The 72,089-nt window shown below is 46.0% G+C and overlaps 1 protein-coding gene across 3 annotated transcripts in view; it reads right to left on the reverse strand.

The window, feature by feature from the left end:
* Positions 1-71,171: 71,171 nt before the first annotated feature.
* The window catches only part of LOC146833167 (phospholipid hydroperoxide glutathione peroxidase-like), an 8,440-nt gene continuing 7,522 nt past the window's right edge, over positions 71,172-72,089 (reverse strand). For all 3 annotated transcript variants that reach the window (XM_085600051.1, XM_085600050.1, XM_085600049.1), the window contains one exon: positions 71,172-72,089. This exon is cut by the window's right edge and continues 1,906 nt beyond it. The gene's annotated coding sequence lies outside the window, so the exon portion shown is untranslated.

Here is a 72,089-nt window from a genome sequence, read left to right on the forward strand (position 1 = left end):
CAGCAGAACACGCCATGGCTCGGCCCAAAGAATCCGCAGTATCTAAGGCTGAACGGATTGTGAATTTGGCAAGGTCGCGGCCATTCCGGATGAGGCGAAGGAGATCAACGCAAGCACCTTCAGAGGTGGCAGTATGCAAAGACTCTGCAGAGTCCCACAGGGCAGAGGTAGCCCGAGCTAAAACACACACTGTATTTAAGGACCGTAGGGCAGCACTAGTGGATGCAAAGACGTTCCTACCCCATGACTCAAGCCACCTGGACTCCCGAGAGAGAGGAAGCGTTAGAGGGGGCAGAGAAGGAAAGGCAGTCTGCAACATGAACCCCTGTGCATCAGGATGCACAAAAAGACCGGTGGCGGTGCAAACTGTACGAGCCACCTGAAGCAGGTCGGACACAGGTACCCAAGAGGGCATCATAAAGGAAAGCTTCAATATGCAAAAGCGGCTCCATATTTCCAGACCCACGGTGGAGGACCTCAAGCAAGGGGTCCACAGACAAAGGGGTAGAGGGGGTTTGCATATTCAAAATGCGGGTGGGCAAAGAGACCACTTTAAAAAAAGCCGCACCAGCCTCGGTAGCCCTCTGTGGAGGGGAAAACAGCTCATCAGTGGGGGAGGGTTGTAAGCTGACCCTCCCAAGACACTGAGGGTGTGCCCAATGCTCCATGGAAGAAAGCCCCATGGAAGAGTGAGGATCCTGACGGGGAGGCGAACAGCCTGCCGGATCTGGGAGCTCCTGAGGCGGCTCCACATATTCCAAGGGGGCATTGGTAACACTAGCTCCGGTGACACCGGGCGGGAGGGCGGCGTCAAACTCTCTTCAGAGGCCTCCATAGAAGAGTCCAGAACCCAGCGTCGACACAACGCCGAAACTACGCGTGTCGACACCGATTGTGGGTCGTCCGACGCCGGCTCGGCAGCATCCGGCATCGAGTCGGCGAAACTATGACAAACTCCCCCTCGGAAGAAGGAGAGGACACCGGGGCCGGTGAGGCAATCTTCCGACGCTGTCCCGGGGCTGGCTCCACCTCATCAAGAACAGGGCCTGATTCCGGAGAAAGGAGCGGAGGCGGAGCAGAGGAGGCGAGCCTCCGGAGCCGGGACGGCGCCGACCCCGGTTCCGGACAGGCGCCCGCTTGCCCAGAAGGCTGGGGTGTGCTCAAGTCAGGGCTATGAGCACCGGCAACCACCTGCGGCACCACAGGGAGCACCACATGGCTATGCGGCACGGCAGAGGCACTGTGGGCTGAAGAGGGGGACCTAGCTGGGTCATGCCCTACCGACTCCAAGTGGAGCGTAGCGGGGACCCAACAGGGCTGCGCCCTAACGACACCACATCTCCAACGTTTCTGGGAGGCAAGGGCTCAATTGGCGTTGGGGGCGAACCCGCCGGCGAGGCCAACGGACACCCCACAAGAAGCAGAGGTCTCGAGGACACCCCAGGAACGGGAGAGGACCCAAGGGAGGTCTGCAAAGCCGTAGCATAGGCCTAAAATTTGGGCCCGAGTCACCCCCACACCCGGAAAGGGTAGCAAGAGGGGGGGCGACCGTAGGGAGTGCAAGTCCGGAAAGTTCCGGGAACCAGTGCCCCTGACAACAGAAGAAGGTGAGGTCGATGACCTAGGCGACAAGCTCCTTGACTTACCAAGTGGAGAATGATGGCCCCAGAGGGCGATCGGTGGCGTCACCGAACAGTAGAGGGACCTGCAGTCGATGACGAGGCCGGGGGGCAAGACAATGCCAACCGGGACAGCAGTGTCGAGAGAAGCTTCATACGGCGCTCCTGCCGGGACTTCGGTTTCAGACGCAGGCAGGCGTCACAGTCCATGGAGTCATGGTGCTTGCCCAGACACCACATACAAATATGATACGGGTCCGTCGCGGAAATTTGCTGCGAACAGGAATTACAAGATTTAAATCCCGAAGGCATCGCACACTGTTCGACGTGAAACGTCGAAAATGAGGCCTGAAAACAGACCAGAGGAGCGCACTCCAAATGCGCTTTGCACGCAGCGTGCGGGGAGGGACTTATATGACCCCGCTGACGTCACATATGTGGACGACGTCAGGGCGGGGTCGTGTTGCGCCATCCCCCGGCACGCAGAGGTGCTGGTGCAAAAAAATTCCGGATCCAGTCTCACGCCTGGGGATATTCTAAGTTAAGGAATCTGCGGCTAGATGTCTCTATCAGATTCCCCATTACTTGACATGGTTAGGCATTCTTGGTAGGTGAAAGAAGTTGGGACCTTGCTTCATAATAGGCATATTGCTCCTCTGGATACATCAGGTGAGATCTCACAGTACTGAAAGTTGAAAGTTAAGATTGGTAGTGTAATGTACCCAATGATTATCCGGTCCGAGGATGTAATTTTAGCAACGGTAAAAGGTAATTTCTCCAGTTTCTCAAATGTAACATAGTATATTTTGCAACCTTCTGTGCCATAACTATCTGTTGTTCAGTAAGGTGGTAGGGAGAAAATAGATTTGTGATGTTAATGTGTCGCCGTGGCAAGAAAAGTAAAGTCCAGCTCAACAAAAGAATAGACCTAAGTTGGTACTGTATGTGTTGTAATGGAGACATGTCTTGCTGAATGACATCTATGGTTGATGGTACAATGTTACCAAGGAGTATATTCTAGATGAGGTAGTCCTACTGTTGTCAACTACTGCTAGAGCTTGTTCAAAGTTGGCCCTGTCAATCTCGTGTAGCCTTTCGGCCGCCTCCTGTTGAGATATTTTCTATATATTGTTATAGATGGCATAAAGTAAGCGTTTTTGACGTGGTTTCCCAGGACTTAAAAAAAAAAGTCCAGTAGATCCACGTCATCAGATAAAAGTGACACATGCTGTTGCACCTGATCTGGTGTTGAAGTTTTTAACCAATCAAGGCACAACTTCCCAACACTAAGTTGCCACCATCACCGAATGTTCACTCTGCACATATTGCAGGATGGGCTTATTCTGCGAATCCTTTGCTCTTAACCAGGAATCAAGTCTGACATTTATTAGTGTCTAATGGGCAGACTAACCATCGCTTCCAATTGGGGTCTTATGAGTTATGCCTACTTTTATGCAGCATGGTGCCTAACGTATCCTTATCGTAAGGTGTTAATTGCTGCAAATTCTCAAAGTGTGCGAGTGTTGTAACCTGTGGTGTGGTCAAGTCTTCCATCTTGGCTAGTCCAAGACACGTTTGGTGCACAATTTTGTTCAGGAAAATAGTTTGTTGCAGTATTAAGCAGGCTCTAACTAAAGCCTCAGTTCCCTGAACCTGCCAGGCTCTATTACCCAAGATAGATTTCACATCTATTGTGTCCTTCCAAAAGTCAAAAACCTTGTACAGAGAGTTGGAAAAGGGTTGAAGCAGAGTAAATCAGTCAGGTGTCAATCAACATATTTTTCTTTGCAGGGGACGGTGCAAGCCTATAATAGAAAGCTGCCGGGTCTGAGGTGTGATACCCAGAAAAATAGTCAAACTTCTGTGCAAATGCTTTTGAACTACCTGGTAGTAGTGTAGGGCAATGTTCCCATTGTGTAAAGTTAAAATTTTCACGAGAAATACTAGCTTTCTGTAGAAAATGATGTCCATAATTTTGAAACTAAAACATCTCATCAAAGTTAGCTGTACCATCATATAACTCATCAGAAGAAAACGCAGTTGAATGCTCTAGATCTTCTAGTTCAGAGTGACCGTACACATCAAATGATAACTTTTCCCAAACAATCCCATCCGGAACGAGAACTGCCAACATTTTCACCATGTGCTACCTCGTACTCATTCTTGACCTGTTTCAGCACTTCAAGAAAAACAGCCAGAGAAGGGGTGACATGTGTTCTAGTATATACTTCACCTAAAACCATACCCCAAGTTGCACACTCCTCTACAGAGGGAACCATCACCATCAGCAAGTAAATTGTCAATGTTCTGTTTTTCCCCTGAGAGCCCATATGGTGAAATACTGCTTCTAGCTGGTTTATTTTCTGTGCAATCCAAAACAGAATTTCTTCCCTCTTGGTGGAAACCTTTCCCATAACTACATTCAGTGTTTGTGGGCTAATGTAACTAATGGTGGTGGTGGTGGTGGTGCAGCTTAAACAGCCCATGCCGGAGTAAATGTCAATGTCTGCATCACAAACTGCTTAAGGCATCTGTAATATTGTTACTATTTTATTGTATAATTCCAGCATCTGAGTAGGAGATATATTATTTATACCGGGATGTGGTGTGTATCCGGATAGGACTGGCCATGTCTCTACCTCATTGCTGAGTGGGCCTAGTCTAATATTTTCTATAGTGTGTGGGAGGGAACCTTTAAACCAATTAATATGTTCTTGGTATGCAAGAGGAACTTCTATTTCCTCATATGGAGTGTAATTATCTGGTATTTCATCCTCAGTGTTTGTTTGAAATACTCATGTTACATCATCTGCAGCTGGGAATGTGACTCAAGAAAAAACATCCCTTTTCTATATGCTTCGTGTGCCTCTACCACAAAGGTAATGTCCCCACCATCTAGTGTGAGACCATTTTGTAGTAGTTTTTGAGTAACTGTTTATCTGTACTTCTCAGAGATGTTCTGCGCTATGTAATGCAAAAAATGCAGTACAGAGTAGGCTATCACAGTGGGAATTAGATACTTTAAAGCTTGAAATACCAACAGCCAATACATAGGAAATACCTACTAAGCTGGGGAGGATATTCCCTACCACCACGGACGTATTTGATTAAAAGGTGTGGAGGGGACTCTGAAAAGGCACGATTGAACTACCCAGTTGATCCATACAAAATAAGAACCCAACCAACGTTGGCAACGCCATGTCATGTAGTTTCCACTAATCAGTAGGAACTGCACATTTGTGAATGACAAACTTTGGGATTGTTACAGACTTATTCCGTGCACCACCGCAGAATGTTTTGTTCCATGGATCAGCTAGCCCACAGTGCCACTGTAAGAGCCCTAACCTAGGCAGGGAGCGAATGGTTCTGGCAACTACTGAACATGATAACCCAGACCTCTCAGGAATCATGGTGACAGATCTAGGACCTTTCGCTCATACACTCGTGCTCTCTTTTGCTCAGAGAAATATACAAAGAACACACAGGGACATTTTTAACGTTTATTGACCCAAAGTGATTCTTGTATTGAATAGATGTGCTGTAAAGATGTGCTGTAAAGATATTCTGTAAAGATCAATAGACAGAAGCAGATGAGTTATAACAATGCATAAAGCCAGTGAACAGGACAAAAGGTTCCAGCATCTTGCTGAAATAGCATATTTAAGTGATCATATAGAAAATGATAACAATCTGGTGCACTTCTACTATGCAGACCCTAACCTCCTTGTCTAGGTTGTATGTGTATCTTTTGCCAAGAATCCCTTTACTGGATGATCCAATCCCATTACCTCGTGGATAAGAATGTAGGACCCTGTCTTGGTCACGAGCTGGACACCCCTCACTGAGATGTTAGCCAACACCTGGGCAAAGCGTCTGCATGGCGGGGCCTCTCGTGTCAGCAGAAATGCCTCCTCCGATTATACCCGGAAACAAAAGTGTATTTAAAGAAAGAAGCATCCTTGATTTGGGCTGATTGTGATCAGGCTGCCATTGTTTTCGTGTTACAGATAGCTGTGTCACCATATGGACTAAAATAATAAACACATTTGCACAATGTATGTGTAGGCCTTGTATAGAGGACCAAGGCAATACGATAATGTTCATGTGCCGCTGACTCATGTAACAAGGTTGATGTTTTCTAGGAAACTAAACCAGAGTGTCACAAATGCAAATGTGTGTCAAAAGTCGATGTGAAAAGGGACAGCAACTTTGAGGAAGTCCCACATTAATGCAAAATGGCAACGTTTCCTTCTAGACCTAACTGGGACGTATGACAGTAGCTTAAGGAAAACATCCAAAACTAAAAGTAAAACCACCCCAAAAGAAATATTCCAGATAAAAGGCGGGGTTGAGATCAGCAAAACTTGGTATCTGAGGCCACGAGGGGGGACCACGCTACACACCATGTGCCGGGAACAGGGAACAGCACAAGTACCAAAATGTGTCCACGGGGCACATGGCAAGCACCAGCAACCCCAAATGAAAACACCTCCCCTTCCCCCATTTTCACGAATATATAGCGATACTGAACTATACAACGTGTAACAAGAGCACCTGGGGCAATATAAAAAAGAGGTAGCCCCCCAGCAGAAAAATAGCCACAGGAAGCAGCCACACAGCAACCAAACTCCTAGGCAACCACCGGGTGAAGTGCCTTGACAAAACCAGCGTCACCCATAGGACTCCTGCTAAAATCCACAATTCTATCCCTCCCTTTACTCACGAGACCACCTCTGATCACTCAATTGAAATGTCAACGGTCCGAAAAAAAGTAAGATTACGGAAGGGGGGGGGGGGCTGAAAAGCTAGAGAATAATAATCACTCACTCTCCAAAACACTAAAAGACGTTTCTAACAGGGTTTGCCTTCCGATACCTCACTATATCAGAATTGACAGGTTCACAACCTATGGTAAAAATACATTGTCTCCGAAAATATTAATAATGGAGTTTACTTGACTAGCTGAATTAGCAAACAACAAACTTCTTTCAAAACAGGAAATAATGACATGAGGTGCAGCAACACAAATTCTTTGCCAGTCCCCACGACCCAAAGGTGAATAGACATTTTCGAACATGCGCCAATGGGAGGAGGAAAAACCCACGGGGCCCTCAGCAAGGGGAATGCTTAACACCTGTGTGGGTGCACTGTCCCAATGAATAACCAAACGCTTCCATGACGTTGACACCATTGGACTAAATACTGCGAGCATTTCTGAGACGGTCAGAAGAAACACAGCCACTGAAGGGGCACAGAGAATCCTAGGGGACCCATATCCCGAACTGCAGTATATCCCAACAAAAGTTATATATATTTCTGTGAATATGTACGCTCTGCCTGTTATGGGTTGTTCCACATTTGAGTACTCCAGAAGAACTGCTACGTCAAAAGAGATTCACTAATGGGGAACTACAGTGCCTTCGTAGGGACGTTTCGTATGTCACCAACAATTACAATAAACAAAACTCTAGCATCCCACATGCACTGCATAGCAATCTTTGACATAACACCTTTTACCAGCACAAGACCACAGGCGGCTCCCAAGCATCAGCCAGGTCATGTTATGTCTGCTCATTGATCCCACATGCGGTAGGTGCGGATAGGCTTTACGTGTCCCTAGAGGTAGCCCCCAAGAAAGCAAAATGCCAAATTCTCCTCTACCTATGTAGGATAAGGGCCAAGATCCAACCCAACAAAACAGAACCACACAGGGTAGTTGTAAACCTAACCCGATAAAACACCAAACCAACAGCGCTATACATCTCCACTGAACCCACTGATATCCAAACTGAACTGGACAGGATACGTAGGAAGTGCACCATAGGGGAGGGTATCACCTGGCCCTGAGAATTCCTGGAGAAGAGATTTATGAAGATATCCAAACCCTCAACTCTGCACAAATCCGTCTGCTCTGGCGTACACCTGTGGACCGAGTGGCTCTTACCGTGTCTGGGGCGATCTTCTTAAACAGCAAGCGGTCTCCTGATATGGAAATCCAGCTTGAGGATGAAAAGGGGAATCAGTTGCACAGGGGAGGGTTTAATGAAAGTATGGCTAGCCCGTGTCAGGAAATCTAGGACACTGAGGTGGGTGGATACACTTGGCTAGAAAGAAAACATCAACCCCCGATTGTACATAAACTTACACTGTATTCCTTGTTTCAGAGGAAAATGATTGCTTCCAATGGGAATGGATGCCAACTGTGGAGTAATTTTATATATTCCAGACATGCAATGGGGCACCTCGATGCTTACGGATTTTTATTGGCAGTGTGGCGAGCATGCCTATATTCAGTTGGTTACTGGATGGAGAGGTTTGTGTTCCCTGATAACTGTGCACACCCCGACCCTGGTCATTCCTGGATAAGAGCTAACAGATTTGTACCAGCACCCGTTAAAGAAAAAGGCCACCTTGCTGCACCAAGCTTGTGAAAGGAGAGCAGGGGACTATTTTGGCTGGGCTCAGTTCAAAGACATTCCAGAAGAATTTACGCTGTTCATGGAACCACAACTGTGAGCAGGGGGACTGATATCCTGCAGACAAAAAGCGAATGCCTGCTGGCTCCAGATCAGCCGGTGGGAATGAACAGCATTGAGCTCCTCGTCAATTCGATAAAGGAAGAAATGTGAGCCATCTGCCTCATTGTAATGCAGCACCATTATGTGCAAGTCTGAATGACCGCAATTGAGGTAGGGGTTTGCTCCAAGATTGGCATTGTCTACAGCACATTTATCCCAGGGAACGACCTGGGCACTGGAGCGTTGACACTTGCCAACCAAGCACTGATAATCTACAGAGAAGCATGCATGAAGAGGGAGGTGCCCCTGAGCAGGAGTGGTTTTCGAATTGGTTCTCCTGACTCCTACGATAGCTATCCGGTTGATATAAATCAATGTTACCAGTCATTGTTGTGTTTCTATTGGTATGTGGGGTTATACAATTGGGGATCACCTGTTGTAAAAACACAGTCCTCAAATTGGGTAGAATGCAAGTAAATAGGGAGGTAGTGGTTGTCAATACCAAACCAAAGGAACAGTCCCCAAGTACAGCAATTGTAGAAATACGTGAGCCACATGGAGTAGTTGAAAAATCAACTATAGGGGGTAATGTTAATATGAAAAACTAGTCATACATAGATGGAATTGAAATTTTGTCTTTAGCAGATCTGCTCGTTCTAAACTCTACATCAACTTCGACCAGCAAATATGCATTTAGGCAGGCCCTGAGACCTAGGCCTAAGAATTGCTGATTGATAGGGCACAGGTGGAAGGGTAGATAGCAGGCAAGCAATCACTCGGGCAGGACAATCTTGATCAATTCAACAGATAGACGCAGCAACATTATAATGGTCAGGGGAGATTGCCCCAATAAAGCACACATTGCCAGAGGGTATACACACACACTCCTAAAAACACCATAAAGTCAGATGCCACATGAGTTAGGAATACATAGACAATCAGGTCCAAGCACACACAATTATCATCTGCTCCCCTTTCCGGACACCTTCACCACTGGCCACACTGTGTCCAGTCGAGTTAGAGACCTCACCTGTAGTAGTCATTGACCATTAATTTATTACTTTAAAGGCAGCAACCAACATTCCTTACCAAATATGGTACGCCAGAAATATTTTATCACCTTTAGTATTATGTTAATATATTTTTTTGGGGGGGGACGGGGGGAGTTTTGTTTTATATATCACAAGAGCGCTTTACATGAGCACCAATTGCGGTACAGATGGACACATGCTTTTTTTTGTTAGGCACGGGGAGATTAAGTGATTTGCTCAGATTTGCAGGAGGTTGAGCGACACTGCCAAGACTCAAACCCGGTTCTCCAGCTTTGAAGATGACCGCTCTAGCGGTTAGGCCACATCCTCCAGAAGGACACCAACTAAATGTAAATTGAGACAACCCTTAGTCCTGGTGCCTGTTACCGTTCCCGGCCAAACTGGTAAATTAAATAAGCTGTTTTTGTTTTGCCAAACGCCTCTTGAATTCAGATTTTTTTTAAGGAATTGTATTTCGAGGAACATTAACTCAAAGAGACTAAAGCCCACTCCTTTCTATGGCACCTCTCTGTTGGCAAAAGAAGGCATAAAAGTGATTTCCCTTCTGGGCCCACTTTGGTTCTCCCTTAGTTTTGCAAAATAGAAGTTTCATCCTGCCTCTGTTTTGCACAGCCACTCAAAATATATTTGTTTTTGTAAAATGACATTATTTCAGAAATACGCTGCACATGTTATTTGTTATTTAGTAACTGTTCTCTGGATTCAGTCTGCACGTTTTGTACAAGGTCGAAAAACATGGTGTACTGTTTTCTTGAGCCCGGCAGCAATATTTATATGCTTTAGATAGAACACTGCAGCACGGCTGCATCTTATGAAAACAGTAGTTCTTATCATGTAAACTGTGTTTTTGCCCCCTTGGGGGCTAGAGAATAGAATTCCGTCAGACACCGGTCCTGGAATGAACATAGCCAGCCTTGCGCAAATAGAGTTTACACCTATGATACACAGCACTAAACTACAATACCAGGTATGGGTCTGGTGCTAATCTCAGAGATCACGAACATATACCTATGTTCACATAGTGAGGGTAGGCCTAGATAAATATATAATTTGCCATGGTGAGGTTGTTTACTGTACACAGCCTGCTAGTAATGCGGATTACGTTGCTTAGTTGTATTTACCTACTTCATCGCAGCACATTTGCTTCATAATAGACTACAATAGTTAGTTTCAATAAATATTATACATTTTCTTTGTGTCTTTTTTTTATTTACTATGCACATGCAGGAGTGAGAAACAAATGGTGATGATCTGTTTCCACGATTCCTTTGGGGACTAAATTAAAATGTTCTAAGTTGCCAAAATCAACTGTTACTCTGGGAAGGTTATGATTTTAGGTGAGACATGAGCTAGCAAGGAACTGGTCAACAGATACTGATGTGGTAGAGAGACTCACTCCCTACATTTTGTTATCCCAAGGCACAGTTCTGCTTTGCCAGCAGACTCCCTGCATCAAAGCGCTACCAACGATTGGTCAGGTACTTATTTAACGGCTCTCCTGAGTAGTACTTGCGCATGCCAATAGTACCCTTAAACCTACCCCAGAGACGTCTGTGGTGTTTGGGATTTTTTCTCCACAGTATTTTAGTAAGCACCACATTTTTTCTGTTGGTTGTTCAAGCTTGAACCTTTAAAAGAACTACACATATCTGTGTTTGCTATCTCTTTAATTTACTGTTTTAATAATGGTAGCACCACAGCCAGTACCAATTGCTGACAATTGCAGACCTGCAATCCCATGCATTGGCAATGTAGGCAGTGACAGAAACCTTGTGTTGAAACCCAGAAGGCCTATCGTTTAGAAGTGTTATTATTTGGTCAATTTTCCAGCTGTGGTTGCTAATACAGGAACATTTCATAAATATACAATTTGCTTTTTTTTGTAACTTTATGAACTGTTGGCATTATACAGACATGAGGCTAAAAAAGGACATAATAGGCAGAGCGCATACAACGTGAACACTGCTGTAGACATGACAAATGTGGACAGCAACATCTGGGTCTCTGAAGAACATCTCCTCTCACCCCCCTCCCCCTCAAGCGCCCATGCGCCTTGCACTCAAGACAGTACATTACAATATTGAAGAACCTCCTAGAGAGGCAAAATTTCAATCGCCTTGCCACGCTGGGTTCATGTTGGGAGGTGTTGTTTGAGGTAGAGTCTCCACATCATGACTTTCTAGGACCAAGGAGGGGGTTCCGCTTGGCGAAGGTAAGTGGTAATGGGTTCACAAATGTCAATGGGATGAGTCTTCGGGGGCATCAGGTCCCAATAGTTGGATAATTGTTCATGACAATATGTAATGTCTCTGATCCAGTCTTGGGTTCGCGGCATCCGTGTGCCTCCCCAGTTTATTGCAATTCTGCGTTTTGCGAGGAGGAGCATTAGAGCAATAAGTCTGCGGGAGCTGCGGGGCACATCCTTCACATAGCCCAGCAGCAACAGCAGTGGAGACAAGGATACAAATACATTTACAACTCTCCTTATTATGCAGAAGATCTCTACCCAGTAGGCGGCAATTATCGGGTATTGCCAGGCAAAGTGAATGAAGTCTGCCAGGGGCGAGGGGCAGCGTGGACAGTGGGAATCTGGGAACAGCCACATTTGGTGTATTTGCACGTGGGGACGGTATGTGGGATGCAAAAATTTGAAATGAATAGGTTGTAATCTGTAGTTGGGGGATAGCAGCTCAAGTTGACCACAACAAAAAGCCCACTGGGCATCGGTTAGGGGGAGGGTGAGGTCTCTTCCCCAAGCCTCCCGGGCCAGCGCTGCCACCGCGGGTGCAGTGCACTGCAAGTGATTGTGTAGGGACGTTATCAGCTTGCAGTATGAGGAGGTTGTGTATATGTGGCCCAAAACTGTGTCTTTAGAGGAGCTGGAAAGATGTCGTATAGTGCAGGGCATGTCGCTCACAGTAGATAGTACAAAAAGGTCTCTAGAGGTGTGTATGTAGTGGTGGCCGGGGCTGGCTGGTGAGGAATTGGTCGTCCGGGTAAAGGTCTGCAAAGGTGTGACTGTTGAGCTTGCTGGCATGGATGCCAGTGCCCCCATCATGCAGGGGTGGGGGGGGGGGGCAAGCAAGGGATGTTTAACTATCAGAACCGTTGGGGCATAAAGTTGTGTGATTCTTGCTCGTCGTGCCATCCCAATCCACGCGGAGTGTCAATCTCTGAAGTAGGCTGTTTGTATGGGAGGAACAGCACTGTAGATCATGGCAATGGGGAAATCTTGTCCGTTTCTACAGCTACATGTGGTTGGAAAAGCGTGGGGTGGGTCCAGTAGTGCAGGAAGTGTGCCTGGGCACACAGTGCATATAGCTGTAGGTCTGGTGCACTCTTCCCTCCCTGTGATTGTGGCAGTGTTAATAATTCATACATTTCGCAGGGCTGTTGCCCCGCCCGTGATTGTGGCAGTGTTAATAATTCATACATTTCGCAGGGCTGTTGCCCCGCCCAGACTTGCGTGATGAGGTTAGAGCGAAGAAGCTTAAAAAAGACATGTGTGATTGGAATAGGGATGTTCACTAATAGATAAAGAAATTTAGGTAATACAACCATTTTTGCAATGGTTATCCGTCCCTCCATGGACAGCAGGAGCTTTGACTACAGTGGAACTCTGTTTTCAAACCAGGTCATGGCTCTGCCAAAGTTGGCTTGCCAAAGTTCTTCAACATTTCTGCTGACGAATACCTAAATATTTACCGGGGCCGTTGGCCCACTGGAGCAGGTAAGTCCATAGGGAATGGAGCCGCAGCGTCTGTTAAAGGGAATAGCACAGATTTAGCCCAGTTAATTTGAACTCCAGATAGGCCCCTGAATCGTATGATTTTGTTAATTAGTGGGGAAAGGTTGTGCTTAGGATGGCTCACATACAGAGTAATGTTGTCCGCATATAAAGATATAAACAGGCCATGGGTTGTGAATCCAAGCCCTTGATTCACGTGGCGTTGACAGATCTTGGCTGCCAGGAGTTCCATCACAGAGGCAAAAAGTAGAGGGGAAAGTGGGCATCCTTGCAGCGTACCCCTACTGACCGGGAAGGGGTCTGATATTTGCCCGTTGAGGCGCACTTGTACGGTGGGCAGGATATAGAGAAGACGTATCTATGCAATGAAGTTGAAGCCGAGGCCCAATCTGCGCAGCAATGGAAACAGATATTCCCACTCCAAAGTGTCAAATGCTTTTGTAGCATTGAGTAGGGCGGCCACTGCAGGGTTATGGGGATGCAGATAGTGTAGGACTGCGAACATGGTCCATAGGTTATGGACTGTAGATTGGCCCCGTATAAAACCAGATTGATCAGGCCTGATCGTTACTGGGAGTAGGAATTGCAACCTGTTTGCCAGTACCTTAGCAAATCATTTGCTGTCTATATTGATAAGCGACAGGGGGCGGCAGGAGTTGCAGTGGCTAGCTGGCTTGTCAGGTTTGGGAAGCGTGAAGATTACAGGCTCCTGCATTGATGGGGAAGCAACCCCACCTCTAGGGGGTCGTATTAGACATCCAGGAGCTTGGGAATTAAAATGTCAGAGTATTCTTTATAGAAGGCAGTCCTGAGCCCATCCAGACTGAAGATCAATCTGGGGGGAGACCAGCAATTGCCTGTTGTACCTCCTCTGCAGTGAAGGGAGAGTTCAGGAACTGCCGTTGTGCATCTGATAGCCATACCAGCTTGATGGCGTTAAAATAGGCCTGAAGATCTGGGGGTGCTGTTACCTGAGAAGTGGAGTAGAGATGTGCAAAGAAATCGACCATAATTTGAAGCAGTTCTAGGGTGTAGGAGCAGTGTCGGCCGTTGGAGTTAAAGAGGTCGGAGATGTAGGATGCGGCGTGGGGCTTCCAGAGCAGTCTGGCTAGTGTTTTGCCATGGCGGTCTCTCTTGCCATATCTGCAAGCTTGCGTCTCTTTTCCCAGGAAGAGGGTTTCTCTCAGTGCCTCCTCATGATATGCAGACAGCTTTTCGCGTATACTGGCCAGAGTGCCATGGTCATTCGAGCAGTAAAAATGGGTTTCAATTGCGGGGATGTCGGTTCTTGAGTTTTAAGATTGTCCTGTAATTAGATTTAAGAATACCGTGCTGTATAGCTATACATGTGCCACGAATGACTGCTTTGAAAGCATCCCACAGCACGGCAGGGGAGCCAACTGACCCGGTGTTATGTTAAAAATAGTCATGGATAGCTGCGGGTACCTCCTCCATGAAGACAGAGTCACTAAGAGCTCCCTGGGATAATCGCCATGAAATCGCGTTCGGAAGCGCGTGCGGAGGCTGGAGGATCAATTGCACCGGGGCGTGGTCCAAGAGAGTTTGCAGTAAGTGGGTGACTGTTGGCAGACAGGGCAACATGTCGCTGGTCGCAAACCAGTAGTCTATACTAGACCACGCTCCGTGTTGCAGTGAAAAGCATACACCCTCGCGCACATTATAGAGTGCGTCTCACCAAATGTCCGTGAGGTGGTTGTCTGTGATGATCGTGGCATGGGTCGAGGGAACCTGGGGGTGGGGGTCATCCAGAGCTGCCAGCTCTGCCCAGCGCATTCACCAGCTAGACATTAAAGTTGCAGCACCAGAGTACAGTCCGCGGGCCAGAACCAGCGATTAGGTGCCAGACCCTAGTAAAAAAGCCCAGATCGTCTACATTGAACCGTAGACAGGGGTCAGGGTTATGTGGGGGTTGTAAAGTGTGCCAGTCAAAATAATTTATCGCCCTTCATTGTCACAAATGTAGTGAGTGGTGGTCCAAGCCAGGCCCCTCCAAGTAAGGACACAGATCCCTCTCGCATATTGGAGTATGTGGATGTCCCTGGCCCCTTGTAAGCAGGGAAGCGAGAGTGTTGCTGATGAGGGGAGTGTCTTGGAGGAGGCAGATATCAATGTTGTGTCTATTCAGGTAAGTGTGCACTAGGCGGATCTTTCTGCTGTCATTTATCCCCCTTATGTTCCATGTGATGAGTTTAACTGAAGCTGCCTTACCCATCTCTACATTGGAGTGCATCGGCCACCCTCCAGGGAGGGATGCCGTGGTTGTGTATGTGGTGGTGTTTACTGTGTCCACGCTTGTGCACGCAGTGATGGAAGAGGTTTATGTGCGCCATTGAGCCAACTACTTTGTTATGCATTAAACAAAACTCATTGAACTTTCTCACAAATGCCACTCCCCACCCACTTCAACCCTCCAATTAGGTTGAGATACCCATACCAGTTACATCTGGGAATGATCTCTAGGGGCAGTGGAATCTCAGAGCGAACTACCCACCATGAAGGCTGGGTAGCAGAGCGTCAACCATAGTTAGTGGACCTCCAGCAGTTGGGAGAACCACGGCGTGCCCCATAGGCCCAAGCAGGCGTTCCCAAATAATGCAGTAGTACAGAACAATTGGCATCATGCCATGATGTTAGAGGGAGACATCATATTAGAAAATAACAAACCGATTAGTGACTTCAGGAGCAACAGCGCCTCAGCAGCAACGCAACCGTTGTGTCCTTGAGTCTTGGAGAGAGGAATAGAAGCCTGCGGCTAATCGTTTGTTACTCAGTGGGGCCTCCGTTGAGAGTCGTGCCGAGGCCTCCTGGGAGCAGCAAGACGTGACCTGTTTAGTGAACTTAAGGGCTTGTTTTGGATCAGTGAAGTGGTGCATTTTGCCGTCGTGTAGTACTCTAAGCTTGGTGGGATACAACATGGCATACTTTATGTTGACTTGCTGCAGGAGGCGTTTGGTTGGTTGGAAGTCCTCACAGGCCGCCTGCACCGCCATGGTGCGGTAGGGGGAAAATTATATGTTGTCTCCTTTGTATTGGATTTGATCCCCTACCCTGGCCAGCCTGAGGACCATGTTGCAGTCTTTTTAATTCAGCAGACGGGCCACAATCAGGCGAGGTGGAGCACCCGGAGGGGGTTTTGGGCCCAAAGACCTACGAGCTTGTTCAACAATGAAGATTGGGGATAGTTCAGCACCGAAGAGGTCTCGCAGCATGGTTTCCATGAAATCTTCCATTCTTGAGATCGCAGCAGATTCGGACATGCCCACGGCTCGAGGTTGTTGCGCCTCGACCAGGTTTCAAGGGCTTCATTTTTTTGCTTGATAGGGTCTAGCACCTTGTCCATAATGCAGGAGACTTTCAGAGGTAGCCGCTTGGTTGTCCTCTGCTTCAGACACGCGGGATACCATATGATCAAGCCGAGAGTCGTGGACATCTACCAGGTGTTTTACCTTGTCAATGCGAGAGGTAAGTATATCTTATTTGGCATCGATGTTTTTTAAACTTGACTTCACCGCCAACAGGATTTCTTTCAAGTCCAGTTCCTGCTCTTCGGCGTCGTCTGCGGGGTGAGATGCCACGCCTTCCTCCAACTCGGGGTCCGCCTGCTTGGCACTGTGATTCTTTTTGAAGGAAAGTTTGGTTTAACTACCCTCCTGCTTACCCAGGGCTGTGGATGGGTGGGGGCTGGCAGCTCTGTGCACTGGGTGAGACAGACGCAGCCCAGAAGGCGGGTAGCCATATGGAAATGGTAGGTCCTTAAGGGTAAATTAGTCTGTTAATTTGGAGCCGTGCTGGAGGGACGGTGTCTCGCGAGGCTATTCCAAAGCTGCAAACCACTACGCCCGGCAGCGTCACAGCTCAGCTGAAGGCAGATTATGGATTAGTGCAGTCCAGAGCAGCAAGGCTTGCCGCTTTACACAGGGATTTCAGGGGTGAGCGGCTCCACCACCAGTCTGATAGGCTGCGCAGCAGCCCGGGCCTCCCTCAAGTATTAGGCCCCTCTTCACAGGCGCTGCAGACCTGCATCACCTCCGCACTGCGTGCGGCAAGGGGTGGCAACTTTTCTCGATTATGTAAGGGGAGGGTACGGCTGCCCACTCAGGTTCGGCACAGAAGAGATGCGACCGCTGGTAGTGGAAATGCAGGGTCACAGGTCACAGCGTGCAGCTCGGCCCGGGATACAGCATATTAGGGTCCACTGAGCGCATGGTATGTTGGTATCCCCCCCCCCGGGAAGGCGCTGCAGTGTGGATGGTGATTGTGAGCCAGGGGGTGCGGCCTGCTCCTTCGCGCCTCACCCGCTATATGGATACCCCTCACGGCGTGGTCACAGCCTCTTACAGCGGGTTCCAGCGGGGAGATCTGGCGAGTCTGAGAATGGTTCCACAGGATATGGTTCTGACTGCAGCTAGGTCTCCCTTCCTCCAGCACTGGCACAGTTGTCTGGCCCCGCAGGGCCGATGTCATTACAATAGCCGTAAGGCCCGGATAGGGTGCCGCGCAAACGGTGTCGCAGACGGATGGGCCCACAGCAAATGGGTCATTCAGTATTGTGAGCTTGGCAGGCAGAGTTCACCTACAATGCAGCCATCTTGCAGCACAGCAAGACTACGTCCCCATAAATACACTAATGTTAATCCACCACAAGCATACAGAGCTTGTCAGCAATTAGAAATTCCACTTTCACATTTGGAACATCCCCATTGGTTCTGAGGTGCTCTAATGCACATATTCGCTCCTGTACGCATATGTCCCTTTAGTAATGAAGGTGCCACCTGGCCAGAGTTAGCTGGTTATACACCATTGCCTCACTTACAGGGTCTTGATGCTAATGGGCTAGAGCAATTATACACTGGTCTAGTTGACTACCTAGACGCTTAACACAGTTTGTTTTGCACACAGTGATGGCTGTCTCAACAAGGGCAAGCCTAGCAGGGCAACCACGGTTGCCTGCAGAACCAACAATAAGTACTCCAAATATTCATTCAATTATGGGTAAGATTCACGCAAATCGTGAAGAAATTCCATTTTGAATATCCCCCCCCCAAAAAAATCGATCAGATCGAAGCACTGTTTTCTCCCACTGGACCACAAGACAAGCACAGAATACTGACCATGTGCTTACCACTCGGGTTGGTTCTCCAAATAGGTGACTGCGCCACTTGGGCCACAGTCTTTGCTGCAGTCTATACCATCACACATGATACTCCATCTAAGTCAGTCTTGATTGAGGTGATTGAGGTGTTAAAACAAATACAGAATGCTACTGCCCTGGATAAGGGGATGAAATCTATGGGAAACCTTCCTGTGGTCTCCTCAATGATTCTGTCAAACATTGAATGCAAAGCGGCAATTTTGGCTATATATCAGTGGCTTGTGCAGTGGCTATATATCAGTGGCTTGTGCAGGATGCACCAGTCAATCAGAAACATGAGCTACCTATAAATATTGCTCAAGTATATACTTCTATAGGTCGCAATAATTTGGAGACTAGACTCAATAAACCACAACTTGGCAAACCTAGTTCTGACAAAGACCCTGGAGTTTGCTAAAAAACGATGGGACAAACTCAAACCTAAAGAAAAAACAATATCTCTAGGAGGTTCTCCACCACCGCAGCACTCTGACAAAAGCTGTAATTTGAGGGTGGCACACAGTTGAAAGCACCTGAAAGGTATAAGCTTTCTGATACTTGTTTTTTTTTGTTCCTTTCAGGACTCATCGGGAAAAGAATACGGGAGAGGAGGGCGTTCTGAGCGCAGTATATAACATGAAACTGAGAGGCAACCAGAGTTTCCAATTATAAACAGCAAGCACTTTTGCTGGAGTATAGAGAGAGAAGACCGATGAGTTGGTTTTGAAAGTCTTACTTTCTTTTATTCTTCAAACAGAAAAAAGTGTACAGCAACAGCCAATGTGTTCCACCTAAACATATGCTTCTTGAGGGCAGTGTATATATGTTCGATTCTGTCTCGAATTGAATCGGTCACTGTGGCAGACTGTACTGTGACCATCGAAAAAACACTGGCATGATTTATTGTTTGATAAAACACTGAGGCACAAACATCAACGTCTGATTAGGCTCCAGAGGTCCTTAGGACAGAGTACTGGAGCGCAGTGTTCGGTACGTAACGCATTCGTAACAGTCGCTGCATGCTCGTTTGCCTGCTGTAAGCTCTGAGTGCAGACAGGAAGAGTGAGTGAAACCAACGCTTCTCTGATGTGAAGATAAAGAAGGAGGAAAAACCATCACTATTTAAACTCTAATTTCAAAAAAAGAAAGTTGCGGCTATTACCGCAAAATATGCCAGAGACACTGAGAACACTCCTGAACAGAAGGTGGGCAGTGACCCTCCTCAACAGCGCAGTGCACTGGAATCTCGGGGAGGCTTTGGCAGCAAAAGCAATTGATCAGTACTTTGAAACCCCAGACAGGTACGTAATCCCTCCAGACAGATTATAGGATTGGGATACATAAATTGAAGGAGATATACAGTGCAATATTCAAGTAATAGTCTGGGAAAATTTAACATTGTCCTATGACATTCTGTTAGCGGAGGTCGATAGGCCCCCAGGAGTTTAAGCAAAAATTCCCATAGGGTGAGGATGTAATAATACCTTCATTTTCTGCATGTGTCCCTGATGAGGTCAAACAAGTGATGCCTCAGAATGGGAGCTTGCACAAGCCTCTGCATTATATATTGTAATCATGTTTTTTAGGAATGGACTCTCCTTATCATATTATACCCATACTGTACAGCCCACAATTGCAACCACAATACCCAATAATATGGGATGCTAAAGCACCTAATCGAGAAATACACTCTCAATTGGTGTACCAGGGAGTAATTGAACCCTGTATTTCTCATATGAATAATCCCCTTCTTCCTGTCTTGAATTGGATCATTCATATCATATAGTCTTACACTGCAGCCATTTAAACAGTCATACATGCACTTTTGCATTACAAACAAAACATACACCGTACAGCACTTATAATATAGTACATACAAATTACAGAACAACATTGGATATAGCATCTGAAAGCAGTGATTGGGCTGCCTTCTTGGCGCTGGGCTTTCAGGGTTGATTTTCTCGACTCACTATGGGCTATAAGAACAGTCCAAGACTGTTTGCTGCCCGCATAGTGTCAATTCTACATGATATTGGCCTAGATGCATTGTTCTATGTGGATGATTTCCTCTTGAAAAGATGATTAAACACACTTTAGCCAGGGTGGATCGCATAATATTGGGATTCATTCAATTTGACTACAAGTTCAACTTTAAGACATCTAACACAGCATATCGGAGTATCCTATTTCTGGGAAACAAACTTACCCATGATGGAAAAAGCCTGACACTACACTTCCTTGGGATGTGTACTCTGCTACAACCATCAAACATTCTACAGAAACTACAATCCTCATTAGCATTCCTTAATTTAAGCAGAACGTTCATACTGGATTATGGACAGCACATTAAATCTTTATATGAACTAATTTATCCTGATGATTCCAGGTCACATTGGACTTCAGAACATAGACCTGCTCAGATCACTACAATCTAATTTCACTTATATACAAGTGTCAGTACAACAAACCTGATGGCTATTCTTAAAGAGCGGTCACTAGCACAAGGGAAACACATTTATTGTTGTTACTCCCATTCCAGCCTATAAGGCGGTCACAAAAACTAGCATTCCAAATGCTAAAGTCCTCCATCCTAGATGGATATAAAGCACAACATCCTTAACAGATACGGATGTAGTTAGTCTTGGACCTGTCTTTCCAGACACAAGAATTTCTTTAATATGAGCATGTCTATCCCATGTCTAGCAATGTTTTGCCTGTTGAGCAGTATAAATATTTTACACTGATGGTTCATCAGCCTGCTATAGGTACCAGACACCAATATTCAGTGGCATGCACCACTATTCTGGGTGTAATGTTAGAAGGAAAATTCCAAACACAAAAAACCCACACACAGTTCTTAGGGGACTTTTCTGCAAAGTTAGATTAACTAAAATGTGTGCATCTTGCACTAGAACATTCTGATCCTGAATTTCCCATACTTATAGTGAGTGATTTGCACTATTGTGTGCAGTCTTTTAATGGCATTTTGCATTATTGGTGCCACAATAGATCAAAGATTCTAAAGGCAACACAATAAAGCATAAATCGCTTTGGGAGAAGGTGGCAGACCAAAAAGACAGGTTGCCATGGACTCATGTCAAATATACATTGACTCACCAATCTGTGAGAACACATGCTGTAGGGAATTTGTTGGCAGATGAAGAGGCCAAATGTGTCACTGCAATTGTTGCTGCGATTACTCGTTCTCATAGGAGGGCAGATAACGATATACTGGCTGGCATTAATGTTACGCATAACAGCAACTTTACCTAGGGGCATTCCAGCAAAACATGCATACCATTTAAGCAAACAAAAAGTTCTTTGTTACAATTCCCGGGGTTGGTGATCGTTTAATTCCTAAACAAGACCACAGAATAGCCTCAGTGATAGCTGTGCATGAAAGTGTATCTTCTGCTCAACCAGGCGTGGCGGTCACAAATTTGTTACTATACCAACGTTATTGGTGGCATGACTTATATAACATTATCAAGAAGAGGGAGAGGGAGAGAGAGAGAGAGAGAGGTACGTAGTGGCCCTTGCCTCGTGTATCAAATAGATAATCAAAAGAAATACACTAGGGGGGAGGAGCCAAGATGGCGACCGGAGCAGACGCTTGAGCGCCCGGCTCCGCCGGCCCTTGGCCTCGGACTATTATCCTGATTCCTATCCTCGCCGATTTTCGAGGTGCAACGTGCGCGACGATGTGCTGACCGCGCCGCTGCTTTCCCGGAGTCTGAGCCCGCCCGGATGCCGGAGTTCTTGGGGCCTTTGTTTTCCGCGCTGGACCCCTGCTCTATTGTGGCCTTGGCCGGCCCCCTGGAAGCTCCGCAGTAACTGGACCCGCCGGCGCAAACCTGAGCCCCGCGGCCCCGATCCCGCCTCACACCACGGACTGTCGCCAGATGAGCCGGGGGAGTGACGCCCGGACACCTCCTTCACCTTTCACCTGACGGGCTGGAACTATAGGGTAAGCCCCGGTGTGGCGGGTCTCCGGCCCCACTCTGTGGCCCGCGCTGTGGAAGGCTGCAGACCCCCTTCTTCTATTGCCCAGTCGGCTGCAAAGAGAGTCCGAGGGAGGGGAAGCGACTGTTGGCTTTCACCTGTTGTGGCGTAGACCGCGGGGAATTGCCTCCTTGTTAGAACCCCCCCCCTGGCCACTGTACCGTCCAGCGGTAAAACATGGCGTTGATTGCCTGCTCGCTGCTGGGGGGGGATGCTCCGGTCTCGCCCGCTGCGCCCTCCCTCTACCAGACTCCAGCTCCACAGTGCCGTCCCGGATTGCTGCCGATGTGGGGGCGCAGCTCCCGCTGACATGCGGCTCCGTTCTGGCTGCCTTGCGGGACTTTCATCTGCAATTGTGTGCTGGCTTGCAAATGCTGAGTGAGCGGTTCGACTCCATACTGTCGGCTGCGGGTCGTGAGCGCCCCGTTTGTCATCAACAAGACGTGGGTCTGCCAGTGCTTCTGTCCTTCTGCGGGGACGCAACGACTCTGCATAACCGTGCTACACTGGTGTCTGCATCAGGCTTTCCCGGCACCCAGGATCAATCGATCTCCTGCTCCACTGTGGACACTTTGTTTCCCCGTCCATTGCTGCCTGCTTTGTTGTTGCCTGCCTCACCGCGTCCGCAAGAGTATCCAGCTGAGCGACACCTGACGTCCTCGAGGAACCGTTCACGGTGGCCTACGGCTTCTTTTATGTGGAACTCCTGTACTTTACAGGCCAGGTCTGGATTTTCTATGGTGCACAAGGGGACCTCAATAGATGATTGGCGGCCATTTTGTGACTCTACTTCTCCAGCTTCTCCCAAGCGGCCATATTGTCTTTGTCTGCACGGGCTGCGGGGCCTTCATGTGGGGACTAGTCTAATCTTAAGCCCGCGATCGGGCCAGGGCTAGATTGATTTTTATCATCATGGTTTCTCGGATGGGCTAGACTGGGACTGGAACTGCTTGCATATGTTGTGCGCACTCGTCGCGATTTATCTGCCTTCACTTATATTGTTGTGACACGTTATCCTCACACGACCGCCTTTGGGTGTAGTGGGTTCTCAGTGTGTGGAGGCGTAGCTGGCCGGTGGTTTCGGGCGCTCCGAGGTTACGTGGGCTCCTCCCCGCTTTCTTCTTTGTTCTCTTATTATCTTTACTCTATTCCTACTTTCTCTCTTGTCTATATTTCGGGTTCATTGGGCGACAGGCACTATGCTGGGGGGGGGGGGGGTAGGCCGTAGCCTCCGCATTGGTGTAGGGTGGGGGGGTAATTTACTGTTTCTTTTTAGTTCTATGGGCCTTTTTCTTCTATGTCTCTGCGCTATGCTTGTTTCGATTCGGGGTCCGGGGGTGGGGGGGGACTGAGTGGGGGCGGCTTTGGAGGGGTGCGTATTTACTCATGTGACTATCCTGTTCTATAATTGCATCGCCTCACTGTCTGAGATTTTCTATGGCCGTTTTAATGCTGTTGCTGCTCTCCCATGTGGTGAAGCCATCTCGCGGACTCGAATCTCCTTGGTTCTATCCTCTACTGACTTTTTCCTCGATAAAATTATTTTGAAAACCTTAAAATTAACCTTCACTTCTCCTTCCCCTGGTGTCAAAGATCTCTCCAATGTATAACTCCTGAATCGTCGCTAATTTTGACCATTGATGCACAGGGGATGTAATGTTTGTCTTAGTGCTTAACCGTATTGTGGCCGGCCTGATGGTTGTAGGCCCGTATTTGTTCTGTTAATATGCACAAATAAAGGTTTTTTTAAAAAAAAAAAAAAAAAAAAAAAAAGAAAGAAATACACTAGAAAGCTTAAACAAATGTCCTTCCAGATATAGTAGTATTCCTTAAGGAAAACGATGTACTTTTCTGAAAATAACCCTCACCCACCAAAAGGTCCCTTGGTGGCATGCTTCATCATCGGGTTCTTCCCGCCCGCTGCAGGATGAGGCATGCTGCAACCGACGGAGACATGGGAGCATTTTCTGGAAGGTGTGGGCTATAGTACTAAAAATAGGAGTGGAAGGGTCAGTGAGATAGTGAACAAACATTCTAAAAAATACCTGGCCAGTAGGGACCTAAATGTATTGAATACTGTGGCTGGTATTGTTAAAAACGGGGGTGTTGAAGATGCACAATATAATGTATGTGTTACTCCTAGTCTACATGTTTCAAGCCTTCCCCTTCGGATTATCTTCAGGACCAAGTACGATTGGTCCCTAATACCACTCCTAAATTTTGGCTATTGTATTCTTTAGTGCCTATTCATGGTATATCTAATTTAATTTAATTTCTAATTTAAAACATTTCTAAAGCGCAGCGTACACCATGCGGTTTCTTAGCGCTAGTGGGCAGGATCGGCAACTGAGGGGAGAGACAAGAGTGATAAGAATGAAGAGCTAAGCGGGGAAAGCCTGATTGAAGAGGAAGGTTTTTAAATCTTTGCGAAAAGAGAGGTACTGGGTAGCAGAACGGAGATGGTCAGGAAGGGAGTTCCAGAATGTTGGAGCCAAGGTGGAAAAGTTGGCCCCACCCCACTTTTTACGTGTGAAGCGGGGGATCTGAAGAAGGGACTTAGAGGAAGACCGGAGCTCTCTTGTGGGAACATAGGGTTTTATTAAAGAAGAGATAAAGGCGGGGGCAGTGCCTTGGCGGGCCTGGAAGACCATGCAGCCCGTCTTAAAAAGGGAGCGTTCTTTTACGGGAAGCCAGTGAAGCTCCCTGAGAAGGGGGGTGGAATGGTGATAGCGTGGGAGGCCGTAAACCAGCCGGGCCGCCTGGTTCTGGATCGACTGAAGTCTTCGCAGGCTGTAAGCTGGAATGCCATGATAGAGGGCGTTGGCATAATCCAGTTTTGATATCACCAGGGCGGCCATGATGATCTTGAGTGCCTGAGGGGAAAAGAAAAGGGAAACAGAGCGGATGGTGCGGAGAGTGAGGAAACAAGAGGAGACCACGGAGCTGATTTGTGGGTGAAGGGTGAGCTGATTATTCATTTTGACACCCAGTGTTTTGACCGTGGTTGAGGGGGAAGGTGCGGGCCCAAGAGAGGGGGGCCAAAAAAGAGAGTTTCAGGGGCTGGATGAACCACCGGTGAGAACCAACTCGGTTTTATCCGGGTTCAGCTTAAGGTGGTTGTGGTTCATCCAGTCCCTGATGAATGTCATGGTAGACTGGAAATTAGAGACAGAAAGGGGAGAGGAGGACAGATCAAAGATGAGCTGGAGATCATCCGCGTAGTTGTACACGGTGACCTCCAGCTGCTGAAGCGCGAAGATAAGAGGGAAGATATAGAGATTAAAGAGCAGGGGGGAAAGAGAGGATCCCTGGGGAACGCCGCAAGTGACCGGGAGGGGAGTGGCAGAGAAGACGCCTAGCCGCACTGCCTGGGTGCGGTCCCTCAGAAAGGAGGAGAGCCAAACCAGGGCTGATCCCCCGATTCCAGCCGCCCTGACACGGGACAGTAGGATGGTATGGTCCACCGTGTCAAAGGCGGCGGACAAGTCAAGGAGGACCAGTGCCTGGTGTTTGTTATCATCCATACCCTTTCTGAGGTTGTCTAGGACTGAGACCACAACCGATTCAGTCGAATGTCTGGGACGGAAGCCGGCCTGGCGAGATGCCAGCCCCCCATTGGTCTCAATATGGGCGCTGAGTACCACGGTGACGTGGCGTTCCATCACTTTGCCCAAGAAGGGCAGCAAGGAGATGGGGCGATAGTTGGCCGAGATGGAAGGGTCCGCGCCAGGTTTCTTCAAAATGGGTACTATAGTAGCTGCCTTTAGCGCGGGGGGCACTACACCCTGTGCTAGGGAGCTATTGAGGAAGGCGATGGGGGGGTTTAGAACAGCAGGAGTAAATTTGCTGCAGAATACGTGCCGGGCAGACATCCGCCGGAGACCCCGACTTCACTTTGGGAAGGATCTCCAGAAATGATTCCTGAGAAAGGGGGGGAATGGAGGTGAGAGGGCATTGAACGGTGGGAGGGGAAGGATCAACGAATGCAGGTGAAGGTGGTGGAATGTTGGCCTTGATGGTAACAATCTTATCCAGGAAGTAGGCGTTAAGTTGATCACAAAGAGGCTGGGAGGGGGGGGATTTGGGGTAAGGTTCGATCTGAGAATGCCAGGTCATTTACTATGCCAAAAATTTCCCTGGGTTTATTTTCAGCGGACGTTATTTTTGCAGAGAAATGGGTGGTTTTGCGGCGAGAATTGCTATTTTATATTTGGCCAGTGATGTGAGGAAGTGAGTTTTTGATAAAGGACTGTAATTTTTCCTCCATTGCCTCTCCGCCCGTCGGACGCTCAGTTTAAGCTCTTTCAAATGGTCGTTAAACCATCTGTTGGAATCCTTAGGTCGACGGATGGAAATGCGACGTAAGGGAGCCACTGAATCACAGCCACCAGCCAGCCAGGTGTTTATGGCCTTGGCTTGAGAGGTAGATGATAAGCCGGAGAGGGTGGGAGTGGAGTTTCGAAGCAGGGAGGTCAGGGAGGGGAAATCCAGTTTGTTCCAGTTCCGCGCCCAGGTGTTTTTGGCATGCGGAGTTTTTGATACCGGGTTGCGGAGAATGGAGAGGGAAATGAGGGCATGGTCAGACCAGGGGCAGGGAAAGACTGCTGCCGAAGCCACTGGGAGGTTGAGGGACCAGACCTGGTCGAGTATATGCCCATGGGAGTGAGTAGGGACAGTTATATGCGGAGTAAAGTTGAGAGACAGGAGAGATTCTGTGAATTCTTTAGAGGCCGTACACTCATGTGGGTCAGAGGGCCAATAATTGAAGTCTCCCAGCACCAAGACCGAGGCGTAGTTGACCACCAAGTTGGCCAACAGGTCTTGAAATGCCGGTAGGAATGAGGGCGAAGGCTGAGGAGGGCGGTACATTAAAAGGCAAGTAATAGGAGGGGAGGATAGAAGAGAACGGACAACCAAAAAGTCAACAGAGGGGATAGGGGAAAAGGGAAGTGATTGAAAGTTCAATTCCGACCGGGCGATTAAGGCGACCCCACCACCGGCCCTGCCTGCTGGGCGGTCGGCACGTAAGGCCACATAAGAGGGGGGTAGGGTGGCCAGGAGAACAGGAAGGGAGGAATCACAATACCAGGTTTCGGTCAGGAGCAGTAGGTCAGGTTTCTCTGAATCGAGTAGGACGAACAGCTCGTGGTGGTGCTTGACCGCTGACCTGGTGTTGAGTAGGAATACAGACAAAGGCGGGGTAGTGGGGTGAGGGTCGGGTGGGAGGGGACATGGTGACGGGGGGGTATGCAACGGAGGGTGTGGTGTCGTGGGGGAGGAAGAAGCGAGGCCTAAAGCGGAGACGAGCCTGCGGGTGGGATCGGGAAGTGGCCAGTGGCCTTGAAGGGCGATGAGTTCTTTTGAGGAATAAGACATCATTTTGGCATAATGTCGTGCCCCTAGCCCCGTCCGGCCGCCTTCGGCGCGCAAAAGTCGCGCCCGCTGCGCTCGTCCGCTGCGCTTCCTACTAAGACACATGTTTTATGCCGGTGGGTCGGGAGGTTGGAGGGGGCGTGGCCAGCCGAGGGGGCGTGTCTCGCCTCGCCCTCGGGAATGGCGGCTGAAGGAAGGGAATCGTTGCAGCGAGTAGCGCTGTTCGTGGGAAGCCAAGAGATGCTGGTAGGTGAATATGCCAGTTAAAAACACAACACAATAATTTTAAAAGTGGTTTGCCCCTGCTCCCGGCTTTTCGCCTCAGGAGCCAATCGTATATCATTGTGCGTTATACGATACCCAATCGGTATGATGCTCCAATACTACCTATTTGGTAAGATGTCTTAATTCATTCTGGAAAGATAAACGTATGCATAACAGGGGTTAAATTACCGGCACATTAAGTGTTGTAAACCACATCACCATCCAGTGGAAAAATGTGTGATATATTTTTCGATCAGGGTGAGATTGTCAAGGTGCCTTTCACTCTGTGTAAAAAGATTTAAACGGACAAGACAGTAAACAAGAAATAACAGAAAACACACACTTTATAATCTCGTCATGTTCAGGCACTCTTTTCCAAAAAAACATGCCGTATGTCTACTCATTGTGCTTCATAGTCAGTGAAACACTAAATCCATTTTGTGAGAGCTTGGAAAACGTACTTATTATTGTTCTAACTTTGCCCCATGATCTCTGCACAGGAGGGGAGGGACGCTTGTAGTCAAAATCTGAAGAGATAAATGTAATTTGCAAATGTTGAAGTTTAACAAATAAAAGGGTTTGTGGTCCTCAGTGATTAAGAAAGTGGCTATGCCGTACTTACTGCCTCAAAGGTACTCCCTCACCCAGCATACTTTGCCTACCATTGGCTCTGTGGGTGAACGTAAGTGACTCAGCTGTCCTGCCTAAATATCAGGTCTGCTTGTGCTCACTGCCTCATATTAGTTTTGCATGGACTGCTAACCTTTCAAAATGGCTGCCGCACCGTGGCCTCACTTGGTGCATGATGGGAGGAGTATTGTAGTTGAAGAGCAACTGCCTCCATCTGACAATGAAACTCCATGATATTTGTGATATCAGTGTTCTTGTGCAGACATATGGTATTTCAAGTGTTTTTAAAAGAAAAGACAGTTTCTATTCTCTTTTATGGGGTATTGGTGGCTGATGGTAAAAAAACTCCATAAGTGAAGAGTGACATGGTTCTTGCTTATGTCGAGGCATGTAGTTCTTAAGGGAGAAAGAAATCTGTTAATGCAAATTGACCCGTCGGGATTCCATTGTTGAACCCTTTTGTGTTGGTTTTCAAACGAAAAACCCATTCGCTGTTCCTTTTCAAAAAGTTGCGATTCATTTGGAATGTGTTCAATTACAATCCTCTCTAAGTCTTGCACTATATGTTTTTTGTCAATGTAATGTGCAGACATTTTGGTTGTGGTCCTCTCACAACCTAAGTTACTCCGGTGTTCACAAATGCAGGTCTTCACCATCCTCTTCGTCATGCCTATGTAATGTAATTGGCATGGGCGGGTGATCATGTAGATCACTTTTTTAGTGTTGCAATTAGTAAAACGTTGTTTTTCCAAAAAAGTGTTGTCATTGAACCGTATCTTTCTACTTCTGGTGGTGAGATTGCATACACTTCTTGTACCACATGGGTAATAACCAGACAGGGGGCTTAGAAAGGTTTGTTGTGTCCCTTCTTCTCCAAACTTGTGTGGTCTAGTGTGTAACAAGAGATCCTTCAGATTCTTGCCTCTTTTGTGTGAGAACATGGGTTTGGGAAAATGAAGCTCTCCACAATTCAACATGCGCCAATGTTTGTTGAATATTTTGTTCACCTGATTACTAGCTGTGTTATAAGTAGTGATACAGATGGGTCTGTCTTCCTTTGGTTTTGGTGGTCTTATCTCCAGTTTAGCTTCTCTATCGTTAATTCAAGCACGTTTCATTGCCTTGTTTATGATTTGTGTTGGGTAGTTCCTTTTTACTAGTTTCTGGTGCAGGTCTGCTGCTTGCTCTTTGAAGTCTTTGATGTCCGAGTAGTTCCTTCTCAGATATAGAAACTGGCCAAATGGGAGGATGTTTCTCAGGTGCCTCGGGTGGAAACTATCATAGACCAAAAGGCAATTTTTGCCATTGGCTTGCTATGTGTAGTCGTTTTTAGTGTGCCGCTTTGACAGAAGATATTGAGATCCAGGAATACTAGTTCTTGATTGGAGATGGTGTTTGTAAATTTCAATAAGTAATTTTGATAATTCAGCCATGTAAGACATTTCTGTGCTGTTTCTTAACTTCCCCTCCATATTACCAGTACATCGTCAATGTATCGTTTCCACAGGCTGATGTGGGGCAAGAAGGGGTTACTGTTGTGGAAGATCCTGTGTTTCCCTAGGTGAAGAAGTTCCTGGTTAGGACGAGTTTTCAGCACTCCATCACGATTTTCCGTGGTATCTGGTATTCCCAGTCAATTTCAAACAGGACTTCCTCAACGATGTTTATTGTTTCCTCATGTGGGACGCTAGTGTACAGGGTCTCCACATCTAGACCTATCAGTAATTCTATATTAGGATTGAAGGTTTGTCCTGTAAGATTCGAAGGATATCCTTGGTATCTTGCAGGTAAGTGTCAGTTTTTTGAATTAGTGGTCTTAAAAAGACATCAGCGAATTTTGATAGTGGTTCCAGGATTGACCCAATATATGAAACTATGGGTTGTCCAGGTGGATGTGTTAAGTTTTTATGGATTTTTGGTATTGTGTACAAGTAAGGTATGACTGGGTCCTTACTTATAAGGAATTTGCCTTCCTTTTGCGATATCCAATCGTGTGCGAGGGCCTCTTCTACCATGCTCGTTATCTGTACCTTTAGGGTTTCTGTTGGATCTTCTTTGGGCTTGTAGGAGCCTTATACATTCATGGTGGTATGCAACTGCTGTTTGAATGACTATGGCTCCACCTTTGTCGCCCGGTTTTATGACCAGGTCTCTTTTGTTTCCCAACTCATTTATTGCTGGTTTCTGTTCTCTTGTGGTATTATGAAACACTTGTTTCATCTTGGTTTAGACTTTCTATACCCTTCAACATAGCTTTTTCAAATGCCAACATTTCCACTGGCAAGGTGGGGTTTGAATGTCGGCAGTTGCACTACTCACTACTTTTTTTAAATCCTAGCACCAGGTAGCAACAATAAACGGTGCCAGGTTAACCTCGTAGCTAGTTTTACCACTGTTGATCAAGCTCTGCACTACCTCTACCACACACTATGCTCACATTGGGTTTTATGGCCACCCCTCGTATCAAATAAACATCCCTGAGCTCCGCAGCGAAGGGGTTATAGCCCGCGTCCCGACTAGGCTCGAGACGCAAGGAGGTTTCCCGATGATGAAGCATGACCCCCCTGGTGTGTTAAGGAAACCGTCCTGAAAAAGGACACCCCCTCCCTCCTAGCATAGTCTGCTCCACACACACTCTCCTCGTGCAACTCTGGACCTGAGGGCTTTTTGTGGGTTCTATAGTCGTGTGTTGGGGAGTTTGCCCTCACTGGTCCTTAAAACCTCCTCAGGCCCCCCTTTTGAGTTTTAAGTAAAGGTTGGGACCACTGGGTCCCCTCCTTGGGGTCGGTACCCCCTATTGTGCCACACTTCAGTGGGAGAGGGGCTTAAGCTTCATTCTGGTTGGCTAGGTCGCCCCATCAGCAAGATGGCGGGGACTGAGAGTTGAGCGTCACCTCGCCTTCCCCACCTCAGGGGTAGGGTTGGCAAAGGTAAGCACACCTCTCTTCCTCACTTGGTTTCCCACCGATTCTGCCGCCCAAAGCTGGGGTCAGAAGCAGTGGGGGACAGTTGCTGGAAGCAGCAAAGGACTGTGGTAGCTCACAAAGGTGGCAAACCTTTGAAGCTTACCCATCGTGGACCCTGCCAATCCTGGGGGAGGAGGCTTGGCACCTCGTCCCAGGATGTGCATTGTTTCAGACCTCCCCCCAACCCCCCCCCCCAGAGCAGCAGGCTCTTGACCCAGGGTTCCATAAACATGTCTGGTGGTGGCAGATGGCAAACAGCCACTCAGCCAGGACACTTGAGTTAGATCGTTTTTCAGGGGGCATCTCTAATATGCCCTCTGCATGCTTTTTTCATTAAATTCCACACTGGCATAAGTGTGGGTTTATTGTGCTGGGAAGTTTGATACCAAACTTCCCAGTTTTCAGTAAAGCCATTATGGTGCTGTTGAGTTCGTAATGACAAACTCCCAGCACCATATACTCTTAATGGCATTACTGCACTTACAATGTGTAAGAATTGATTTAGACTCTGTGGGGGTACAGGGCTCATGCACCTGTACCCTCACTACTCTACTGGTATTGTGCACCCAGATGGAGGGGTGGCTGACCTATGCCAGGGCAGTGGGTTGTAGGCATGGCACACAGGGACTCTTCACTTTGTTCTGCACCAAAACACGTAGCCTGCAATGGCAGAAATGTGTTTGGGTAAAAAGGTACATGGCCTCTAAGGGTGGCACAATAGGTGCTGCAGCCCTTAGAGGCCTTACCTGGCCACAGTGCCCTTGGTACCTATGGTACCCTTTACAAGGAACTGACCTGTGGCCAAAGAGTGCCAGTTGGGTTTTGTTTAATGCAGTTTAGGGAAAGAACATAAGCCCTGGGTACCTGTTTGGCAGGAACCCAGGGCCCACTCAGTCAAAGTACATCAGCAGTTTAGGAAAAAGTGGGGGCAACCATGCAAAATGAGGAAACTTTCTTACACCTGGCCCCCAATAACATTGTTTCAGTAGTGAAACTGTTGAAGTAATACCTGTGTGTGCTGAGCCCAGACCCTTGTGTGCAGGCAGAATTAAACCTAATCTGCGATCCATGTTTGTTATTACTCTATCCCCAATCCTGGAATTTGAGCGTACTGAATATTTTGCATATCTAACTTGTAGGAGTACCTGTGTGTAAAGCCTATTGGCAAGTCTGAGCTGGTATTACGCTCAGCATTGACAGCTCCCATTATCGGTCTATCCTCGCGCTAGAACAAGTGATCGCAGCAATGGTAGCAGTTCTCACTGTCGCCTTGGCGGCTTGATCAGCCAGTGAATTCCCTTCAATGTGCACACCAACACGCTGATGACTCAATGTGTGAATTACACGAGCCTGAGGCAAGCCTTTCTTCGGCTCTGACACTTGTTCCCACAACAACTTGTGTTTTATTGTGAAACCTCTAGAATTCCCTAAACCGATTCTGGCCCCAATAGTGAAGATATTCGTTGTATGACTAGATAAAGTCAAATGAATAGCACACAATAAGAAACCACTCCTCATCTTCCCAGTTACCAACCCACAATGATGCAGAGCAGCATAATCCCAGTTCGTAACCCTCAGTGAAGTACATCAGTGTACTCCCAGTACCTACCTTTCCAGGACGCACAGCAGCATATTTCGAGATGCCACCCCTTAAAGCACAGAAGCATAAACCGTTACAACCCCTCAATGAAACAGAGCAGCACACTCGAAGTTACCAATCCTCAGTGAAGCACATCAGTGTACTCCCAGTTACCACCTCTCCAGATAAGACAGCAGTATAATCCCAGGTACCATCCCTCGACCGACAGTACATAATCCTATTTACCATCCCTCAATCATAAAAATACGTACGCTGTTACCACCTGTGAAAAGGTGGCCTGAGATATGCTGTCCACTAGTTCTAGTGGCACCTTGTATCAGTCCAAACAACCCCTTATGGTGATAGGTTAAAGACAACCTTTATTGAAAGCTAGCTTATTGATAGCTATGGAGAGCAGCCTTCAGGCTAAGTATTGAAGGAATGTAAAGCAGCTTGTTTTACCAGTCTATAATCTCATGAATGATCAAATGTAAGGACAACCACACCAGGTATATATTCAAAATATATGTATTTAAGATTAAACACACCCCTCTAGTCTCTTTATGAGACTGGAGTTCGAAGTACTTAGTTTACAAGTGAGCAAGCATCAGTAATCGCACAAATTCACGTTTGGGCCCTAGGGGCATACCAAACCATATACCAAAAAAGTGGTATAAGATCCATGACTGGAATAGACACTAGGGCTATAGCCTGTAGAATCGCTGGGACCCCAAGGAACCACCCAAGGTAGTGACACAGGGGACCCACGGGGACAGTATGCAGTGTGTAAACACAACCGCGGGTTCCCGTTATCTTCTATGGGCAATGTCGCGGTTGGAAATTTAAAGATTAGGGACACTTCTAATCGAGTCTGGACCAAACCCTTTTGGACTTAAGAAGTTCTAGGGCTAGCACCCACGGGAGCACCGGAGCACTCGAGTTACCTCACCCAGGAAGCCGGGTGCATAGGTCTCTTTTGGTGTCGGGTCGCGTCGTCGATTTCAATGAAAGCCTGCAAAGAACTGCTGCTGCCTTGGAGAGGAGAAGTGTCCGAAGAGATCCAAACCCGGATCTAGGAAGGATGGAACCTGAAAGCAGAGGGGACAGAGTCTGGGTCACTTGCCAGTGACCGAGGGCAGGATAGACCAATGCCCACAGATGTCGAGTGAGTCAGGTGAGTTGATGGGTGTCTTGACTCTTCAGCCACGAGGTCTAGGAGGTGTCGACGAAGTCCACGAGCCGGATTCGAGCTGTCCCATGAAGTCTGTCGAGTGCTGCAGTGTCGGCGACCAGATTGGACCCAACAAGCCTTGGCAATGGCAAGTCACTGGAATTCAGAGAAAGTACTGCGATGCAGACCAGCAAGGTCTGAGGGACTCACCTAGCGAGGGTAAGTCAGGGCACATCTGGAGCAACCAGGAAAGCCAAAGCAGAAGAGGAGTTGCCTTCGTGGGGACCTGCTAGCCAACGGGCTAGTGATCGCGAAGGAGCCTCGAGCGGTCGAACTTGGAACTGGCCCACGGGTCGCTCGTGGAGTGGAGGCCAGCAATCTTCGGTGTAGAAGGCGCTCAAGGCTGGGGCTACTCGGAGCCCAAAGCACAACTTTGAGGAGAACAAGGAAGATAGTGTTGCTGCAAAAGTTCATGGTGTCCAGGGGTCACTGTTCCACGTCACCCACAGGCCTCAGCTTTGCTGTGGAATCAGGGTAGCCTCGGGGAAGTCTGGAAATCCACCTCTGGTGATGCAAAGACTTCGGCGTCTGGCGGGAGCTTCAGCAATGCAGACCGGTCAGTTGCTTCTTTGGTGTCTGCCAAGCAGGGGAGTCACTCCTTGACCCCAAGGGAGATTTCTTCAGTCTTTTAGTCAGGATAGAACATCGAAGGTCCAGGATGTACGTTGCAGAGTTTCCTCCAGGGTAATCTAATGTCCTAGGGACTGGATTCCTATACTTATAGTAAGTTTAGGGGATGGACTAACTCGAAGGCCCCACCTATGGATGGGCTTGGAAAGAGGGGTGGTTACACCCATTTCCTTTGTCCAGTTTCGCGCCAGGGCAGGTACCTCTGCAACCGGATTGAACTGGACTATGCACAGGGACATCAAATGTGCCCTCAGTGCAGGACTTCAAAGCACCAGAGAGTGCTCCTGCCCAGCCCCAATACACATCTGCCTGTCTGGGGAGGTGGTTACACCCCCCTTCAACAGGAAACCTATTGTCCAGGCCTCCCCTGCCGGAGTTTCAGTCAGCAGCAGGAGGCTAGACCCGTGTCTGTGGCAGAGGCATCCATTTTGTGATGCCAGGGCTCAGGAGAGTCCTACCGGGTTTAGCCAGCGTGAACATGTCTCTCCCTCTAGAAGGGTGGAATACTACCCCCGCCACCAGAACTGGTGGGGGGGGGGGGGGGGGGGTAGTATTCCAAAGCGTTTGACACCAAACACAACATGTTTTGATGCAGCCATCCCAAAGTTAGCATTTACCGCGAGGTTATAATGCACTTAAGAGTATATGGTATGGCTGTATCACAGAACAGCTAGAAGGAAGGATTTCCGAAAGCTGCAGAGGGGCTCAGCTCATGCTTGGGCACCCTCTCACACAAAACCAAGCACTCTGCCTTCAGGCTTGTCAAGGCCTGCCGTAGTAGTGACTTATAGGTTTATATGTGTCTGTATATATATGTGGATATAGGTAGCCTATACCACAGTAAGGGGTGCAAGCACACCCTTACCCAGGCTGCAGTAGCAGACCTGTGGTGTCATTTTGGAGTGCTTCCCAGGGGTGACATAGTACATGCTTCAGCCCCTGGTAGGCCTCTGAGGTACCTATGCCCTAGGTACATAGTATACCATATACTAGGGGCTTATAAGGCACTCCAGAATACAATTAGTTATGTACCTAAATGTACATGGAAACCATTTTAGAGAGGAAGCAGCTGGGCTGTGGTCCTGATTAGCAGGGCCACAGCCAGACTAAGGTCAAACAACAGTGAAACACCAGCAAAATGTGGGGGTACCCATGTGAAGCAGATCCTACTCTCCTACACCACCCCTCAATGAAGCACAGCTGAGTACACCAGGTATTACCCCTCGAAGAAGCACAGCAGAGTATTCCAGTTACCACCCCTCAATGTAGCCTAGTAGCGAATTTGCAGTTACAAGCCGTAAATGAAGCACAGCAGAGTATTTCGTCATCAACGCTCCATAAAGCACGGCAGCGTATCCTGTCACCACACCCCAGTGAAACAGCAGAGTACTTCCAGTTACCATCCCGCAAAGTAGTACAGTAGCAAATTTGCAGTTACCAATCAATGAAGCATAGCAGTGTATTCCCAGTAATGAAAGATCGATACAGCACAGCAATGTATTCTGTTACCACACCTCAGTGAAGGACAGCAGAGTACTCCCAGTTACCCTCCTCATAGTTCGTACCACTCTGCAATGAAGTACAGCACCGTATTCCCAGGTACCACCCCTCAATATAGCATACTAGAGAATTCGCAGTTACAAATGGTCCATGAAGCACAACAGCGTACTTCCAGTTACCACCGCTCAATATAGCGCAGTAGCAAATTGTCAATGAAGTACAGCAGCGTATTCCCTGTTACCAACGCTCAAAAAAGCAGAGCGGCGTATTCTGTTACCACACCCCAGTGAAACACAGCAGTGTACTCCCAGTTACCACCCTGCAATGTAGCTCAGTAAGGAATTTGCAGTTACCAATCTTCAATGAAGCACAGCAGCGTATTCAGAGTAATGAACGCTCAATACAACAGAGCAGTGTATTCTGTTACTACACCTCAGTGAAGCAAAGCAGTATAATCCCAGTTACAACTCCTCATTGTAGCACAGTGGCGAATTTACAGTTACCAAACATCAATGAAGCACAGCAACATAATCCCGGTTACCATCCCTCAAAGCAGAGCAGAGTAATCCCAGTTACCCCACCTGAATCATAAAAATACGTACTCTGTTACCACATCCCAATGAAGCACAGTGGAGTACACCAGTTATCACCCCTCGAAGACGCACAACAGCATACAACAGGTAGCACCCCGCAATGTAGCACAGTGGCAAATTTGCATATAACAATCGCCAATAAACCATAGCAGCATATTCCCAGTAATGAACGCTCAATACAACACAGCAGCGCATTCTGTTACCACACCTCAGTGAAGGACAGCAGAGTACTCCATGTTACCCCCCCCCCCCCCATAGTCCGTACCACTCTTCAATGAAGCACAGCAGCGTAGTCACAGTTACCACCCCTCAATATAGCACAGTAGGGAATTTGTAGTTGCAAATTGTCAATGAAGCACAGCAGCTTATTCCCTGTTACCAATGCTCAATAAAGCATAGCAGCGTATTCTCTTACCACACCTTACTGGAGCAAAGCAGTTTACTCCCAGTTACTACTCCTCAATGTAGCACAGTGGCAAATTTGCAGTTACTAATCGTCAAGAAAGCACAGTAGCTTATTCCCAGTAACAAACGCTCAATATAGCACAGCAGTGTATTCCCAGTAACGAACGCTCAATACAGCACAGTAGTCTGTTACCACACCTCACTGAATCAAAGCAGTGTACTCCAAGTTACTATTACTCAATGTACCACAGGGGCAAAATTGCAGTTACCCATCATCAATAAAGCACAGCAGCGTACTCCCAATTACCAACACTCAATAAAACACAGAAGTATTGTTACCACATCTCAATGAAGCAAAGCAGCAAATTCCCTGGTACCACTGCTCAAAGCACAGCAGCGTATTGGCAGTAACGAACGCTCAATACAGCACAGCAGCGTATTCCCAGTAACGAACGCTCAATACAGCATAGCAGCGTATTCTGCTACCACACCTCAGTGAAGCACAACAGCGTACTTCCATTTGCCACCTCTCAATATAGCACAGTAGTAAATCGTCAAAGAACCACAGCAGCGTATCCTGTTATCATTGCTCAATACAGCACAGCAGCGTATCCTGTTATCATTGCTCAATACAGCACAGCAGCGTATTCTGTTATCACCCCTCAGTAAAGCAACGCAGTGTATTCCCAGTTACTACTCCTCAAAGTAGCACAGTGGCAAATTCGCAGTTGCAAATTATCAATAAAGTGCAGCAGCTTAATCCCAGTTACCAAGGCTCAAAGCACAGCAGCGTATTCTGTTACCACACCTTAGTCTACTGTAACAGCGTACTCTGTTACCACCCCTCAATATAGCACAGTAGCAAATTCGCAGTTGCAAATTGTTAATGAAACAGAGCAGCGTACTACCTGTTACCAAAGCTCAATAAACCACAGCAGTGTATTCTGTTACTGTTAGCGTTCATATGAACAATATATCCTCAGAGCTGGTTCGATGCTTATTTGGTCCACCTCTCGACCGCCTCAATTCCGATATGCTATAAAAGCACGGAAGATTAAGGTGATCAAGCGAGGGAAGGATAGGGAAGGTACAGCAGGGAGGGAGACCTGTAAGAAATAAACAATATGGTTATCACTCACGGTAACAACTTTTGGCATATCAATATATAGCACTATATTATCATTACCTGTAAAGAAAAATAACACCACCTAGAACACTTCATGTTAGTTATAGGCATATCCTTTAAACAGGTGATTGCGATATCTCATTGGTGAAGGGGAGAGGGGAGGGAAGGAAATATCTGAAATGAGTTAAGGAGATGTATTTATAGGTATAGTACTTTCCTGTATGCTATATTTTTAAGTATGAACCTTCTTGTTTGCATACCCACCTAAAAGTATCACGTGTCCCACCTCACAGGGTATGAAACTTGATATCAGGACTCAAGATCCCGGTTAGAAAACCAGTAGTACACATGATAAGTAGACGCCTTCAATAGTATCTAGAAGCACATACAAAGGAAAAATCCTTTTCCCCCAATTTGCGCAATAATGTCATAGAAGGCTATTTGCGTCATAGACCTCTTCATTCTTCATTACCAGGAATTATATCCAAACATGTTACTTGTTCATGCCCCAATTGTAACAAATAATAATGCGACCAACAGTATCGTTGAATACTCCACAAATTTCTTGTAATCAATTGTTATACCGGAAAGATCTGCAGCGCTTAGTAGTCACACAGACCACCGTACAGAAGGCCTGATTTGTGCAACCACTGCAACTTCGGTAGTAACCCAATGCTAACCCCGGTTCAAAACACCAGGCAGCAACTCCAGCTAACCGGGCGACTTCGTCGGGAATTGCTTTGGAAGGACACACGAACAACAGATGTCCGAATTAAAGCATACTGCGAAAACAGTGCGAAGCGCACCCTTATCCAATACCAAACTCTGGAAACTTCTTGCGGTGACAGCCAAAGGAACCAGAACACACGGCTCGAATAATCTGCCCCGCGTTTACCACTAGTGCAGGATTAATACAATTTCCGCCTCCTTCCAGCACATAACGGTAATGCACTCAAGGCTCATGGTATTTGTAGTTCCCACGTCTCCCGCCTTGTCCATCAGGTGAACAAGGCTTAGAACAGCGCTACTACCTCGTTCATGTTCACCGCCGGGACTGTTATGATTACCCTTGGCGTCCTCTGACCTGCAGCCGAGAGTATGTGTGTAACAGTTACCACACCTCAGTGAAACAGCAGAGTACACCCAGTTAACATCCCTAATGTAGAACAGTAGCGAATTTGCAGTTACCAATCATCAATAAAGCACAGCAGCGTATTCTCAGTAACCTGCACTCGATACAGCACAGCAGCGTATTCTGTTACAACAACTCACTGAAGCACAGCAGCGTACTCATAGTTACCACCCCTCAATATAGCACAGTAGCAAACTCGCAATTGCAAATTGTCAATGAAGCACAGCAGTGTATTCCCCGTTACCAACGCTCAATAAAGCACAGCAGCATATTCGGTTACCATAACTCAGTAAAGCAACGCTGTGTACTCCCGGTTACTATTTCTCAAAGTACCACAGTGGCAAATTTGCAGTTATCAATCATCAATAAAGCACAGCAGCGTATTCAGCTATCACACCTCAGTGAAGCACAACAGCGTGCTTCCATTTATCACCCCTCAATGTTGCACAGTAGCGAATTCGCAGTTATAAATCGTGAATGGAGCACAGCGGCGTATTCCCTGTTAACAACGCTCAATAAAGCACAATAGCCTATTCGGTTACCAGACCTCAGTGAAGGACAGCAACATACTCCCAGTTACCCCCTCATAGTCTGTACCACTCTTCAATGAAGCACAGCAGCATAGTACAAGTTACCACCCCTCAATATAGCACAGTAGCGAATTTGCAGCTGCCAATTGTCAATGAAGCATAGCCGTGAATTCCCTGTTACCAACGCTCAATAAAGGACAGCAGTGTATTCGGTTACCACACCTCAAAGGACAGCAGTGTACTCCCACTCCCCCATAGTCCGTACTGCTCTTCAATAAAGCACAGCAGCGTAGTCCCAGTTACCAACACTCAATAAAGCACAGCAGCTTATTCTGTTATCAAACCCCAGTGAAATACAGCAGAGTACTCCCAGTTACCCACCTCATAGTCCGCACCACTCTTCAATGAAGTACAGAGGCGTTGTTCAAGTTACCACCCCTTAAAACAGCACAGTAGTGAACTTGGAGTTACCAACTGTCAATTAAGCACAGCAGCGTATTCTGTTACCACATCTCAATGAAGCAGCGAAGCGTACTCCCAGTTATTACCCCTCAATATACCACAGTCGCGAATTTGCAGTTGCAAACTGTCAATGAAGCACAGCAGCGTATTTCCAGTAATGAAAGCTCAATACATTACAGCTGTGTATTCTTTTACCACAACTCAGTAAAGCAAAGTGTGTACTCCCAGTTACTACTCCTCAATGTAGCACAGTAGCAAATTTGCAGTTACCAATCATGAATGAGGCACAGCAGCATACTCCCAGTTACCACCTCTCAATATAGCACAGTAGCACATTCGCAGTTGCAAATTGTCAATGAAGCACAGCAGTGTATTCCCAGTAATGAAAGCTCAATATAGCACAGCACCGTATTGTTACCACACCTCAGTGAAGCAAAGCAGTATACTCCCAGTTACTACTCCTCAATGTAGCATAGTGGCAATTTTGCAGTTACTAATGGTCAATAAAGCACAGCAGCTTATTCCGAGTTACGAACGCTCAATACAGCACAGCAGGGTATTCGGCTACCACACCTCAGTGAAGCACCACAGCGTACTTCCATTTACCACCCATCAATATAGCACAGTAGAGAATTCGCTATTAAAAATCATCAATAAAGCACAGCAGCGTATTCTATTACCACACCTCAGTGAAGGTCAGCCGCGTTCTCCAAGTTACCCCACTTATAGTTCGTACCACTCTTCAATGATGTACAGCAAGGTAGTCCCAGTTACCACAACTCAATATAGCACAGTAGCGAATTCGCAGTTACAAACTGTCAATGAAGAACAGCAGCGTATTCTGTTACAAAACACTTAATAAAGCACAGCAGCGTATTCTGTTACCACACCTCAGTGAAGCAAAGCAGTGTACTCCCAGTTACAACTCCTCAATGTAGCACAGTGATGAATTTGCAGTTACCACTCAAAGAAACACAGTAGAGTATTCTCTGTTACCAACGCTCAAAAAAGCACAGCTTATCAAAAAAGAGGTTCCTGTGGACACTTAATGAAGTAATCTTAATGTATTTGAGCACAATGGCAATACATTGGGTTGTAGTGATATTGGAGAGAGAAGGAAGCAAATACACCGGATTTGTTTTTGAATCAAAAATATTGATATAATCCTTGAAATGAAATACTGTTACAAAGTAATACATTTGAACATATAGTTCCGAGTGAAAGGTGTCCCAGTGAAAAACGGAACCTAGCAAGTTAGTGACATATATGTGAAATATATACAAGGTTTCCAATGCTTCATATAAACGATCATTTACATATATATGTACAGTATACAGCGCTAGATACAGTGATCAGTGCTGGTGACCAATGGTTCGTTTATGCAACTTGTCGACGGCATTTCGACCCTGTGTGCAGTGTAGGGTCTCTTCAGGACCTATGATAGTAGGGACACCTATGAGAAGATGAGGGATGTCGGTATGTGGCTCATTTTAAGCAACTGGTAGTATGTGGTGGAACTAAGGTTTTGTTTGTATAGTACCTGAAGGGTAATGGACCAGCTCGTGTGGAGGGTGTGGCACCGTGCAACGGATAAGAAAGGGATCCTCACATGGGTCCCAGCCGGGAGCTACACACATGAGAAAAACAAGTAATTGGCATTCAAAAATTGGGGGTTGGAGGCATGACCTACTATTGCAACTTGGAACAGACCTGGAACTTACCTCAAGTGTGAGGTGGGTGGCGAGAAGGCTATTACTGAATGCGCACAATGTAAGGATCCACGTGTGTGGAAGATGACACGATCAAAGTGCTGTCAAGACGGGTCTGTAGAGAGGAAGAGGGAGCATCTGCATTGGTAATAGTACGGTGACACTTGTAATGGGGTGAGCATATATTTAATAAAGGCTCAGTGCTTACCGAGTTCCGATTCGGAGTGCATGCATGGAAGCAGGCTACTTCCTTCTGTCGTCGATCACGATGAGGCCATATTTTTTTTTCATATGGAGGGTGAGAATATTCTCACTTTGGTGTCTAAAAGAAGAGGTCAATGCATTAAAAAATGTGCACTCGGGGAAGACGTGATATAGCACCGCGCTGACAACATTCAAGCACAGGGCATGTGCCCGCTTACCTCCTATGGAGGATGAACTGCAGCCTGCGGCAATTCTTCCAAGTAGCAGAACAGCGTGTGTCTGTCTGCTCAGGTACGATGACAAGGGGTCAATGCTTGCTCTCGATTTATAAAGGCCTGCCTTCCCACCAAAAGTCTATGTTCAGACCCGACTGTGGAGTGTGATCAGCGGATGAGATTTGTATTTCTGTTATCCGTAATGAAAACTAAAAACAAACTGCGGCCTGACGCGTGTGTAAGGCCCATCCAAGTTCTAAAGTACATGTATTGTGCGTGGATATAATTTATAGATTGCGGACATTTATACCATAGTGAATTTGATGATTCTGTTGAGTGTGGGGACTGGCCGGGTGTCCTAGTTTTAATGCACGCTTACTGGTGTCCGACACCCATTATGTTAAACGACAGTGATGTTGTGTGCCGTTTACATGGTCTGTGCTATGTCTTCTTCATACAAGCGCCAAGACAATAGCTGTTACTATTGCCTATGGTATGCGTTTTGGTGGGTATAATGGGCTCACCCACTTTGCGCTAGCCCATTGTATGGAATAGAAAGAAATACACTGCTTTCCTGTAAGAGTCACCACCCCTGTGCATTAAAAGACGATCTTCCATCCGGGCAGTTTTTGCGCTTGCGCAGAAACTGCATGACAAAAGACGACTACATGAAAGAGCCAGAGATTCTGAAATCTAAACTGATCACTAGAGGGTACCCTATCAGGCTTGTTAGAAGGTAGCTCAAACGCGCCTGGTTCAGTCCCAGGGAGGTACTACTGGTTACTAGAGAAAAAACAAAGGTGGACAGACTAATTTGTGTGACCACATTTGCTACACATCAACCAGGTACGGAAAGTGATAATAAAAAACTGACACATAATAAAGAGCATAGATTCATCCATTGATGTCCCTATGTTTGCATTTAAGCATGGCAAGAATGTGAAAGATCATCTAGTCAGGTCATCCACGGAGAGTATTCCAAAAACACCCAGAATACTGACGACCACATGGGGCCTGCCTGAGGTCAAGGGCAACTTCAAGTGTGGCAACTGCGTGTCATGTGCCTTCACTCACAATACAAAAACATTTTAACACAAAAACATCAAACATACACTGGATTTCTTTGCCAATTGCTACACAAGAAGTGTAATATATTGCATATTCTGCCCCTGTCAACTGCCTTATATTGGACAGACACAACAACCGCTAAAAGCTAGGATTAGTTAACACCGTAGTGCATCAGACAGTCTGCGGTTAACGCCCCATTAGTCAGCCACATCACCGAAAAAAACCACACAGCAGATGACATAAGGTGGCAAGTCATAGACAGAGCCTTCATCCCAGAAAAAGGAGATCTTACACAAATTCTGCAACAACTATAATGTCGCTGGATAGAACATACTGACTCGATAGCGCAAGGATTGAATTCAGCGGAGGAGTGGCGAGGATTCGTCACTACACTGAGTAACTAACCTCATTAGATCTCAACTAGCTGTATAATTAGACAGCACTGTGCTAATTTTCCCCACACATGTAAATTTACATGAAGCTGGGTAAAACACAAACATGGCAAGTACAATACTGAAAATGGCATGCCAGTGGAAACAGGGGGGTATATGGAACATAACTCCTTGCCAGTACTACTGGTTGTATAACACATACACTTCACCACCGGGGTTGGTTAGAAAACACAATACAGGGCACTGGATTGTAACAAAACGTGTAGGAACTCCGCCATACTTGTATAGAGTTGTAACCGGCTGCCATGTCACAATTATGCTACCCTACAAATCAGATTGAGCAGACAGTATTCCTGATATTATAATAATAGTTCCTACCTGTTAAACACTCTGCATGCAATCACTACAATGCATATTCAATAAAGAAATTGTTGAATAAGGAAAGCAAAACAATCCAATGTGAGCATTTCGGCATGTCGTAATCAATGAGCCCAAATAAGATGAATAAATTATACATATTAACAGAATTACATGAGCATTGTATATGATATGACTATCACTTACAGTTGTAAAGTCTTGTGCACTTAGCGGATCGTCTTACATGTGATATAACAATGCTTGGAACATGTAATTTAGCGTCTTGACGTCAAGTACCATTAATAGATTATCGTACGGTGTGCCACACTGTCATACCAACCTATACAGCCACTCTAGGCACAACTGTCAATCGTGTACCCTGAATGCCTCATCACACATGTATTATGAATGCTATAAATTATGTTCTTGACTATGTAAATAATGTGGAATAACTGTCCTGACCTACAATTCCATACAATGGGCTAGCTCAAAGTGGGTGAGCTCATTATACCCACCAAAACGCATACCGTAGGCAATTGGAACACCTATCGTCTTTACGCTCATATGAACAAGACATAGCACAGACCATGTAAACGGCACACGACATCACTGTCCTTTGACATTATGGGTGTCGGACACAAGTTATCGCGCATTAAAACTAGGACACCCGGCCAGTCCCCACACTCAACCGAATCATCAAATTCATTACGGTATAAATGTCTGCAATCTATAAATAATATCCACACACAATACATGCCCTTTAGAACTTGGATGGGCCTTACACACGTGTCAGGCAGCAGTGTTTTTTGTTTTCATTACTGATAACAGAAATACAGATCTCATCCGCTGATCACACTCCACAGTCGGGTCTGAACATAGACTTTTGGCGGTTAGGCAGGCCTTTTAAATCCAGAGCAAGCATTGACCCCTTGTTATCGTACCTGAGCAGACAGACACACGCTGTCCTGCTACTTGGAAGGATTGTCACAGGCTGCAGTTGATTCATTCTACATAAGAGGTAAGCAGGCACACGCCCTGTGCTTGAATGCTGTCAGCGCAGTGATATATCACGCTTTCCCCGAGCGCACATTTTTTTAATGCATTGACCTCTTCTTTTAGACACCAAAGTGAGAATATTCTCACCCTCCATATGAAAAAAGTATGGCCTCGTCATGATTGACAACAGAAGGAAGTAGCCTACTTCCATGTATGCGCTCAGAATCGAAACTCGGTAAACACGGAGCCTTTATTAAATATATGCTCACCCCATTACAAGTGTCTCTATACTATCCAAGGCACATGCTCCCTCCTCCTCTCTACAGATCCTTCTTGACAGAGCTTTGATCGTGCCATCTTAAACACACGTGGATCCTTACATTGTGCGCACACGTAATAGCCTGCTTACCACCCACCTCACACTTGGGGTAAGTTCCAGGTCTGTTCCAAATTGCAATAGTAGGTCAGGCCTCCCACCCCCACTTTTTGAATGCTAATTGCTAGTTTTTCTCATGTGTGTAGCTCCCGGCTGGGACCCATGTGAGTATTCATTTCTTATCCTTTGCACAGTGCCACACCCTCCACACGAGCCGGTCCATTACCCTTCAGGTACTATACAAACGAAACCTTAGTTCCACCACATAATACCACTTGCTTAAAATGAGCCACATACTGACATTATCCCTCATCTTCTCATAGGTGTCCCTACGATCATAGGTCCTGAAGAGACCCTACACTGCACACAGGGTCGAAACGCTGTCAAGTTGCATAAATCAACCATTGTTCACCAGCACTGATCACTTTATCTAGCGCTGTATACTGTACAAATATATGTAAATGGTTGTTTACATGAAGCATTGGAAACCTTGCATATATTTCACATATATGTCACTTATGTTCTAGGTTCTGTTTTTCACTGGGACACCTTTCACTCAGAACTATATGTTCAAATGTATTACTTTGTAACAGTATTACATTTCAAGGATTATATAAAACTATTTTTAATTCAAAAACAAATCAGAGGTGTATTTGCTTCCTTCTCTCTCCAATATCACTATAACCCAATATATTGCCATTGTGCTCATATACATTGAGATTACTTCATTAAGTGTCCACAGGAGCCTCTGACTTTTGATAATAAGTTTATTACCCTGGTTCCGCGTGAGCAGGGTTCCCTTGTTCCTGTCCAAAAAAGCACAGTAGCATATTCTGCTACCACTCCTCATTGGAGCAAAGCAGTGTACTTCCATTTACCACCCCTCAAAATAGCACAGTAGCGAATTTGCAGTTAAAAACTGTCAATGAAGCACAGCAGCGTATTCCCTGCTCAAAGCACAGCAGCGTATTCTGTTACAACATCAAAATGAAGGACAGTAGTGTACTCCCAGTTACCCCCTCAAAGTCTGAACCACTCTTCAATGAAGTACATCAGCATAGTTCCAGTTACCATCCCTCAATATAGCACAGTACCGAATACGCATTTACAAACTGTCAATGAAGCACAGCAGCATATTCCCTGTTACCAACGCTCAATACAGCACAGGTGCGTATTCTTTTACCACAACTCAGTAAAGCAAAGCAGTGTACTCCCAGTTACTACTCAATGAGGCACAGTGGTGAATTCGCAGCTACTAATCATCAATGAAAAAAAGCAGTGTATTCCCGGTTACAAATGCTTAATAAAGCACAGCAGCGTATTCCGTTACCACACCTCAGTGAAGCAAAGCAGAATAATCCCAGTTACTAATCCTCAGTGTAGCACAGTGGCGAATTTACAGTTACCACTCAAAGAAACACAGAGTATTCCCTGTTACCAACGCTCAATAAAGCACAGCAGCATATTCTGTTACCACACCTCAACGAAGCAGCAGCGTACTCCCAGTTACCACCCCTCAATATAGCACAGTAGAGAATTCGCAGTTGCAAATTGTCAATGAAGCATAGCATCGTATTCACTGTTACAAACGCTCAATAAAGCACAGCAGCGTCTTCTGTTATCACACCTCAAAGACGGACAGCAGCGTACTCGGTTACCCCCATACTATTCAATAAAGCAAAGCAGCGTAGTTCCAGTTAACAACGCTCAATAAAGCATAGCAGCTTATTCTGTTACCAAACCCCAGTGAAACACAGCAGAACCCTTCCAGTCACCACCCCACAATGTAGCAGAGCAGCGAATTTCCAGTTACAAACTGTCAATGAAGCACAGCAGCATAATCCGTTACCAACGCTCAATACAGCACAGGTGCGTATTCTTTTACCACAACTCAGTTAAGCTAAGCAGTGTACTCCCAGTTACCGCCCCTCAATATAGTACAGCAGCATATTCTGTTACCACACCTCAAAGAAGGACAGCAGCGTACTCCCACTTATACACCCCTCATAGTCTGTACTGCTCTTCAATAAAGCAGAGCAGCGTAGTCCCAGTTACCAACGCTTAATAAAGCACAGCAGCTTATTCTGTTACCAAACCACAGAGAAATATAGCAGAGTACTCGCCGTTACCACGCAACAATGTATCACAGCAGCGAATTTGCAGTTACTAATAGTCAATAAAGCACAGCAGCTTATTCCCAGTAACAAATGCTCAATACAGTACAGCAGCGTATTCTGCTACCACACCTCAGTGAAGCACAACAGCGTCTTTACATTTACCACACCTTGATATAGTACAGTAGTGAATTAGCAGTTACAAATGGTCAATATAGCACAGCAGCGTATTCCCAGTAATGAAAGCTCAATACAGCACAGCAGAGTATTTTGTTACCACACCTCAGTGAAGCAAAGCAGTATACTCCCAGTTACTACTCATCAATGTAGCACAGTGACGAATTTACAGTTACCAATCATCTTGGAAGCACAGCAGCGTATTCTCAGTAAAGAACGATCAATATAGCACAGCAGCGTATTCTGTTACCACACCTTAGTGAAGGACAGCAGCGTACTCCGTTACCCCACTAATAGTTTGTAACACTCTTCAATGATGTACAGCAGCATAGTCAGTTACCACCCTTTAAAATAGCACAGTAGCGAAATTGCAGTTACAAAATGTCAATGAAGAACAGCAGAGTATTCCCTGTTACAAACGCTTAATAAAGCACAGCAGCTTATTCCCAGTAACGAACGCTCATTACAGCACAGCATTGTATTCTGCTACCACACCTCAGTGAAGCACAACAGCGTACTTCCATTTACCACCCATCAATATTGCACAGTAGAGAATTTGCAGTTAAAAATCATCAATAAAGCACAGCGGCATATTCTGTTACCACAACTCAGTGAAGGACAGCAGCGTACTCCCAGTTACCCCACTCATAGTGTGTACCACTCTTCAATGATGTACAGCAGCGTAGTGCCAGTTACCATCCTTCAAAATAGCACAGTAGTGAAATCACAGTTACAAACTATCAATGAAGAACAGCAGAGTATTCCTTGTTACCAAAGCTGAATAAAGCACAGCAGCGTATTCAGTTACCCCACCTCAGTTAAGCAAAGCAGTGTACTCCCAGTTACTACTCCTCAATGTAGCACAATGGCAAATTTGCAGTTACGAACCGTCTATAAAGCACAGCAGTGTATTCTGCTACCACACCGCAGTGAAGCACAATATAGCATAGTAGTGAATTTGCAGATACAAATTGTCAATGAATCACAGCAGCATATTCCGTTATCAACGCTCAATAAAGCACAGTAGTGTATTCTGTTTCCACATCTCCGTGAAGCACCTTGAAGTCAATTACGCAGTGTCATTCAGAGGTATGCAAGATCGCCCACAGAGCCCCAGGGAGTGCGAGGGTAATTTGACTCTCACCCAAACAACAACACAAATGAAGAAAAAGGTTGCAAATGGTCTATAGGAGTGGCACACAGACAGGTTTTTCATTAGAAACACAGCAATCTGGGGCATAGTAGATCCTCCTCTTGGCTAGGGGCATTTAGGACCCCCCGGAAGACCTCTGCTGTAAGGAATGCATAAAACAGGTCAAGCTGAGAACCATCAGATAGACATAGTCTGAACATACTCACTCGCCAAAGGTTCCACAGTCTTTGGCCTACTTCTTCATCCACTTCCAGAAAGGGTGGTCTCCGTCGCCTTTGACATACAGTTTGTTAAATATGTGATGGACTGCAACCGGCAAAGGCTTGAATCTGCACCTGATCTTCAGGTTCCTGAGGGACAAAAGCATCAGTCAATGTGTACAGAAGCTGCTATGTCGTAGGTGCAGCACTACCTGCCTCTGGCACCCTCATCGCTGTGTACTGCCCTACTTAAGTTAATTAAAGCCTCAAGTATGAGCTGAACTCCCATATGCTCCTCAAAGACCACCACTCAACCCTGCCAATTACAGGCCTGTTTAACAAACTGGTTGGAAGGGAAACCTGGGATCCGTGAACTCTTCTCAGCATAAGTTGCATAAAGTTAAACAAGCGGAATGTAGTTTACAGGGTCTTTCCTCATTTGGAGGGTAAGTTGACAATTATGCAAACAAGCCCACTAGAATGAAGCGGAAAAGAAAATGGTCAGTGAAGACCTTACTTTACCCATTTATTCAGTGATTTTTTTATCCAACTTCAAGTCTCTTCTAAGCACTTTATGAAACATATGGGGATTGCTGAGAAAAGCAAGCCCTGAACCATCAGCATTAGTCTGGCAACTTCAGATAGACGCAAGATGCAAATCCCAAGAGTGGAAGAGGTACAAGTTCAACTCACCTGTATTTTTCCAGGAACATCTTGTTTTTATCAATGTGTCTGGATGAGAACTCGTAAATGGACTTGGCTGCCCTCAAGTCATCCACATGGGAATATTGTAGAAGAGAGGAAAGTGATAAGTGAATTACACAGAAAAAGTCAGATGTATGCAAGATCAGCTTATGAAGAGACCAGTGTATAAAAAGCACTGAGAAGTCAGTTACATAGAACAAGTCCGAGGCATGCAAGTTCACCTCATGAGGAGACCAGTGTACCAAAACACTGAAGTAATTTAAGCAGAGCAAGTCACAGGTATGCAAGATCGCCTCATGAAGAGACCAGTGTACCATACACACAGTTACCACCACTCAATGAAGCACTGTGGCCTACTCCAGTTGACGCCCTTTAGTAAAACACAGCAGCGCATTCCCAGTTACTATTCCTCAATGTAGCACAGTGGCAATTTTACAGTTACTAATCATCAATAAAGCACAGCAGCGTATTCCCAGGTACGAACGCTCAATACAGCACAGCATCGTATTCTGCTACCACATCTCAGTGAAGCACAACAGCATACTTCCATTTACCACCCCTCAATATTGCACAGTAGACAATTTGCAGTTAAAAATCATCAATATAGCACAGCAGCGTATTCTGTTACCGCACCTCAATGAAGGACAGCAGCGTACTCCGTTACCCCACTAATAGTTTGTACCACTCTTCAATGATGTACAGCAGCATAGTCCGTTACCACCCTTCAAAATAGCACAGTAGCGAAATCGCAGTTACAAACTGTCAATGAAGAACAGCAGAGTATTCCCTGTTACAAACGCTTAATAAAGCACAGCAGCGTATTCAGTTACCATACCTCAGTTAAGCAAGGCAGCGTATTCCCCAGATACTACTCCTCAATGTAGCGCAGTGGCGAATTTGCAGTTACCAATCAAAGAAACACAGCAGAGTATTCCCTGTTACCAATGCTCAATAGAGTACAGCACCATATTCTGATATGACAACTCAATGAAGCAGAGCAGCGTACTCCCAGTTACCACCCCTCAATATAGCACAGCAGCGTATTCTGTAACACACATCAAAGGACAGCAGCGTACTCCCAGTTACACCACCTCATAGTCCGTACTGCTCTTCAATAAAGCATAGCAGCGTAGTCCCAGTTACCAACGCTTAATAAAGCACAGCAGCTTATTCTGTTACCAAATCACAGAGAAATACAGCAGAGTACTCCCCGTTACCACCCCACAATGTATCACAGCCGCAAATTTGCAGTTACCAATAGTCAATAAAGCACAGCAGCTTATTCCAAGTAACAAACGCTCAAGACAGCACAGCAGCGCATTCTGCTACCACACCTCAGTGAAGCACAACAGCGTATTTCCATTTACCACCCCTTGATATACAACAGTACTGAATTAGCAGTTACAAATCATCAATGAAGCACAGCAGCGTATTACCTGTAATGAAAGCTATAGAGCACAGTAGCATATTCGGTTACCACGCCTCAGTGAAGGACAGCAGTGTACTCCCAGTTACCCCCTCAAAGTCCGTACCACTCTTCAATGAAGTACAGCAGCGTAGTTCAAGTTACCACCCTTCAAAATATCACAGTAGAGAAAGTGCAGTTACCAACTGTCTATGAAGCACAGCACTGTATTCCCTGTTACCAACACTCAATAAAGTACAGCAGTATATTCTGTTACCACACCTCAATGAAGTAGAGCAGCGTACACCCACTTAATACCCCTCAATATATCACAGTAGCAAATTCGTAGTTAGAAATTTTCAATGACGCACAGCACCGTATTCCCTGTTACCAACGCTCAAAAAAGCACAGCAGCATATTCTGATACCACACCTCAATGAAGCAGAACAGCATACTCCCCATTACCACCCTACAATGTAGCACAGCAGCGAATTTGCGGTTACAAATAGTCAATAAAGCACAGCAGCTTATTCCCAGTAACAAACACTCAATACAGCACAGCAGCGTATTCTGTTACCACACCTCAGTGAAGGCCAGCAGCATACTCCCGGGTACCCCACTCATAGTTCGTACCACTCTTCAATGATGTACAGCAGCATAGTCCCAGTTACCACCCCTCAAAATAGCACAGTAGCGAATTTGCAGTTAAAAAGTGTCAATGAAGCACTGCAGCGCATTCCCTGTTATCAACACTCAATGAAGCACAGCAGCGTATTCGGTTACCACACCTGAGTGAAGGACAGCAGCATACTCCGTTACCCCCCCTCAGAGTCCGTACCACTTTTCAATGAAGTAGAGCAGCATAGTCCCAGTTACCACCCCTCAATATAGCACGGTAGCGAATTCTCTGTGACAAACTGTCAATGAACCACAGCAGCATATTCTGATACCACACCTCACTGGAGCAAAGCAGTGTACTTCCATTTACCACCCCTCAATATGGCACAGTAGCAAAATCGCAGATACAAACTGTCAATGAAGAACAGCAGCGTATTTCCTGTTAGAAATGCTTAATAAAGCATAGCAGTGTATTCAGTTACCACACCTCAGTTAAGCAAAGCAGTAGACTCCCAGTTACTACTCCTCAATGTAGCACAGTGGCGAATTTGCAGTTACCACTCAAAGAAACACAACAGAGTATTCCCTGTTACCAACTCTCAATAAAGCACAGCAGCATATTCTGATACCACACCTCAAAGAAGGACAGCTGGGTACTCCCAGTTACACCCCCTCATAGTCCGCACTGCTCTACAATAAAGCAGAGCAGCGTAGTCCCAGTTACCAATGCTTAGTAAAGCACAGCAGCTTATTCTGTTACCAAACCACAGAGAAATACAGAAGAGTACTCCCCGTTACCACCCCACAATGTATCACAGAAGCGAATTTGCAGTTACCAATAGTCAATAAAGCAGAGCAGCTTATTCCCAGTAAACGCTCAATACAGTACAGCAGCGTATTCTGCTACCACACCTCAGTGAAGCACAACAGCGTATTTCCATTTACCACCCCTTGATATAGTACAGTTGTGAATTAGAAGTTACAAATCGTCAATAAAGCACAGCAGCGTATTAGGTTACCACATCTCAGTGAAGGACAGCAGCGTACTTCCAGTTACCCCACTCATAATTCGTACCACTCTTCAATGATGTACAGCAGTGTAGTCCCAGTTACCACCCTTCAAAATACCGCAGTTACAAACTGTCAATTTAGAACAGCAGAGTATTCCCTGTTACAAACGCTTAATAAAGCAGCAGCTTATTCCCAGTTACAAACGCTCAATACAGCACATCGTATTCTGCTACCACACCTCAGTGAAGCAAAACAGCGTACTTCCATTTACCACCCCTCGATATTGCACAGTAGACAATTTGCAGTTAAAATTCATCAATAAAGCACAGCAGCGTATTCTGTTACCACACCTCAATGAAGGACAGCAGCATACTCCGTTACCCCACTAATAGTTTGTACCACTCTTCAATTATGTACAGCAGCGTATTCTCAGTTACCACCCTTCACAATAGCACAGTAGCGAAATCGCAGATACAAACTGTCAATGAAGAACAGCAGCGTATTTCCGGTTAGAAATGCTTAACAAAGCACAGCAGTGTATTCAGTTACCACACCTCAGTTAAGGAAAGCAGTGTACTCCCAGTTACAACTCCTCAATGTAGCACAGTGACGAATTTGCAGTTACCAATCAAAGAAACACAGCAGAGTATTCCCTGTTACCAATGCTCAATAACGCACAGCAGCATATTCTGATACCACACCTCAATGAAGCAGAGCAGCCTACTCCCAGTTACCACCCCTCAATATAGCACAGCAGCGTATTCTGTTACCACACCTCAAAGAAGGACAGCAGCGTACTTCGTTACAACCCCCTGATAGACTCAATATAGCAGAGCAGCGTAGTCCCAGTTACCAACGCTTAATAAAGCACAGCAGCTTATTCGGTTACCAAACCACAGAGAAATACAGCAGAGTACTCCTCGTTACCACCCCACAATGTATCACAGCAGCGAATTTGCAGTTACTAATAGTCAATAAAGCACAGCAGCTTATTCCAAATAAGAAACGCTCAAGACAGCACAGCAGCGTATTCTGCTACCACACCACAGTGAAGCACAGCAGCGTATTCCCAGTAATGAAAGCTCAATACAGCACAGCAGAGTATTCGGTTACCACACCTCAGTGAAGTAAAACAGTATACTCCCAGTTACTACTCATCAATGTAGCACAGTGACGAATTTGCAGTTACCAATCATCTTGGAAGCACAGCAGCGTATTCTCAGTAAAGAACGATCAATATAGCACAGCAGCATATTCGGCTACGACACCTCAGTGAAGGACAGCAGCGTACTCCCAGGTACCCCACTCATAGTTCGCACCACTCTTCAATGATGTACAGCAGCAGAGTCCCAGTTAACACCCCTCAAAATAGCACAGTAGAGAATTTGCAGTTAAAAAGCATCAATGAAGTACAGCAGCGTATTCTGTTACCACACCTCAGTGAAGGACAGCAGCATACTCCCAGTTACCCCCCTCAAAGTCCGTACCACTTTTCAATGAAGTAGAGCAGCGTAGTCCCAGTTACCACCCCTCAATATAGCACAGTAGTGAATTCTCAGTTACAAACTGTCAATGAAGCACTGCAGCATATTCTGCTACCACACCTCACTCGAGCAAAGCAGTGTACTTCCATTTACCACCCCTCAATATAGCACAGCAACTAATTCGCAGTTGCAAATTGTCAATGAAGCACAGCAGCATCCCCTGTTACTAACGCTCAATAAAGCACAGCAGCGTATTCTATTACCAAACCACAGTGAAATACAGCACAGTACTCCCTGTTACCACCCCACAATGTATCACAGCAGCAAATTTGCAATTACTAATAGTCAAAGCACAGCAGCATATTCCCAGTAACAAAACGCTCAATACAGCACATCAGGTATTTTGCTACCACACCTCAGTGAAGCACAACAACGGATTTTCATTTACCACCCCTTGATATAGTACAGTAGTGAATTGGCAGTTACAAATCGTCAATGAAGTACAGCAGCGTATTCTGTTACCACAACTCCTTGAAACAAGGCAGAGTACTCCCAGTTATTATCCCTCAATGTAGCACTGTAGCATTTATGTGGTTACCAATCATCAATGTAGAAGAGCAGCGTACTCCCAGTTACCACCTCTCAATATAGCAAAGTAGCGAATTTGCACTTGCAAATTGTCAATGAAACATAAATGTGTATTTCCTGTTACCGACGTTCAATACAGCAGAGCAGCGTATTCTGTTAACACACCTCACTGGAGCAAAGCAGTGTACTCCCAGTTACTACTCCTCAATGTAGCACAGTGACGAATTTGCAGTTACCAATCATCGATGAAGCACAGCAGCATATTACCAGTCACGATTGCTAAATTCAGCACAGCAGCGTATTCTGCTACCACACCGCAGTGAAGCACAATATAGCAGAGTAGTGAATTTGCAGATACACATCGTCATTGAAGCCCAGCAGAGTATTCCCGGTTATCAACGCTCAATAAAGCACAGCAGCGTATTCCATTACCACACCTCAGTGAAGGACAGCAGCGTACTCCATATTACCCCCATGCATAGTCCGCACCACTCTTCAATCAAGTACAGCAGATGAAGTCCCAGTTACCACCCCTCAATATAGCACAGTAGCAAATTCGCAGTTACAAATTGTCAATGAAGCACAGTAGCATATTCTCTATTACCAAAGCTCAATGAAGCACAGCAACGTATTTTGTTACCAGAGCTCACTGAAGCAAAATAGTGTACTCTCAGGTAATACCCCTCAATGTAGCACAATGGCGAATTTGTTACCAATCATCAATGAAGCACAGCAGCGTATTCCCTGTTACAATGCTCAATAAAAGCACACCGCGTATTCTGTTACCACACCGCAGGTGAAGCACAGCAGCATACACCCATTTACCACCCCTCCATATAGCACAGCAACGAATTTGCAGTTGCAAATTGTCAATGAAGCACAGCAGCATCCCCTGTTACTAACGCTCAATAAAGCACAGCAGCGTATTCTATTACCAAACCACAGTTAAATACAGCACAGTACTCCCTGTTACCACCCCACAATGTATCACAGCAGCAAATTTGCAATTACTAATAGTCAATAAAGCACAGCAGCTTATTCCCAGTAACAAACGCTCAATACAGCACATCAGCGTATTTTGCTACCACACCTCAGTGAAGCACAACAACGGATTTTCATTTACCACCCCTTGATATAGTACAGTAGTGAATTGGCAGTTACAAATCGTCAATGAAGTACAGCAGCGTATTCTGTTACCACAACTCCTTGAAACAAGGCAGAGTACTCCCAGTTATTATCCCTCAATGTAGCACAGTAGCATTTATGTGGTTACCAATCATCAATGTAGAAGAGCAGCGTACTCCCAGTTACCACCTCTCAATATGGCAAAGTAGCGGATTTGCACTTGCAAATTGTCAATGAAACATAAATGTGTATTTCCTGTTACCGACGTTCAATACAGCAGAGCAGCGTATTCTGTTAACACACCTCACTGGAGCAAAGCAGTGTACTCCCAGTTACTACTCCTCAATGTAGCACTGTGGCAATTTTGCAGTTAGTAATCGTCAATAAAGCACAGCAGTTTATTCTCAGTTACGAACGCTCAATACAGCACAGCATCGTGTTCTGCTACCACACCTCAGTGAAGCACAACAGTGTACTTCTATTTACCACCCCTCAATATTGCACAGTAGATAATTTGCAGTTAAAAATCATCAATAAAGCACAGCAGCGTATTAGGTTACCACATCTCAGTGAAGGACAGCAGCGTACTTCCAGTTACCCCACTAATAGTTCGTACCACTCTTCAATGATGTACAGCAGCGTAGTCCCAGTTAACACCCTTCAAAATAGCACAGTAGCGAAATCGCAGTTACAAACTGTCAATTTAGAACAGCAGAGTATTCCCTGTTACAAACGCTTAATAAAGCACAGCAGCTTATTCCCAGTTACAAACGCTCAATACAGCACAGCATCGTATTCTGCTACCACACCTCAGTGAAGCACAACAGCGTACTTCCATTTACCACCCCTCAATATTGCACAGTAGAGAATTTGCAGTTAAAAATCATCAATAAAGCACAGCAGCGTATTCTGTTACCACACCTCAATGAAGGACAGCAGCGTACTCAGTTACCCCACTAATAGTTTGTACCACTCTTCAATGATGTACAGCAGCATACTCCCAGTTACCCCCTCACACTCCGTACCACTTTTCAATGAAGTAGAGCAGCGTAGTCCACGTTACCACCCCTCAATATAGCACAGTAGCGAATTCTCAGTTACAAACTGTCAATGAAGCACTGCAGCATATTCTACCACACCTCACTCGAGCAAAGCAGTGTACTTCCATTTACCACCCCTCAATATAGCAGAGTAGCGAATTCACAGTTACAAACTGTCAATGAAGCATAACAGCATATTCCGGGTTACCAACGCTCAATACAGCACAGTGGCATATTCTTTTACCTCAGTAAAGCAAAGCAGTGTACTCCCAGTTACTACTCCTCAATATAGGACAGTGGTGAATTCACAGTTACCAATCATCAATGAAGAACAGCAGCGTATTACCGGTTACAAACACTTAAAGCACAGCAGCGTATTAGTTTTACCACACCTCAGTGAAGCAAAACAGTGTACTCCCAGTTACTACTCCTCAATGTAGCACATGGCGAATTTCCAGTTACCACTCAAAGAAACACAACAGAGTATTCCCTGTTACCAATGCTCAATAAAGCACAGCAGCATATTCTGTTACCACACCTCAGTGAAGGACAGCAGCGTACTCCAAGTTACCCCCTCAAAGTCTGTACCACTCTTCAATGAAGTACAGCAGTGTAGTCCCAGTTACCACCTCTCAATATAGCACAGTAGCGAATTTGCAGTTACAAACTGTCAATGAAGCACAGCAGTGTATTCCCTGTTACCAATGCTCAATAAAGCACACCAGTGTATGCGGTTACCAACACCTCAGTGAAACAAGGCAGAGTACTCCCAGTTATTATCCCTCAGTGTAGCACAGTAGCATTTATTTAGTTCCCGATCATAATGAAGCACAGCAGAGTATTCCCTGTTACCAGCGCTCAAAAAAGCACAGCAGCGTTTTCTCTTACCACACCTCGAAGCAGAGCAGCAGACTCCCAGTTACCACCCCTCAATCCAGCACAGTAGGGAATTTTCAGTTGCAATTTGTCAATGAAGCATAACAGCGTATTCCTAGTTACCAAGGCTCAATACAGCACAGCAGCGTATTCTGTTAACACACTCAGTGAAGCAAAGCAGTGCACTCCCCATTCACTACTCCTCAATGTAGCACAGTGACGAATTTGCAGTTACCAATCATCAATGAAGCACAGCAGCATATTCCCAGTCACGATTGCTAAATTCAGCACAGCAGCGTATTCTGCTACCACACCGCAGTGAGGCATAATATAGCAGAGTAGTGAATTTGCAGATACAAATCGTCATTGAAGCCCAGCAGCGTATTCCCTGTTATCAATGCTCAATAAAGCACAGCAGCGTATTCCGTTACCACACCTCAGTGAAGGACAGCAGCGTACTCCATGTTACCCCCACACATAGTCCGCACCACTCTTCAATGAAGTACAGCAGTGTAGTCCCAGTTACCACCCCTCAATATAGCACAGTAGCAAATTCGCAGTTACAAACTGTCAATGAAGCACAACAGCATATTCCCTGTTACCAACGCTCAATACAGCACAGCTGCATATTTTTTTACCTCAGTAAAGCAAAGCAGTCTACTCTAAGTTACTATTCCTCAATGTAGCACAGTGGTGTATTCACAGTTACCAATCATCAATGAAGAACAGCAGCGTATTCCCTGTTACAAACGCCTAATAGAGCACAGCAGCGTATTCCGTTACCACACCTCAGTGAAACAAAACAGTGTACTCCCAGTTACTACTCCTCAATATAGCACAGTGGCAAATGTGCAGTTAGGAACTGTCAATAAAGCACAGCAGTGTATTCCCAGTCACGAACGCTCAATTCAGCATAGCAGCATATTCTTCTACCACACCGCAGTGAAGCACAATATAGCATAGTAGTGAATTCGCAGATACAAATTGTCAATGAATCACAGCAGCGTATTCCCTGTTATCACATCTCACTGAAGAGACCAGTACACCAAAGCACCTAGAAGTCAATTACGCAGCGCAATTCAGAGGTATGCAAGATCGCCCACAGAGCAGGGAGTGCGAGGGTAATTTGACTCTCACCCCAACAACACAAATGAAGAAAAAGGTTGCAAATGGTCTATAAGAGTGGCACACTGAGACAGGTTTTTCATTAGAAACCCAGCAATCTGGGGATAGTAGATCCTCCTCTTGGCTAGGGCATTTAGGACTCCCTGGAAAACCTCTGCTGTAAGGAATGCATAAAACAAGTCTTGCAGATTTTGAAGCCTGTCAATTAAGACAACTGGTACTGAGTCCCACTCATATGGCTGGACATCTACTAGATTCAGTCTTTTCCAATATCTCCTCCCTCTTGGTTCAACCACCTAGTCCGATCTGTTGGACCGATCACTATCTCATTACCATCTTTCTTCCCCAGGTGGGGGCTATGCCTAGAGCTCCCTACAGGGCCACTCTCAAACGTTGTTGGCACAAACTTAGGCTGGACGATCTGCTGGCCCTCCTGGGCTCCCGCACTCCTAGCCTTGATACCAACCCAGAACAAGCCTATAAGACTATTTGTGAGTGGATCTGTGCGGCATTAGACTCTCTTATTCCCGCTAAATAGTCTAAGGGCTGAGACTCTGGCTCCAATCCTTGGTACTCTGACTCCCTGGCGGCCATGCGGAGTGTTTGTAAACAACGTGAACGAGCCTGGAGGAGGAACTACTGCCCTTTAGAAAAAAAACAGTATCAGGATGCTATTAAATGTTATCACAAAGCCATACAGTCAGCAAGCGCTGCCTTTATCACTAACCAGATAGCTTCTAGCAACAATCCCACCAAATGTATTTTCAAGATTCTGAGTGATTTTAAAAAGAGGAAGGATCCGTCTACCTCTCCTATTACTTCGGCCCAATACTGTGAAGAACTGGCCTCCTACTTTGTGCAAAAAGTAGAAACCATTTATAAAACCTTCCCCAACTGTTCAAGGGTTTTAGAGAATCCTTTAATACCAATCTCTAATGTCATACTAAATGTCATACCCCCCATTTCTCAGGAGGAGTTTCTTACCTTGAGTGCCAAAGCTAAGTCTGGCTCTCCTCTTGACCCCATGAGACCGGCTCAGTTTAGGGAGTGCCTACCTGTTCTTCTCACTCCTCTATTGCTGACCATTAATGCCTCTTACAGTATGGCAATGGTCCCCACGTCCTGGAAGTAAGCTAAAGTGCTCCCATTGCTCAAGAAACCATTACTGGATCCCTCTAAACCTGAAAACTTTCGACCAAACTCTCTCTTGCCCTGGGTTGCTAAAGTGGCGGAGGCCCATGTCAATAAAGTCCTTTCGGACTTTTTAAACAACAGTAAGATCCTAGACCAGTCTCAGAATGGCTTCCGCGCTGGCCACAGCACCGAAACAGCTCTCCTTGCGGTTAGTGAGCATTTGCGGTCCATTCTAGACGAAGGTCAAACTGCGGCACTCATTTTGCTTGATTTTCGTGCCGCATTTGACACGGTCTCTCATAAGATCCTACTGCGCCGGCTTGAGGAAGCTGGAGTAAAGGATCTAGCTCTGGAATGGTTCCGCTCTTTCCTGTCAGATAGATCTTTCCAGGTGTATGCTCCCCCTTTTGCTTCTTCCATCTAGCACATTAAGCAGGGAGTCCCGCAGGGCTCGGCCTTAAGTCCGGCTCTGTTTAACCTTTATGTTCAGCCTCTGGCAGTAGTCGCATGCGACCATGGTCTCAGTTTGGTCTCATATGCGGACGACACCCAGATGGTGGTGGCCCTCTCGGATGATCATGCCTACGGTGCCCCCCAGTTCCGTAAAGGACTTGAGGCGGTGGCTGGCTGGCTGACGGAGAACTGTCTTCAGCTCAACGCCAGTAAATCCGAGGTGTTACTGGTGGGGAAGGATAAGGGACTCTGGAACACTCAGTGGTGGCCTTCCTCCTTGGGCTCGGCCCCCACCCCCAAGCAGGTGGTAAAGAACCTTGGTCTTTGGCTCAATTCCACCTTAGGTTTCCAAGATCACACCAAAAAAACTGCAGGCACCTGCTTTGGCCTTCTGCGTGGTCTAAAGCCCATTTTGGGGTTCTTTAACGCGACCACACGCCAACTTATAGTCCAGGCCACTATCTTAGCTAGACTCGATTATGCGAACTCCCTGCTGCTAGGAGTCAATAAAGCGGAATTGAACCGTCTGCAGCGCGTTCAAAACACTGCCGCATGAACTTTACTTGGACTCTCAAGAACGTGCTCTGGTACGGACGCGGTCCGCCGCCTTCACTGGCTCCCTATTTTAAAAAGAGTTGAATTCAAATCTTTATGTCTTACTTTTAAAATTTTTAAGTCTACCACACCTGAGATTCTGTCGGGCCTGATTACTCCCTATGTTCCGGCCCGCCTACTGCGATCTTCCGAACTGGTTCTGGCTTCTGTCCCACGTGTTAAGAGAACCAGAGCAGGTGGCAGGTCCTTTCGTTTCCTTGCTGCTAAGCTGTGGAATTCTCTTCCTCTGAAAATCCGCAGCTTAGACTCGTTGACATCCTTCCTGAAAGCTATCAAGACTTTTCTTTTCCCCATGGTCTAACCGGAATTCCTCTTAGAAACTGCTGTCAGCGCCGGGACGCCCCTTTGCTGGGGCAGCTGTGCGCTTTATAAATGGTTTAACATTTAACATTAACATTAACATGCTGAGCACCAGCAGATAGACATAGTCTGCACATACTCACTCGCCAAAGGTTGCACAGTCTTTGGCCTTTGTTTTTATCAATGTGTCTGGATGAGAACTCGTAAATGGACTTGGCTGCCCTCAAGTCATCCACTTGGGAATATTGTAGAAGAGAGGAAAGTGATAAGTGAATTACACAGAAAAAGTCAGATGTATGCAAGATCAGCTTATGAAGAGACCAGTGTATAAAAAGCACTGAGAAGTCCGTTACATAGAACAAGTCCGAGGCATGCAAGATCACCTCATGAGGAGACCAGTGTACCAAAACACTGAAGTAATTTAAGCAGAGCAAGTCACAGGTATGCAAGATCGCCTCATGAAGAGACCAGTGTACCATACACACAGTTACCACCAGTCAATGAAGCACTGTGGCCTACTCCAGTTGACGCCCTTTAGTAAAACACAGCAGCGCATTCCCAGTTACTATTCCTCAATGTAGCACAGTGGCAATTTTGCAGTTACTAATCATCAATAAAGCACAGCAGCTTATTCCCAGGTACGAATGCTCAATACAGCACAGCATCGTATTCTGCTACCACATCTCAGTGAAGCACAACAGCATACTTCCATTTACCACCCCTCAATATTGCACAGTAGACAATTTGCAGTTAAAAATCATCAATAAAGCACAGCAGCGTATTCTGTTACCACACCTCAATGAAGGACAGCAGCGTACTCCGTTACCCCACTAATAGTTTGTACCACTCTTCAATGATGTACAGCAGCATAGTCCCAGTTACCACACTTCAAAATAGCACAGTAACGAAATCGCAGTTACAAACTGTCAATGAAGAACAGCAGAGTATTCCCTGTTACAAACGCTTAATAAAGCACAGCAGCATATTCAGTTACCATACCTCAGTTAAGCAAAGCAGCGTATTCCCAGATACTACTCCTCAATGTAGCGCAGTGACGAATTTGCAGTTACCAATCAAAGAAACACAGTAGAGTATTCCCTGTTACAAATGCTCAATAGAGTACAGCACCATATTCTGATATGACAACTCAATGAAGCAGAGCAGCGTACTCCCCGTTACCACCCCTCAATATAGCACAGCAGCGTATTCTGTAACACACCTCAAAGGACAGCAGCGTACTCCCAGTTACACCACCTCATAGTCCGTACTGCTCTTCAATAAAGCATAGCAGCGTAGTCCCAGTTACCACCCCTCAATATGGCACAGTAGCAAAATCGCAGATACAAACTGTCAATGAAGAACAGCAGCGTATTTCCTGTTAGAAATGCTTAACAAAGCATAGCAGTGTATTCAGTTACCACACCTCAGTTAAGCAAAGCAGTAGACTCCCAGTTACTACTCCTCAATGTAGCACAGTGGCGAATTTGCAGTTACCACTCAAAGAAACTCAGAGTATTCCCTGTTACCAACATTCAATAAAGCACAGCACCATATTCTGATACCACACCTCAAAGAAGGACAGCTGGGTACTCCCAGTAATCCCCTCATAGTCCGCACTGCTCTACAATAAAGCAGAGCATCGTAGTGCCAGTTACCACCCCTCAATATAGCACAGTAGCGAATTCTCAGTTACAAACTGTCAATGAAGCACTGCAGCATATTCTGCTACCACACCTCACTCGAGCAAAGCAGTGTACTTCCATTTACCACCCCTCAATATAGCACAGTAGCAAATTCACAGTTACAAACTGTCAATAAAGCACAACAGCATATTCCGGGTTACCAACGCTCAATACAGCACTGTGGCATATTCTTTTACCTCAGTAAAGCAAAGCAGTGTACTCCCAGTTACTACTCCTCAATATAGCACAGTGGCGAATTCGCAGTTATCAATCATCAATGAAGAACAGCAGCATATTACCGGTTACAAACGCTTAATAAAGCACAGCAGTGTATTCCGTTACCACACCTCAGTGAAGCAAAACAGTGTACTCCCAGTTACTACTCCTCAATGTAGCACATGGCGAATTTCCAGTTACCACTCAAAGAACAGAGTATTCCCTGTTACCAACGCTCAATAAAGCACAGCAGCATATTCTGTTACCACACCTCAATGAAGCCGAGCAGCGTACTCAAAGTTACCACCCCTCAATATAGCACAGTACCAAATTGCAGTTGCAAATTGTCAATGAAGCATAGCAGCGTATTCCTTGTTACCAACACTCAATAAAACACAGTAGTGTATTCTGTTACCACACCTCAAAGAAGCAGAGCAGCGTACTGCCAGCTATTACCCCTCGATATATCACAGCAGCGAATTTGCAGGTGCAAATTGTCAATGAAGCACAGCAGCATATTTCCTGTTATCAACGCTCAATGAAGCACAACAGTGTATTCTGTTACCACACCTCAAAGAAAGACAGCAGCGTACTCCCAGTAACTACCCCCATAGTCCGTACTGCTCTTCAATAAATCACAGCAGCATAGTCCCAGTTACCACCCCTCAATATAGCACAGCAGCTTATTCTGTTACCAAACCCCAGTAAAGTACTACCATTTACCACCCCATGTTGCACCGCAGCGAATTTGCAGTTACTAATAGTCAATAAAGCACAGCAGCTTATTCCCAGTAACAAACGCTCAAAACAGCACAGTAGTGTATACCACTACCACACCTCAGTGAAGCACAACAGCGTATTCCCAGTTACACACCTCATAGTCGGCACGACTCTTAAATCAAGTACAGCAGCGTAGTCCAAGTTACCACCTGTTAAAATAGCACAGTAGAGAATGTGCAGTTACCAACTGTCAATGAAGCACAGCACTGTATTCCCTGTTACCAACGCTCAATAAAGCACAGCAGCGTATTCTGTTACCACACCTCAATGAAGCAGAGCAGCGTACACCAAGTTATTACTCCTCAATATACCAGGGTAGCGAATTCGCAGCAAGAAATTGTCAATGAAGCACAGCAGCGTATTCCCTTTTACCAACGCTCAAAAAAGCAAAGCAGCATATTCTGATACCACACCTCCATGAAGCAGAACAGCATACTCCCAGTTACCACCCCTCAAAATAGCACAGCAGCGTATTCTGTTACCACACCTCAAAGAAGGACAGCCGCGTACTCCCAGTTACACCCCCTCATAGTACGTACTGCTCTTCAATAAAGCATAGCAGCGTAGTCCCAGTTACCAACGCTTAATAAAGCACAGCAGCTTATTCTGTTACCAAACCACAGTGAAATACAGCAGAGTACTCCCCATTACCACCACACAATGTAGCACAGCAGCGCATTTGTGGTAACAAATAGTCAATAAAGCACAGCAGCTTATTCCCAGTAACAAGCACTCAATACAGCACAGCAGCGTATGCTGCTACCACACCTCAGTGAAGCACAACAGCGTATTTCCATTTACCACCCCTCGATATAGTACAGTAGTGAGTTAGCAGTTACAAATCGTCAATGAAGTACAGCAGCGTATTCCCCGTTATCAACGCTCAATACAGCAATGCAGCGTATTCTGTTACCACACCTCAGTGCAGGACAGCAGCGTACTCCCAGTTACCCCCTTCATAGTACGTACCACTCTTCAATGAACTACAGCAGCGTAGTCCAAGTTACCACCCCTCAAAATAGCACAGAAGTGAACTTGCAGTTACAAACGGTCAATGAAGCACAGCAGTGTATTCCCTGTTACCAACGCTCAATAAAGCACACCAGGGTGACTGTTACCACACCTCAGTGGAACAAGGCAGAGTACTCCCAGTTATTATCCCTCAATATAGCACAGTAGCATTTATGTAGTTACCAATCATAATGTAGCACAGCAGTCTATTCCCTGTTACCAGCACTCAAAAAAGTACAGCAGCGTATTCTCTTACCACACCTCAATGAAGCAGAGCAGCAGACTCCCAGTTACCACCCCTCAATACAGCACAGTAGGGAATTTGCAGTTGCAAATTGTCAATGAAGCCTAACAGCGTATTCCTGGTTACCATGGCTCAATACAGCACAGCAGCGTATTCTGTTACCACACTCAGTGAAGCAAAGCAGTGCACTCCCCATTCACTAGTCCTCAATGTAGCACAGTGACGAATTTGCAGTTACCAATCACCAATGAAGCACAGCAGCATATTCCCAGTCACGATTGCTAAATTCAGCACAGCAGCGTATTCTGCTACCACACCGCAGTGAAGAACAATATAGCAGAGTAGTGAATTTGCAGATACAAATCGTCATTGAAGCCCAGCAGCGTATTCCCGGTTATCAACGCTCAATAAAGCACAGCAGCGTATTCCGTTACCACACCTCAGTGAAGAACAGCAGCGTACTCCATTTTACCCCCACGCATAGTCCACACCACTCTTCAATCAAGTACAGCAGATGAAGTCCCAGTTACCACCCTCAATATAGCACAGTAGCAAATTCGCAGTTACAAATGGTCAATGAAGCACAGTAGCATATTCTCTATTACCAAAGCTCAATAAAGCACAGCAACGTATTTTGTTACCAGAGCTCACTGAAGCAAAGTAGTGTACTCTCAGGTAATACCCCTCAATGTAGCACAATGGCGAATTTGTTACCAATCATCAATGAAGCACAGCAGCATATTCCCTGTTACAATGCTCAATAAAAGCACACAGCGTATTCTGTTACCACACCACAGGTGAAGCACAGCAGCATACACCCATTTACCACCCCTCCATATAGCACAGCAACAAATTCGCAGTTGCAAATTGTCAATGAAGCACAGCAGCATCCCTTGTTACTAACGCTCAATAAAGCACAGGAGCGTATTAGTTTTACCACACCTCAGTGAAGCAAAACAGTGTACTCCCAGTTACTACTCCTCAATGTAGCACATGGCGAATTTCCAGTTACCACTCAAAGAAACACAACAGAGTATTCCCTGTTACCAATGCTCAATAAAGCACAGCAGCATATTCTGTTACCACACCTCAGTGAAGGACAGCAGTGTACTCCAAGTTACCCCCTCAAAGTCTGTACCTCTCTTCAATGAAGTACAGCAGCGTAGTCCCAGTTACCACCTCTCAATATAGCACAGTAGCGAATTTGCTGTTACAAACTGTCAATGAAGCACAGCAGTGTATTCCCCGTTACCAATGCTCAATAAAGCACACCAGGGTATGCTGTTCCCACACCTCAGTGAAACAAGGCAGAGTACTCTGTTATTATCCCTCAGTTTGGCACAGTAGCATTTGTGTAGTTACCAATCATAATGAAGCACAGCAGAGTATTCCCTGTTACCAGCGCTCAAAAAAAGCACAGCAGCGTTTTCTCTTACCACACCTCAATGAAGCAGAGCAGCAGACTCCCAGTTACCACCCCTCAATACAGCACAGTAGGGAATTTGCAGTTGCAAATTGTCAATGAAGCATAACAGCGTATTCCTGGTTACCAAGGCTCAATACAGCACAGCAGCGTATTCTGTTAACACACTCAGTGAAGCAAAGCAGTGCACTCCCCATTCACTACTCCTCAATGTAGCACAGTGATGACTTTGCAGTTACCAATCATCAATGAAGCACAGCAGCATATTCCCAGTCACGATTGCTAAATTCAGCACAGCAGCGTATTCTGCTACCACACCGCAGTGAGGCATAATATAGCAGAGTAGTGAATTTGCAGATACAAATCGTCATTGAAGCCCAGCAGCGTATTCCCTGTTATCAATGCTCAATAACGCACAGCAGCGTATTCCGTTACCACACCTCAGTGAAGGACAGCAGCGTACTCCATGTTACCCCCACACATAGTCCGCACCACTCTTCGATGAAATACAGCAGTGTAGTCCCAGTTACCACCCCTCACTATAGCACAGTTGCAAATTTGCAGTTACAAATTGTCAATGAAGCACAGCAGCATTCCCTGTTACGAACGCTCAATAAAGCAGAGCAGCATATTCTGTTACCAAACCACAGTGAAATACAGCACAGTACTCCCTGTTACCACCCCCACAATGTATCACAGCAGCGAATTTGCAGTAACAAACTGTCAATGAAGCACAGCAGCATATTCTGCTATCACACCTCACTGGAGCAAAGCAGTGAACTTCCAATGACCACCCCTCAATATGGCACAGTAGAGAATTCACAGTTAAAAATCATGAATAAAGCACAGCAGCATATTCTGTTACCACACTTCAGTGAAGGACAGCAGCATACTCCCGGTTACCCCACTTATAGTTCGTACCACTCTTCAATGATATACAGCAGCATAGTCCCAGTTACCACCCCTCAAAATAGCACAGTAGCGAAATCGCAGTTAAAAACAGTCAATGAAGCAGAGCAGCATATTTCCTGTTACCAACGCTCAATACAGCACAGCTGCATTTTACCTCAGTAAAGCAAAGCAGTCTACTCCAAGTTACTATTCCTCAATGTAGCACAGTGGTGTATTCACAGTTACCAATCATCAACGAGCAACAGCAGCGTATTCCCGGTTACAAACACCTAATAGAGCACAGCAGTGTATTCAGTTACCACACCTCAGTGAAACAAAACAGTGTACTCCCAGTTACTACTCCTCAATGTAGCACAGTGGCAAATGTGCAGTTAGGAACTGTCAATAAAGCACAGCAGTGTATTCCCAGTCACGAACGCTCAATTCAGCATAGCAGCATATTCTTCTACCACACCGCAGTGAAGCACAATATAGCATAGTAGTGAATTCGCAGATACAAATTGTCAATGAATCACAGCAGCGTATTCCCTGTTATCACATCTCAGTGAAGAGACCAGTATACCAAAGCACCTAGAAGTCAATTACGCAGCGCAATTCAGTGGTATGCAAGATCGCCCACAGAGCAGGGAGTGCGAGGGTAATTTGACTCTCACCCCAACAACACAAATGAAGAAAAAGGTTGCAAATGGTCTATAAGAGTGGCACACTGAGACAGGTTTTTCATTAGAAACCCAGCAATCTTGGGCATAGTAGATCCTCCTCTTGGCTAGGGGCATTTAGGACTCCCCGGAAAACCTCTGCTGTAAGGAATGCATAAAACAAGTCATGCTGAGCACCAGCAGATAGACATAGTCTGCACATACTCACTCGCCAAAGGTTCCACAGTCTTTGGCCTACTTCTTCATCCACTTCCAGAGAGGGTGGGCTCCGTCGCCTTTGACATACAGTTTGCTAAATATGGGATGGACTGCACCCAGCAAAGGCTTGAATCTGCACCTGATTCTCAGGTTCCTGAGGGACAAAAGCATCAGTCAATGTGCATAGAAGCTGCTATGTGGTAGTTGCAGCACTACCTGCCTCTGGCGCCCTCATCGCTGTATAATGCCCTACTTAAGCTAATTAAAGCATCAACTATGAGCTGAACTCCCATACGCTCCTCAAAGACCACCCCTCACCCCTGTCAAATACAGGCCTGTTTAACAAACTGGTTGGAAGGGAAACCTAGGAGCCGTGAACCCTTCTCAGCATAAGTTGCGTAAAGTTAAACAAGCGGAGTGTAGTTTACAGGGTTTTCCTCATTTAGAGGATAAGTTGGCAATGATGCAAACAAGCCCACTAGAATGAAGCGGTAAAGAAAATGGTTAGAGAAAACCTTTCTTTACCCATTTATTCATTGCATGGCTCCAACTTAAAGTCTCTTGTAAGCACTCTAAGAAACATATGGTGGTTGCTGAGACAAGCGAGCCCTGAACCATCAGCATTAGTCTGGCAACTTCAGATAGACGCAAGATGCAAATCCCAAGAGTGGAAGAGGTACAAGTTCAACTCACCTGTATTTTTCCAGGAACATCTTGTTTTTATCAATGTGTCTGGATGAGAACTCGTAAATGGACTTGGCTGCCCTCAAGTCATCCACTTGGGAATATTGTAGAAGAGAGGAAAGTGATAAGTGAATTACACAGAAAAAGTCAGATGTATGCAAGATCAGCTTATGAAGAGACCAGTGTATAAAAAGCACTGAGAAGTCAGTTACATAGAGCAAGTCAGAGGCATGCAAGATCACCTCATGAGGAGACCAGTGTACCAAAACACTGAAGTAATTTAAGCAGAGCAAGTCACAGGTATGCAAGATCGCCTCATGAAGAGACCAGTGTACCATACACACAGTTACCACCACTCAATGAAGCACTGCGGCCTACTCCAGTTGACGCCCTTTAGTAAAACACAGCAGCGTATTCCCAGTTACCACCCCTCAATGAAGCAAAACAACCAAGTCCATTATTACCACTCAATGAAGCACAACAGTGTAATATTTTACCACCCCTCATGCACCCAATCACCAACCTTTAAATAAGCATAGCAGCATACTCCTGATTACCACCCTGTGACGCAAAGCAGCGTAATTGCAGATACCAACCCCACAATAAAGTAAAATAGTGTACTCCGTCACCCTCAATGAAGAACAGCAGTGGATTCGAGTTTGGAGGGTAAGTTGGCAATGATGCAGACAAGCCCACTAGAATGAAGTGCAAAAGAAAATGGGCAGAGAAAGCCTTAATTTAAACATTTCATTAGTGCATGTCTCCAACTTCAAGTCTCTTCTGAGCACTCTGTGAAACATACGGTGGAACATACGGTGGCTGATGAGACAAGCGAGTTCGGAGCAATCAGCATTAGTCTGGCAATTTCAGGTAGACGCAAGATGCAATTCCCAAGAGTGGAAGAGGTACAAGTCTAACTCACCTGTATTTTTCCGGGGACACCTTGTTTTTATCAATGTGTCTGGATGAGAACTCGTAAATGGACTTGGCTGCCATCCAGTCATCCACTTGGGCACACTGTAGAAGAGAGGAAAGTGAGAAGCAAGTCAGATGTATGGACGGTCGCCTCATGAAGAGGGCAGAGAATCAAAAGCCCTGAGGTCATTTAAGCAGAGCAAGTAACGGGTATGCAAAATCACCTCACGAAGAGACCAATATACCATACGCACATTTACCACCACTCAATTAAGCACAGCAGAGTACTCCAGTTACCAACCCTCAGCGATACACAGCAGTGTTTTCCCAGTTACCATCGTCTCAGTGAAGGAAAGCACCATTCGCCCAGCTACCACCCCTCGATGATGAGGGTTCTCTGGGCAGATGTAGATACAGATCAATGAACACGGCTCATAACTCAAAGTGCAAACAGTACTTACAATAAACCAATGCCCAGTCCAATACTTGCTTTTATATTAAAAAAAAAAAAAGTATTTTATTTTTAACTCTTCACATGCAAAGGTAAATGACATTCAGAAGCAAAAACACAATCCCCCTTGAGGTAGAGTTTCTAGTAGTTGTCAGGCAAATCCCTGTCCCACCCTCCTTTGTGAGCTTGGTGTCCTGGGTGATGTCCCCTCAGCCAGCAGGGAGACTAGCAGGACTTTGCCCCAAGTCCTGGTCACAGGCAGAAGTCTTGCAGAGCATTATCTCCTCATACAGCCCATCTGGCTGCTTAGCAGATGACAAAGTTTCTGGTTTCAATTTCCCCTTTTTGGAGTTCTTTTCCAGACAGCGAATGTGATTTTCGGTTGGAGCGTTTGAAGTTTTATATTGGGGTTTTTCTTTTTTTGAAGTGGACATCTTTCCTTTTCTCCTTTCCTCTGAAGGGATGGTTGTCACAGCAGACATGATTGAGGATTATTGACCCACAACACAATTCATTGGAATGGTCGGAATTCATACCTGGATGTCAGCCATAATGCTGTGTGCATAAAAAGGTTAATCCCGGGCTCCCCGACATACTCTTTATGATACCTTTATCAGCCCCAACTCCCTTCCCGAGATGTGTTCAGGCCAAAGTCTGTACCTCTCTTCAATGAAGTACAGCAGCGTAGTCCCAGTTACCACCTCTCAATATAGCACAGTAGCGAATTTGCTGTTACAAACTGTCAATGAAGCACAGCAGTGTATTCCCCGTTACCAATGCTCAATAAAGCACACCAGGGTATGCTGTTCCCACACCTCAGTGAAACAAGGCAGAGTACTCTGTTATTATCCCTCAGTTTGGCACAGTAGCATTTGTGTAGTTACCAATCATAATGAAGCACAGCAGAGTATTCCCTGTTACCAGCGCTCAAAAAAAGCACAGCAGCGTTTTCTCTTACCACA

Source organism: Triturus cristatus, chromosome 4_2 (genome assembly GCF_964204655.1).
Source record: "Triturus cristatus chromosome 4_2, aTriCri1.1, whole genome shotgun sequence".
Classification (NCBI taxonomy): Eukaryota; Metazoa; Chordata; class Amphibia; order Caudata; family Salamandridae; genus Triturus; species Triturus cristatus.